The sequence below is a fragment of the Ipomoea nil genome, unplaced genomic scaffold (assembly GCF_001879475.1).
Source record: "Ipomoea nil cultivar Tokyo-kokei standard unplaced genomic scaffold, Asagao_1.1 scaffold1310, whole genome shotgun sequence".
In the NCBI taxonomy this organism is placed as follows: Eukaryota; Viridiplantae; Streptophyta; class Magnoliopsida; order Solanales; family Convolvulaceae; genus Ipomoea; species Ipomoea nil.
Window position 1 is genome coordinate 347,999 of NW_017617738.1, and position 72,089 is coordinate 420,087.

Here is a 72,089-nt window from a genome sequence, read left to right on the forward strand (position 1 = left end):
AACCAGGATTCTAAGCCCGGCGGGAAGTTTCCAACCTCGTAACTTGGGAATACACCGTGTTACATATACTGGACTGCAATGTCCCAAATCATCTCCCGAGATGAACATAGTTCAATCGGTATCCTGCAAAACCTCATCGATATAAATATTACATAAATATATCTCTCATGCATCAATATCATGCATGCAACAATTATAGTACTTCTCAATGCATCAAAGGATGATATACCACATGTTCATGGTTTTTGAAAGTATTCTTGTACTCACGTTGGTCCCTTATGCATTTTCGAAATATGACTCATGTGAAATGTCAAATGCTCTATAACATGCTTCCAAATCATGTATAAACTAACATGAAGTATTCAAAGATATATCATCATGCTTGGTTTGCAAAAATAGCAATTTCTATACATTTCACTCAACAAGTATGCTTCTATTCTCATGGATCAAATAATACAATTTAATCATGCTTTCGTAATAAATCCTATTCTCAAAGGATCATGCTTCCTTACTTAATAAGAACATTATTTGATCATAAAATCAACAATTTCTCAAACACAGAGAATTAGGCAAAATATGCATTGTGTAACATTTCTTCATAAAATCCTTCTTAACATACTTGTTTTTAATCCAAATTCAACCAATCAAAGCCAAAACGTGCGTCAAGACGATCCCGAAGAGCCGAGCCACAAGGGCCCGTAGCACTCGATCCGAAACGACACGTAGCTGAGCCACAAGGGCCCGGCCACTGCACAAAACCTTCACCGTACAAACTCAGGGACCTGGGGCATGACTCCTCATGGTCCGCCCCATGAGCCCCGTTAAAGTGCCGGGACTAGGCAACGGCCCTCTCCAAGGGCCGTGCCCTAGTCCTGTGGTGGCACGGCTCTAGCCGGCGGCCCTTCTGATGGGCCGCGGCTAGGGCCGCCACTCTGATCTGGTGCACAATGTGTTGTGCACCAGATAGACTTCTACCTGTAAAAACTTGTCCAAACACTTCCAAAACCATTCCAACAATTCACAAACACATCCTAGATCACTCCAAACATAAACACATTAAAAACTCATAATTTCTACTCATTTATACTCAATACTAGGCTTCACAGAGCCAAAACTAGAGAGGAATCCATGGGGTTATACCTCTTGTAGACCTCTTCTTCTTGCTTGGTTTTTCAGCTCCACTTCACTCAAGGATCTCTACTTCTTTCACCACTACTATGGTGTTGGCAGCCAAGGAAGTGATCATGAGGAAATGAGGCCAACACTATTCTATTTATAAGGGTTCAAAACCCTAGGTTTATACACAATGATTGGTTGAGGGCAAGGAGGTAATTCTACTAGCTAAAAAGATGAATCAGGATAATATTTTGGATGCTTTGTGGTCCACCTTGCAACATAAACCATGGGCTAAAAGTGATATTTCTTTAGTACTTTGGGGTGGAAAGTGAATTTTCCCAAAAGTTAAATGGATGAACACTTGTTCAAAATTTCCTTTTTAATTCTCCCGATCTCACTCGAGTAAAATTCTCGATTTAAATCTTGGTACGCAAAGTACTCGAAACTTTGGAATTTTTGAATGAATTTCATTTCTTTGGTGTCGAATTAACTTTAAAATGGAACAAAAATTATTTTATTCAAACACCGATTGATCGCAAAATTTTTTAATGGAGTGAAAAATTACTTTGGGATTTCTTAACACTGGATTTATAAAATGAAATTTTGGGTTGTTACAACCATCCAGAGACTTGTACCCACACCGCATTGATGATACTCAATGTAACCAGAACTTTGAATATTAATATATTTTATTCAATTTTCTTTATTCACAAATTGGCACGACCAGTGGGACAGCTCTGCCTCTCATCTCTTCATAGGCACATATCATTCAACTGATATGGGGACAAACCCCATATGAAATATGAAATGGGGGAAACTAAACAATACTCCTTGGCACGAGTAAAAACGACCTCATAACTTTCAAGGCTCCTTGGCACGAGTTGAAACGACCTTATATCTTAAAGTTTTAGTGTCTATACTTCCTTGCAGTACATACTTTCGAGTGGTATATGCTCTCAAGTGGCGTACAAGCAAGTCTCGAGGGGGCATTTGTTGACTTTGAAATTTTGATAAATATAATTAGTTTTTAATATTAGTATATTTGAAATATTTTGGATAATATGGATATTACCTAATATGTTAATTAGATAATTTCAAAAGAGTTTGAACCTATCAAAATTCTTCTATCCTACTCCTATAAATAAGAGCTCTTATTTTTATGTATTGATCCTATGAAATATCATATAACATATTATTCAGAGATCACAATTAAAATGTGATCCTAAAAGTAAAAGTTCCCCCTACATGAAGAGTAAAAGCTCCCCCTACATGAAGATCATGCATGTTGATCCAAACCTCGATTGAAGATCAAGCCATTTGAACCAGGAGGCCCTTCAACGAAAAGCAAGCTATATATACCAGCCCTTCTTTGAAGATTAAGTCACTTGAATTTCGAAGGCCCTGCAATGGTGGAGTGTTCCATCAGTGGTGGAGTATTCAAGACATCCAATTGAAGAATTCGAGGACCATCAGAGACTTGTACCCACACCGCATTGATGATACTCAATGTAACCAGAATTTTGAATATTAATATATTTTATTCAATTTTCTTTGATCACAAATTGGCACGCCCAGTGAGACAGCTCTGCCTCTCATCTCTTCATAGCCACATAACATTCAACCGATATGGGGGCAAACCACATATGAAATTTGAAATGGAGGAAGCTAAACAATACTCCTTGGCACAGGTAAAAACGGCCTCATACCTTTAAAGGCTCCTCTTCACGAGTTGAAATGGCCTTATATCTTAAAGTTGTAGTGTCAATACTTCCTTGCACTACATACTTTCGAGTGGTATATTTTCTCAAGTGGCGTACAAACAAGTCTCGATTGGGCATTTGTTGATATTGAAATTTTGATAAATATAATTAGTTTTTAATATTAGTATATTTGAAATATTTTGGATAATATTGATATTATCTAATTTGTTAATTAGATAATATCAAAAGAGTTTGAACATATCAAAATTCTTCTATCCTACTCCTATAAATAAGAGCTCTTATTTTTATGTATTGATCCTATGAAAAATCATGTAAACATATTATTTAGAGATCACAATGAAAATGTGATCCTAAAAGTAAAGTCCCTCTTACATGAAGACCATGCCTGTTGATCCAAACCTCCATTGAAGATCAAGCCATTTGAACCTCCATTGAAGATCAAACCACTTGAACCTAGAGGCCCTTCAACGAAAAAAAAAGCTATATATACCAGCCCTTCTTTGAAGATTAAGCCACTTGAATTCCGAAGGTCCTTCAGTGGTGGAGTGTTCCATCAGTGGTGGAGTATTCAAGGCATCCAATTGAAGTATCCGAGGACCATCAGAGACTTGTACCCACACCGCATTGATGATACTCAATGTAACCAGAATTTTGAATATTAATATATTTTATTCAATTTTCTTTGTTCACAAATTGGCGCTCTGCCTCTCATCTCTTCATAGGCACATATCATTCAACCGATATGGGGGCAAAGCCCATATGAAATTTGAAATGGAGGAAGCTAAACAATACTCCTTGGCACGAGTAAAAACAGCCTCATATCTTTCAAGACTCCTTGGCACGAATTGAAATTGCCTTATATCTTAAAGTTGTAGTGTCGAGACTTCCTTGCACTACATACTTTCGAGTGGTATATGCTCTCAAGTGGCGTACAAGTAAGTCTCGAGGGGGTATTTGTTGACATTGAAATTTTGATAAATATAATTAGTTTTTAATATTAGTATATTTGAAATATTTTGGATAATATTGATATTATCTAATTTGTTAATTAGATAATATCAAAAGAGTTTGAACCTGATATCAAAACTCTTCTATCCTACATACTCCTATAAATAAGAGCTCTTATTTTTATGTATTGATCCTATATGAAAAATCATGTAAACATATTATTCAGAGATCACAATGAAATGTGATCCTAAAAGTAAAAGTCCCTCCTACATGAAGATCATGCGTCCAAACCTCCATTGAAAATCAAGCCATTTGAACTCGGGGGCCCTTCAATGAAGAACAAGCTATATATACCAGCACTTCTTTGAAGATCAAGCCACTTGAATTCTGGAGACCCTTCAGTGGTGTAGTGTTTCATCAGTGAGTGTTCAAGGCATCCAATTAAAGAATCCAAAGACCATCCAGAACTTGTACCCACACCGCATTGATGATACTCAATGTAACCGGAATTTTGAATATTAATATATTTTATTCAATTTTCTTTGTTCACAGTGTTTTTTGTAATAGTGCAATTTTACTTTTTTGACAAGAATTAGAATTTAATTCAAAAATTACATTCCCAATAATTTTAAAACATATTTAACCCGACCTTATCCCTATATATAGTGTAATACCAATGAAATTGTACAAACAAAATTTCACTCAAACTTTTGGAACCAACTAACAATATAATGCCATTTATCCTATGGAAGTCCCTATCTTATTGTTTTTATTTTGACGTAGCTTTTTCATTATAGAATCTAATGGAGATCAATGAAAAAAGGACTAAAGTGAAGATAAGAAAATTTCCGACCTAGGATAGATTTCATAGAAATATAATATAATGTTTTGTATTAGCCGTATAAGGAATAGAGAGAAAATGTGGGGAAAAGTGTTTGGAAATTTCGTTTATCTTGATTTTGTTAGGCGCCTAATACTTCCATATTTTAAACAATTATTATTTCCTAATTGCACTTTTAGACTTCAAAAAAGTATGTGTCTTGCCCGTAAATACTATACTATTTTTACAAATTTTGTTATGTCAATTAATCAAATAAAACGAAATCAAATGGTCAAACATTTAATAATAATAATAATAATAATAATAATAATAATAATAATAATAATAATAATAATAATAATAATAATAATAATAATAATAATAATAATAAAATAATAATAATAATTTCATTTTCAGATTACGTTCAGTGGCCAATTTAAACCTTATTCTACAAAAAAAAAAAAAAAAAAAATTATTATTAACAGTAATGACATTCAATAAATAAAATTCATAACTCAGTCAAACAATTTCATTTTGAGATAATCGATTTGCACTCTCTACACACTAGAGAGAACTTTTATGCTATACAATTGAAATTCCCTCGGAAAAGTAATTTTATATATGTTATACAACCCACATGCATCCATTTTTCAATGTAGGACAAAGGTTCATTCAAAGCCTTACCAACTCAAATGTGTACACTTTGAGAATTAATTTTCACATTGACGCATTATCCATTTTGTGCGTATAATATATCAAATTAAACTTCTCTCTTAGAAGAAACCGAATCCGCTTTGACCGGACCCAAATTTAAAAAAAAAAAAAAAAACAAAAAAAAAAAACAAAAACAAAAACAACCTCACTAAAAATTATGCTGCAAAATGACCATATTAAATGTCATTTTAAGTTAAAATTTCAATAATTTATATCAATAGCCTATTTATATGCATTTAGAGTTGGACATTATTCATTCTATTTAAATTTGTGGGCAAGAAATATATACTCTCACAAGTAAAAACTACGACTGTAGAGATAGTAGGCCAGGGCAGTAGAGTAATATGATAAAATTTAAGGGGCAAAGGCAAACAAAATTGTGTTTTAATTGGTCAATTCCTTTACTTACTTTCTACTTTCTCCCATTATCTAAAAATAAATATTTAAAGAAAAAAAAAAAGATTTAAAGATGTGAACGAAAAAGTGGGTGGAAGATAGATAATGCAAACGCAGTTGAAAATCACTTTATGAATTATGCATTCAATTCACGGATACCCTTTCTTTATCAAAACAGTACTGATTAAAACGCATTTCTATTTCTCAATCTCTCCTTTTCTTGCTCCTCTTTCTATCCTACAATTGGAAAAACCCTAGCTTCAAACATCAGATACATGCATATATATTTTGGTTTGTATGTATAGGGTACGTGTATATATATCTCTGTCTAATTCACTCGGTTTCAATTCAGGAAGAAACCCCATGTATAGTTGGAAATAATATTCTTTCAAATTTTATAGAAGAGAAAATTATATATGGGAAAATGACATATTTTCTCCTGAGTTATTCGTGTATCGATATTTGCCCCCTCAATTATTTTAAAAGTGACAATTTTTTCCCTTTGTTGAAAAAAATAAATGAAATACGGAGTAATTATTTTAAAGGTAAAAATGTTCATTTAATATTAAAGGGAGAAAATTTGCCACATTTAAAATAATTGAAGGAGCAAATGTTGATACATGAATAATTTAAGAGGAAAAAGTGCTATAAGGCTATAATTAAGGGGTATAAGCGCCATTTTTATATTATATAGTTGGTATTTAAATTTATTTTTAATAAAAAATAGAAAAAAAATGTTATCCATTTAGTAAAGTCGAAATTGAAGAACACGAGTAAATAGTTCATTTGTGTTTTTTCTATAAGTGTCAATTTTTATCTATAAATTTGTGGATCTATTTTGTTTTCCATTTGAAGGATGAACAATTGAACACCACCAACCCCCTCCCCCCCTAAATAATTTGTAAACTAATGGGATAAATTCAATTTATTTAAATAAGGTCTCATATTCATATTTGGCTGAATAATTTACATGGAGCGAACTCTTTCTCTCGTTCAAATAGGGTTCTATAGTTTTTTAGTTATACGCTAATTAGGGCATCTTCATAGATAATTTTTGGAGTGATTCTCGAAGAGGCCAAGCTTATGTGGGGGAGAGAAAGTTAGTGAGATCTAATATGAAGGAGCTTGATTTTTGTCAGATTTGTGGGCCCCACCAAGAAAAAAAAAAAAAAAAGTCTCGCTTCCTCGCGTGAGGCGCAAATCCTGCGCCCGCCCATAAATCTTTACTCTTTTTTTTTAATTTTATTTTTTCAGATTTTTTTTTGTTTTGTTTTTTTTCTTTTTTCCATTCTCTCAATTTTATTTTTTTACTCACACATGCAAAAACTCATCAAAAATTATAGTTATTATGGATCGATGCTCTTAGAACTCAATATGAAAATTAGAATTTTGAGCACTAAATTCTACTATGGAAAATTATATATAATTTTTCATTGATTAGAAAAGATTGTCCTTTTGAAGCTATTATAATTTCATAGATGTTTGAGTGATATTTATACAATATATAACATATCATATTTCTTTCTTTCGCATGTAAATAAAATTTTAATATTATCATACTATTACTCTAACATAGATACCTTAACCATATTTATATAACACGTACTATCATGTCTGGTTGTTTCACTAGTAAATAAAAAAAAAGTTTTAAGTCCGAAAAAATTATAACAAATTAGCCATTCAATAACATGATGCCACCACATCTCCCAACAAAATCATCATGGAAACTTGGAAATTGGAAGCTAAGGAAGAACTAAAACAAAGGAATGCAAGATTTGAAAACATGGGAGTGAGAGTGAGAATGAACCACATAACACACAACAATACTAATAATTGAGAGAGGGGGTGGGGAGGGGTCGATGGCGGAGGGGGGGGGGGGGGGGGGTGAAATTAGAAATAGGGTTTGTGAAATGTGTTGCTGTAATATTGTATGTAATGTATGTAAAGGATGGGGAAGGCATAATTTTCAAAGCGAAAGGGATGTATGGAAAGAGAGAGATGTCAAAAAAGCAACAGCTCAGCACATAGATTTGTGGGTCCCGTGAAAATTTTTTCGTATCTTTGATTTCCTCGCCACCCCAAACCTCCCCCCCCCCCCCTCTCCCCCTCGGCCCAATCCCCAACCAGAGTGAAAGAGGGGACGGTGGGTGGGGGCGTCCCTACCTTTTTGACGTTGACGCTGACTACCCCCACCCCCCACCCCACCTCATACCCTTTTTCTATTTTCTATTTATACTCCGTATTTTTTATTGAAAATTTTTTATTTTGATCCGTTAACTATTGTACATGTATTAAATTTGGTCAATAACTATTAATATTTTCAAGAATTAATTATCTAAATAGTCTCTTGATTATAGTAAAATTATCAATTTGGTTATTGATTATTTTTTTTTTTTACCTAATTAAGTCTTCAACTTTAAAATTTTTAACAAATTTAATCCTTCATTTGTTGATCCGTCAGACGTCCGTTTACTCAGGAAAAAATTAGTAATTTCGCTATAGTCAAAGGAGTACTTCGGTAATCACATGCACCATTTCCTCTCTTCTTAAACCGAAGAGTTAATTACCGAAATGGTTTCTTGACTATAGCAAAATTATCAATCTAGTCCAGAGTAAACGGACGTCTGACAGCTAAATAAACGGAGGACCAAATTGGTTAATATTTTTAAAGTTTAGGACTTAATTAGGCAAAAAAATAATCAAGAACTAAATTTGCTACAAATTATATAGTCATCTACCTAATTTGAAAATACTAATAGTTAAGAACTAAATTTGATACATGTACAATAGTCAAGGTATCAAAGGGAAATTTTTTCTTTTTAAAATTTATACTCCTATTCGTTTTTCATAACGTTTTTTACAAGATTTAACTTTGATATTAATTTGTTTTTCTATTCAAAATTACAGATCGATAGTTTTCCAAGACTCGAAAGAAAAATATGATATGGTATATGATGCATTCTAGAATATATGGTTAAAGATATTGTCATAGGTTTTATTCAAATATATATAACAGGACGTAAAAAAAAAAAAAAAAAAAAAAAAAAAAAAAAAAAAAAGGTATAATGATTTTAAGTAAAATATTTTTTCCAAAATACGAAATGAATTCGTACAATATATACCATATAAAATTTATTGCAGTAATAATAGTTTGTATGAGGGATTATATTAGGTCAACAGTTTTTTTTTTTGTTTTTGTTTTTGTTTTTGTTTTTTTTTTTTTTGTTTTTGTTTTTTTTTTTTTTTGTTTTTTAAAATTTTTTATTTCGTATGGCTCTGTTTAGAAGCCTAGCATTTTTTTTTTATACTTTTGTTTGAAACAAATCCTTTTGTTTCTGTCAATTTTCTTATACATTAACAACCAACTTATAAATTAAGATAATTTCAAACCCGGAGAATGATTTTTATACCTAAAAGGTCACAAGTTTGATTTTTTCTTTTGAGTATTCGGTCAAGCCAATTGAACATGGTTTTTCTTCTTCTCCCAAAATGTTGAATCCTCCCACACCCCGGTCCGACAAAGTATTTGGGAGCTGAGGTTGTAAATTACCGTGACTCAATAGCTCAGCAGACAAGGCCAAATGTTGGTGCGCATACCTACTTTGGGCATAATCCCCACACTGCTACTACCGAGGTTCGAACATTGGTCTCTTCTCCAAATAGTGCCTACTAAACCAGTGAGCTAAGCCCATGCGGGTGAACATGATTTTTCTTGTGTAGTTTACCATCTTGTGTAGTTTGTAGGTTACTACACAAGAGCAGAGTTTACTCTATACACATCTTTGGGTATAATGGCAAAAACCTAAGTATTACACCCCAATCTTGATAATTAGTAAAATAAAATATTAACTTATTTTGAATTGATTGACCAATAAAACTGCGTTTCATAAGCAAGTAACATATAAATTAATCAACTTATAATAAGTTAATTACAAACTATCATAGAAATAGTTCACAGAATAATTAAATACAAAAAATAATTCATGTAATGATATTATGGACTGCACATTAATTATGTGATTATTTTATGGTTAATTAAAAATAAAAATGCAACAAAACTCGGTAAAATTTTATCATATGATCCCGCAAAATATCTTACCGAAATAAAATTTTAGTCAAACTAAAATGTTTAATTGTGTTACACATTCTTGGACTTTAATTTGTCTCAATTATGTTGGTGGAATAATTAAATTAAATACTTTAATTCTTCACTTTAATTAAATACTTTACTTCTTAACTTTAATTAAATACTTACTTGCCACATTGCCAATAATGTATATGTCCCTATAATATATATTATTTAATTAGTTAGTTAAAACCAAATCTACCTTTATGATTATAGAAAAGTACGTTTTCAATCCTGGACTTTGGATATATTCATGAGCTAGCTAGTTAGCAATTCTTGCACCGACTTCTTGGAATTGTTTATTTATTTATTTATTTTTTATAAAAAATATTGTCTATATACATTTCCCAGATGTACTATAATGAAATAAATAAATAGAAAAGCATGGAGCCAAGTTGAGTAGGTTTTGGAATTTCTTAAGGAGTTGGTGGCATAAAGTATGATATCTCCTTTGAAATCTTACTTGTAACATTGGGACACCACCATGTACCTCGCTCTAACCCTAACATCTTATTATTTTTTTCCAATATTTGATCACATACATGTAATTATATTTGTATAATTATATATTATTATATATTCATTAGTTTGGAGCATATATTCATTAGTTTGATCACATACATGTTGATGAGACAACATAAAAACAAAATGTGTTTAGTGGAAATGTATTTGTATAATTAAATATTATTATGTATTCTTGGCTAAGTAGATGAAGATGGCTTTGTCTCGGGCCGTTTCCATGGCCAGAGAGACGGCTCGAGACGAATTAGCCCCTTTGTCTTTGCCGGAGACGAAGGGGCCCTTTTTTTTTTTTTTATACATAATTGTTTTATTTAAAAATATTTAAAAAATTATTTTTAAATTTGGTAACCGCCACGTCAGGATGTTTTCAGGTAAACATATCATTTTGGATTGAATTGAAGAAGTTTGCATTGTTCATAGACCCAATTACATTTTAAGTTCGATGGCCCAGTTGCATTTTTGTGTGCAATTGAGTGACCTATTTGACCCTTATTCCTAAATATTATTATATATCCATTAGTTTGGAGCATATCAAGTAATAGATTCAGTACATGTTATATTTAAATAAGAATTGTCAATAGTATAATACATCTACAATGAAGTCGTGTATGTGGACTTAGAATTAATTCGACGAAGCTGAGAGCCTGAGATCAGCTAAGTATAGAAAAAAAATGGTTAGTAATAACCTGATGCAAGTCACGCGCGTAATATCATAGTAAAAAGTAAGATAATATTAGAATAATCGGCAATGTTGTGTGACCCACGCACAAGGCAAAATAAATAAAGAAGAAGAAAAAATAAATAAATAAAGAAGAAGAAAAAATGGATATAAATGCCAAGATGGATAGCAATGTGGTGTGAGTCACGCATAAGTCGCAGTGAAAAAGATATAGCAATAATGCAATGAGTTGAAATAATAGCATTTATGAGATGAAACATGTAGAGAAAAATGTGTAAATATAAATGTATATTTGTAAATATTTTTTTACAAAATATGCATAAGAATTATTTGTCAACTATAAAAAAAAAAAAAAAAAAAAAAAATTAGAGCAAAAAATAAGAAGTTAAAAATACATATATTTTTCTACCCCAAAAAGATTTTAGTTTTTCAATTGGATCCTCAAAACTCATTTCATTTTTGAAAATGTGTCACAAAATTATTTTAATTACAAAATAACCCCGAAGTGTTTTGAAGAAGTTTCTAGTGAGTTTTCAATTCGAAAAATATCGAAACATGAAAACACTCATTTTCAAGAGTTTCTATACAAATCATATACATTATTTATCTTTATCAGTCTCATTTTAAAGTTATTTATAATTTAATTTTTTTTTATAATATTAAGTTTAGTAATAGTATATAAAATTTAAATTTAAATTTAAATACATTCAAAAATATATATATATAATTTAAATATTTAGAGACTACATTAATAATATTTTTAATCAACAAAAAATAAATTTAAAAATAAGTAAATAATTAATTTAAGGGAAAATTACACTTTTCGTCCCTAAGTTATAGGGTAATTGTAGAATTCGTCCCTAAGTGTTGGTCATGCTCACTTTTCATCCCTAAATTATCATTGGTGTTGCACTTTTTGTCCCTGAGTTATAAGGTAATTGTAGAATTCATCCCTAAGTGTTGGTCATGCTCACTTTTCATCCATAAATTATCATTGGTGTTGCACTTTTCGTCCTTGAGTTATAAGGTAATTGTAGGATTCGTCCCTAAGTGTTGATCATGCTCACTTTTCATCCCTAAATTATCATTGGTGTTGCAATTTTTGTCCCTGAGTTATAAGGTAATTGTAGGATTCGTCCCTAAGTGTTGGTCATGTTCACTTTTCGTCCCTAAGTTATCATTAACGTTGCAATTTTCGTCACTGAGTTATACTAAAATTACAAATTTCGTCCCTAATCACTACTACATAAATAGTATACTACGTCGATTTTTTAAATAACTGCCGTCTAATATATTGTGTTATACTACGTGACTTAATAGACGGCGGTTGTTTAAATAACTGTAGTATATAGTTGACATACACGGCGATTGTTTAACCGCCGTATATAGTTAACATACACGGCGGTTTCCAAGACCGTTGTAGAAAACGTATATTTACAACGACAGTCACTTACACGCGCGATACTTCGAAAATCGCCGTGTATGTGTAAAAAAAACCGTGGTGGTTATTTAAAGTGTATGACGTAAAAAAATTAATTAAGGTATATACTACAGTTATTTAAAAACCGTCATCTATTAAGTGACTTAGTATAACAAAATATATTAGATGGTGGTTATTTAAAAAACCTCCGTCTATTAAGTGACGTAGTATACCATTTATGTAGTAGTGATTAGGGATGAAATTTGCAATTTTAGTATAACTTTGGGACGAAAAGTGCAACGCCAATGATAACTTAGAGATGAAAAGTGAGCATGACCAACATTCATGGACAAATTCTACAATTACTCTATAACTCAGGGACGAAAAGTGTAATGTCAATATAACTTAGGGACGAAAAGTGAGCATGACCAACACTTAGGGACGAATTCTACAATTATTCTATAACTTAGGATGAAAAGTGCGATTTTTCCTTAATTTAACCATTAAATAATAAATATGTCTTTTTAGTACTATTGACCTGAACCGTTAACGGACAGAGAAAGACCCAGACCATTTCGTGGTTTACATTAAAATAAATAAATAAAATATTTGTGTATACATATTTGTCCTCATTAAGGTTCGAACTTGTGACCTCTCATTTGAGAAAGTCACAGTTATGAAACTTGACCACAAAGTCTTTGGCTAGTAAATATGTTAAAGTAAACCTAGAGAGAGTGTATTCCAATATTCTAAGAATAGCGGTTGCATATGAGCTCCCATACATTCTACAGCCATATATGTTTACTTCTTTATTGTCTAGGTACTCACTCTTTATAAGTACAAGTTGGTAACATAAAAGAGCTTGAACTTAACCTAGGGAATTCTAAAATTATTATGTGGAGCGTAAAAAAAGTATATTTTAGTAGTAAAAGTATATTATTTGTGTATTGAATATACATTATACAAAATAATGTACTTTTCTTAAATATAAGATGTTTTTTTTAATATACTAAAAATACATTCTTCCAAAAAGGCTGAACCCCAACTCTAAGGGCCCCCCACACGACAGAGCATTTGGGAGGATGTAAATCATATATATGGTAACTCAACTGAACATGAACCACAGAGGCTAGACCTGTGCTCACAGCGCACAAGGAACCCCCCTCACTTTGAGAGGTTGTTCCCACACTGTCGCTGGTGAGACTCGATCCCTGGTCATTCTTCCAAAGTTTCACCTCTGTGACCAGTTGAGCTGCCCATGCGGGTACTAAAAATACATTATTTGTGTACAGAATGTACTATACATTATTTGATATATAGTATACAAAATAATGTATTTTCAATATTCAAATAATGTATTTTATGTACAAAAATAATATACTTTTTATTTATGGTCCACATAGATGTGCGGACCAATAATGCTGTGCAGTACTTAAATCTTAGTTCACATTAATGTTCAAAGACAGTCCATATTCATATATATTTTATTTGCATGAGATTTACATGGGTAATATACATTGCTCAATGGGCTAAATTGACTTTCTAATTAATGCCACTTTTATAATTTTTTAATATTAATATTAATATTAATTCCAAGTAAACGTTCCTAGGTCTTTGAATGCATAGTTGAAGTGTCTGTAAAACTTTCTGAAATATTATGAATTACTGTTCTTCAAACATATCCTTTTAGCTTAGCTAAAAATTTCCTCAATAAAAAAAAATAATTTAATTACTATATATATATATATATATATATATATATATATATATATATATTAGTATCATATATATACGAATAATATTTTGCGTAAAAAAATGTGAAATAATATTATTCGTTGATTTGAAATATATGACTAACAACTATATTTTACGTAAAAAAAAAAAGTGAAATAATATTATTCATGACGTTAAGAGTTCGACTTTTACAAAAAGTGTATATAAACGGTATTATGTTGATGAAATCCATAAATATATTTAATTTGTTGTATTGATAAAAAGAAGGTTATTATAGGCCATATTTGAAATAAACATATATTCCTGATATTGGAGTCATTGCATACTTATTATAAGATAAGAATAAATTTGGGATTTCTTTTAACTTTTATAATAATAATTAAAAATAGATACACATTAACTTGCACGCTAGACTCTTGATTTAATTAATATGATTATCTAAAGATTTTGTCTTGTATACAATCGGAATATTGACAAGCTTAACAAATTTGACATTAAAGGGGGCAATTAAAAGGAAGATTAGTGTGGAGCCCAAGTGATAATGATCAAGTTTAGTGTTAGGGAAAAGATACATGACTATGATATTTGGAAAGAGAAAGGTTGAAAGAGGGGGTAGGAGACTGACTAATGATGATTAGTGTGATAATACAACTCAAGTAGTAATTAGTGGCCTTCTCACCAAATGGCATACAATGGTACACAAAGGTAGATAGATGGATTATCCAAAAATTTTATGATGTATACCACTATTCGTGTTGTATTTGGTACAAACATATAGGCATATATAGCTGATTATATCGAGTACTGTCAATATCGGTGTCAATAATACCAGATACAACTCGCTACACTTTTATAGTTATGTCAGATATATCGAGTATTGTGTTGTATTTGATACAAATATATAGATGTAACGGGTTATATAATCTATTGTCATCAATAGTATCAATAGTATATAATATAACCTGCAACACTTACGTGATCATACTAGGTATAACATACATCGTCGTTACTGGTATTATTTGATATCATAGAAGTTTTTCTGAATTATCATTATTAAAACATGGGTTTGACCAAATTTTTTTATGTTGGTGTAGGTATGTAGGTTTTATATTGATTATTATTATTGGAACATCTTTAAATTTTGAAGAAGGGGAGGGTGTGCTTGGGGTTAGGATGGAGGAGATAAGAGGCAAAAAACAAGGAAGCAAGAAAACAATCCCTTTTGTTTCTTTTCTTGATCATGTTTTGGGTGACATATAGGCCTCCAACCAAAACCTCAATGGAAAACAAAAACACTTGTTCTAATTATGTTCTTTGTTTCCTCGTAGTCATCATATATATGCAGCCACACATCTCTAATCCATGCATTATTGTGCATCATCTTATCAAGGGATTAGGTTTCAATATTGTTGACAGCACTATTTAGCCCCATTAATTAAATCATTACTCATACTAATATATATCTAATCTTTCTCTCTCTCTCTCTCTCAAATCTTGTGACAAATTTGACCAATCTATACTATGACAGGCCAAACTCAAGTCCAATTATACCAACCCAATATGCTTAATTAATATAATTTTTTTTTGAGTACTACTGACTCTGTTCGAATGTAATATCTGTTCATACCTATTTTTCCAACATACTGCAACACAAATAATTAATATCGCCCAACCTATTAAGCACAAAAAGTCAATACTGCCCCAACTGAGGATTACACCCATGACCTCCCATTTAGGAGAGCCACATCGTGCCACTAGACCATAAGGTCATTGGCACTTAATTAATATAATTATTCTCAAGATTCATGTTCCTTATAGATTTCATTGTTTATGCAACAAAAGTCTAACATGCAATGCAAATATAATATTAAAGATCAAATAATGCAAATAATTCCTCAGCAGCCACCCAGGAGAGATGGAAAAAGAAGTATAGATTCCTCTTTTTTAAAAAAAAGGGAGAGTCAAGATGGTCAAACTTGGGCAATGTGCTTTTGTATTACTAGGTAAAATAAAATATATAAAAAAATAAAAGAATTATTATTAGTCCTTTATACCCTTTTTTTTTTTCTTATCATAATATATTGCAAAGTGAATGTAAACCTTACAAAGTGTTGATAGTGATTCTTAAATCTTGGATTTGACTATGATCTAATGATGCATTAGAATTATCTTTTTTTTTTTCTTCTTTTTTAATTTCTTTTTTCCAGGTGCAAGCAAGAATCTTTTTAAAACAAATTAAAATGTATGGGGACCATTCCCCATCCCACATTAAATGTGGTTCATATGGTAGGGTATTTGCATACATAAATGAAGGCTCCCTCCCCATAATATCATATAATTCTCATCATCACTATCCAAAGGAGCTAGACTCATATATTCAATTCTATCCATGTGATGAGGATCAAAGTTTTTTATAAATAATGCATATATACATACTCTATATTTTGGTTTTGTGCAATTCTTTTCTTCAAATAACACCCGGAAAGCTTACCCAATACAAGAATGAAACGTATTACCTATCTAAAAATAGACTTATATTGAGATCTACAATCGTCAATCAAAATAGACAACTTATAATGAGAATTTATCAGCCCACAGTATTTTAAGAAAAATTAACAACGGATATTTATCACCTCAAAAACTGTCTAGATGTCAAATATACAAATTAAAGATTATACATACATGCATACATGTATTGTGTGTTTATATATATATATATATATATATATATATATATATATATATATATATATATATATATATATATATATATATATATATATATATATATGTGTGTGTGTGTGTGTGTGTGTGTGTGTGTGTGTATGTGTGTGTGTGTGTGTGTGTGTGTGTGTGTGTGTATTTTTTAATAAGATGAGAATCAATCTTAACCTGCAAACTGCGAATTTGTGGAGGATTGCACCACAACTACTACATGATTGCACTCCTACGACTCCCAAACATGCTTGGAGGATCTTTTGGTGCAATCGTATCCGGGTACGGTGCAATCATGTAATAAGTGCTGTGCAATCGTATCCGGGTACGGTGCAATCATGTAATAAGTGCTGTGCAATCATGTAGTAAGTGCGATGCAATCCTTTACAAGTTTGTAGCTCGCAGGTTAAGGTTTGTTCTCACTAGGCCTATATATATATATATATATATATATATATATATATATATATATATATATATATATATATATATATATATATATATATATATAGAGAGAGAGAGAGAGAGAGAGAGAGTTTTGTAATTAGATAGATAGATCTAGCTAGCAAATGGAGGTGGAGAGAAAGGAGAGAGAGAGAGAGTGTGTGTGTAGGCCATAGGAGTGTAAAAAGAAAAAAACTAATGAGGATGTAGCCTTTTGAACACATACTCAATTTGAAAGCCTCCTGGCCTGGATGCCATTAGGGCCAAAAAGGAGAAAACCTTGGATGATAAAGAAAAGGGGAAATCTGCTTACATAAGATAAATCTTAGTTAAAGGGAAAAAAAGGAATCTCTTTCTCTCCTTCTTATGCATGGGATCCCCCGAAGCTTTTGCCAATTTCATGAACATCAGACTGGAACAACCTGAAACCTAAGATTATTATGACTAGTTTTTGTTCCTTCACTTATATATATATATATATATATATATATATATATATATATATATATATATATATATATATATATATAAGTGAAGGAACAAAAACTAGTATATATATATATAACTAGCAACTTGTAACCACCTCCTTGAAAAACACACAAAGAGTGTCACCCCATCCCCAACAAGTGAATTATATTACTCACATAATCTACTATTTCGATTTTGCTGCCGTACGTTAAAAGTAATAAGACCTGAATCTATATTAGGTTTACTACTTTAAAAGGAGCTAGTGTACTGATAATAAATTTAAGGGAAAATGACACTTTTTCCCCCTGTGTTGTTTATGTAACCACTTTATCCTCCTCAATTGTTTTTGAAGTGGCTATTTTTCCCCCTCTCCGTTAAGTAAGTGTTAGGGCTGTTAAATATGGGGGTAAAAATGACATTTCACTTAATAATAATAATAATAATAATAATAATAATAATAATAATAATAATAATAATAATAAGTCCACCGAACGACCTAATATACTGCAGTACTCCACGCCTAAAATGCACAGTTATATTGCAAACCAAATTCATTAATAATAATAATAATAATAATAATAATAATAATAATAATAATAATAATAATAATAATAATAATAATAAGTGAAATGCCATTTTTACCCTCATATTTAACATCCCTAACACTTATTTAACGGAGAGGGGGTAAAATAGTCACTTCAAAAACAATTGAGGGGGATAAAGTGGTTACATAAACAACACAGGGGAAAAATGTGCTATTAGTAAACAACACAGGGGGAAAAAGTGTCATTTTCCCTAAATTTAATTTGCAGTTATATACAATAACTGAAAATGTACAATTATATAATTATTATTGTACGATATCGAAGTCATAATCAATCTCAATACTGTAGTTGTTGATGATAATAGGGCCGGTCCTGGACAAGGGCAGGCTGGGCCCTTGCCCAGGGCCCATGCTTGGGGAGGGCCCCATCCTATCTCTTATATATATAGTATATATGTATTGAGTATAAGTAATTTATATACATATGTTTTATAGTAATGTGAATTAGCTTGGTTAGTAAAATACTTGAGTTTTAACATCATTTAATCAAAGGCTGGTGATCCAATCCATCCCTTCACAATTTAGAATTCCTCAACTTTACTTTTTGCTTATATTTTAAAAATTTTATTTTTATTAATTTTTTTGTGTTTAATAGGGAATAGTATTTTTAATGTAATTTTTAAATATATAAATTTTCATATATTTATACTAAACATATTATGAAAAAATTTTATATTAAATATTAAGTTTTTATATTAAATTTTTAATGCAATTTTTAAATTTATAAATTTTTATATACTTATACTAAACATATTATGAAAAATTGAATTAAAAAATTTTAATCAACTCATGTTAATCAAACAAGACACCTAAAATTAGGACGGAGGGGGTTATATGATATATTTTGAGATTGAATTATAAAAAAAAATTAAAAGATAATTTACTCCGTACTTTTTTATGAATATATAACCAATATAATATAGAAACTTCTATCATGTGTCATTGTATTCAAATTATTCTAAAAAAGTTTGAAATTTATCTATTTAAAAGAAAAAAGTATTTACAAAAATCATATAAATAATATAGAAGATGTGTGATTTATAATATGCTTTATGTTCAAACTATTTTATCTATATATTTATGTTTCATATCTTTTTGCATTTTTTATTGCGTTTTGAAATATTTTAATTTCTTACTCCTAGTCAAAAAAGATTTTTAGCTTCACATATGTTTGTAATTATTGTTTTATAAATTTTTAATAATAATTAATTTATTATTTATTAATATAACAATGTTATTGTTTATAAGTTTACTCGATTTTAAATTATTTATTCATTTTTATAAATTATAATATTATTTATTTATGAAGGCATTTATACGGTTATTTATTATTTTGCATTAAGGAAATCACCTAGAATTTTTTTCATGATTATTATTGTGTATGTAAAATTGTTAAAAACTTGTTAATCTTATTTAAAGTTATTGATATTAATAATTTTTTTCCTTATTAAATTTAAATTTTAGGCATGAAATATATATTTACCGGGGCCCATTTTATTTATTCTGCCCCGGACCTATAAAATGATAGGACCGGCCCTGAATAATAAGCATTTGCATGGACCATGTGCACAAGTAAATTCCAACTATCTAGATAGATGTATTAATTACATGCATATGTAGTTGAAAATGATTGACATATTTGCTTGTAATTAATGGGCTTTTCATGAAAACGAAATCCATCTATATTTTGATATTAAGTTGACATCAACCGTTTCACATTTCTTTTGCCAATCATCCTTTTTGTGGACTAACCTAGATTACTAATCAACATGATATCATTTTGTAAAATATCTAAAAATCAAGAATCAATTACCTTGCATTCTTCTTCTTCTTCTTCTTCTTCTTTTTTTTTTTTTTTTTTTTTTTTTTTTTTTTTTTTTTTTTTTTTTTAATTCTTTGCTTGGGGATATTTGCTCCAATTTTTTGTTTTCCTTTCTCCGATCCATTATTCATTCTATATTTTATGTTTTTCAATATACAAAAAATATGTTTAACAACACTCATTTCCAGCTTTTCTTTCCGTAGCTTTTCTTTTCTCCAGAAAAATTGACATTTTTTTTTTCAATTAGTAATATAAATATACCATACAAATTTTTTCATTCCGATTTATCGATTTAAAGAAGATTTATAGTAAAATTTATAAGCCACACCAAAAAATGACTAACAGTAAACATCAAATTCAAGCCATTTAAATGAAATAAACAATTTTTATTAACTTAATCAACAGAAATTTTGTCCCTAAAAGAAAAAAGTTGTTGAAGCATTGAGAAAATTCAAATTGTCATAATTGAAGTCATATTTCATGCAATGTCTTATTGGGATTGGGGGTTATAATATAAGTAGCATTTTGTAAGCGCAATGTGCGAAAATTCATGCCCAATATTAAAATATTGATGAATACAAATATTTAAAAATTACAATTTGAATTATATATACACAAATAATATATGTATTTTATACACATACATATGATTTACCATTCATAGAAATTTAATTAAAATATAATCAACCATTAAATTAATTACATAATGATTTAATAAAATGATAATTAAAGAATAGAAAAAAGATATGATAAATATAGGTGTATGATAATAATGACGGAGTTATCAATGTTAGAATTAAAAAGTAACGGTGTTATAACGGTGTAAGAGTAATTTTGTCTAACAAGAATGTAGTAGAGACAATTTTGTCTAATAACATTGAAGTGTAAAATATTTAAAGTAAAATGTATACATTTATTAGCATGCAAAAAGATAGACATAAATCAAAGATATAATCTTGATGGAGACTTTTTATGCTTTTAGATTAGATGGTAAAAAAACACTTTATTTTATAAATACTTCCCACCTTATTTTTTATTTTCTTGTATTTTTGGGCCGTAGCAATATCAATATTGGACCATATGATTCTGAACTACAGACCAACATTTGGCCCATTATGGGCGGAAGCAAAATATAGGGCAAATTATATCGTGTACCACGGTGCATAACCGATTATGCACCGCGCATCAAAACGACGTCACTTTGTTTAATGAAAGGAAACGGCATTCATTTCCCGTCGTTCCGCACCCTTCCGCAAAAAGTAACTCTGTTATTCAGTTTGATTTTGTATACACTGCAGTTTCAGTTCAACATAACTACAGTTTCATTTCGATATAACTACAGTTTCATTCAATATTTATTGACTCAAATATGTGAAAATGTTATTTAATTTTATTTTATATACATTATAGTTTTATTAAAATGCAACGACATGATCATTTTGATATAATTACAGCTTCATTGTACAATATACACTCAAATATGTGAAATGTTATTCAGTTTCATTTTATATACACTGCAGTTTCATTTCACCACAATTACAGTATCACTTTGATATAACTGCAGTTTCATTTGATAATACGTGAGGCAGTATCGGTTTAGATATACTGTAGTGTCAGTTGGTAATTAACATACAAAAAAAAATGCGCGCTCCGTTAACACTAACAGCGCGCTGTTTCTTTACTCAAAGAAACGGCGCCGTTTTGACCACAGTGCATGTGCACCGCGGTCCACAATATAAATAGTGTAGTTCTTGGCAAATTATGGTCCACACAGTGTTGTGTGGACCATAACAAAAAATACATTTTTAATATACTAAATGTACATTATTTGTGTACTGAATGTACATTATACAATATAATGTACACTTAGTATACAAATAATGTACATCCCTAAATACAATGTACATTTTTAATATACTAAAAATACATTATTTTTGTACTGAATGTACATTATTTTACAGTATACAAAATATGGTCCACATAATAATGATTGGTAATTCTTTAAAGTGTTTTTTTGTTTTTTTTTTTGAAGGCGGTAATTCTTTAAAGTTTAAACTATTGTTTAATTAACATTTTTTTTTAATAAGGAAGGGGGATACCCTACATATACACACTATTTGCCTCAATTGAGGTTCGAACCTTACCCTATATAATAATTTTATTGTTGTTTAGTTTAGAATTGAAGGGAAATGGGACGGCCCAAGAAAAAACATAATCCTAATGTGTCTTTTATGGAGCATTATGATTCACACAATTGTGTGGACCATAAATAAAAAATACATTATTCGGTTATATAAAGTACATTATTTGAATATTGTAAGTACATTATTTTGAATAAAAAGGAATAAGGTTCAATTGGTCACTGAACGTAACCTGAAAATGCAATTAGGCCACTGAACACTCCAAATGTATGCAATTTTACCAACTAGCAGGTTACCATAAATTTTAGCAGGTTACCTGCTTAAGTGACAGCTAGTTGGCATTTTTAATAAATTTTAAAGTAAATTTAATAATAAATTTTAATTTTTTAAATAAATTTTAAATTTTACTTGCTTACCATCGTTTTTTTTTTTTAATTTTTAAAAAAAATTTATTATTGAAATTTATTAAAAATTATTTAAAAATGTCAACTCACCTGTCACGTAAGCAGGTAATCTGCTAAAATTGATGGTAACCTGCTAGCAGGTGAAATTGCATACATTTGGAGTGTTCAGTAGCCTAATTGCATTTTTTTTTTCCGTTCAGTGGCCTAATTGCATTTTCAGGTTACGTTCAGTGGCTAATTTGAACCTTATTCCTATTATTAAATATAGTGTATATCCAGTACACAAATAATATATTTTTAATATATTAAAAATGTACCTTATATTTAGAGAAAGTACATTATTTGAATATTAAAAGTACATTTATTTTGTATAATGTACGTTTAGTACACAAATAATGTAATTTTAGTATATTAAAAATGTATTTTTTTATGGTTTACACAGCACTATGTGGACCATAGTCCACATAATAATTTGTCGTCTTTTATGGCAAATTATTGTGTGCACCGTGGTCCACACAGCAGTGTAGACCACCGTCTAAAACGGCGTCGTTTTGATGTTAATTTTGTTTTTTTTTTTTTTTTTGCTCCGCGTGCGTGTTAGAATAATGTACTTTATATGTGTTAGAATAATGAAATTTTTGAGATAAGATAATATATTGTATGAGTTAGAATAATGTACTTTTTTTTTTTTTTTTTTTTTTTTTTTTTTTTTTTTTTTTTTAATACAAAGGAATGGTGGAACCTCTGGGAACAAAAACAAATCAGGCGAATATAGGGGACCCCTAAACAGTCTTTTCGACATAAGATAATGTACTTTATGTGTTAGAATAATGTATTTTATGAGTTAGTATAATGTATAATGTATTTATGTGTTAGAATAATGAAATTTCTGGGGTAAGATAATGTATTATTTGAGTTAGAATAATGTATTTTATGTGTTAGAATAGTGTATTTTATGAGTTAAAATAATGTACCTTATGTGTTTTTAAATCGTGATCCACACACAATAATGATTAATTTTTTATATTAAAAAAACCACATACACGCACACACATGTTTCAACTCATTTGTAGGGCAACATACAAAAGACTATAATAATGTTAATTCTTAGAGTTTTAAACCCCTCTGTAATCTTACCCCGCAAGACTTTTGTTCAGCCATGGCTAATTTCATCTAACGAGATCCCACTCTGGCAGCCACAATGGGCCGGAATGCTTGTCAGCATGTCACCAACTCATTCTGAATAGAGAGATTGGGTTAATTAGAGGGTATAACTAATTGATAACATTGTTGATTGTAGAAATATATTTGGTAAATTAGCTGTTAGCTGATAGTTGTTTGATATAAATTTTTTTCTCAAAAAGCTTATTGAAAAAATTGCTTAGAGTTGCTTTTTGAAATTTAGCATAGAAATTATGGATCTACCCCTGTCAAAAAAATAAAATAAAATTATGCATCTACAGTATAGAAATTATGAATCTACCCCTATGTTCACCATGCACATGATAAACACGTTTCCACAACATAACTATTGATTATCTTCCGTGAATGATACTTTTCTCATTTTCTTTTTTAATCTATGGATTAATGGAATCTACTTTGTCATGCCATCTTCTGTGTGTACCATACATGCTACTTCGTACTCCATATTTATAATGTATGTGCATACTCAAATGAATTTGGTTTCTAAGACAGTGATGATTAATGCGCAATTCTAAGGCTATATCACTTGCGTTTCCTTCCCTTGAATATCTTACCTATTATTTTTCACAAATCAAAATTGAATATGTCTTCTTATTTGACTAAGTCGAGTACAGACTTTCTCTTAACTTAGAAAATCAATATCTTGATTAGGCTTATAAAAAAGAATTTGTTGTATTTTCTTATTGGTAACAATTATTTGCTATAGGCCGGCCATAAGTGTTACACCATGAAGTGAACTTCTATAAAATATTGTTAAAAGCATAGTATGTGATATCTTATTCATGTGTTTTATATAACAAAATAGCGACATGATTCTGTTAAGTTGTGTTGGGAATTCCGTTGGTAGAAAACAAATAATAATTCAATAAAATAAGATTATTATTTTTCTGAAAAAGGGGAAGGAAGGATGGAGAATTTGGCTAGTGTTTGGTGTTGGGTTTTTAGCAAGAGTCAAGCGATCACTCTTTCCTTAAAACCTTATTTGCCACCTCCCAAACGTGCTAGGAGCGTTGTGACCTAGACGTCCCAGGATAAAACTTGCTACGATTCAATGTTTGAGCACCCAAACAAGGAATCCGGCGAACATGAGCAAGATTATGAACACAGTAGGCTTAAGAAAGGAGTAGAAGCAGAGAGTTTTGAGGCAAAAAATGATACTTTCTTGTTGTGTAAATTTTCTGCTGCCTCTACCCTCTCTTATATAGGGTTGGTCGATTCAATGTTTGAGCACCCAAACAAGGAATCCGGCGAACATGAGCAAGATTATGAACACAGTAGGCTTAAGAAAGGAGTAGAAGCAGAGAGTTTTGAGGCAAAAAATGATACTTTCTTGTTGTGTAAATTTTCTGCTGCCTCTACCCTCTCTTATATAGGGTTGGTTGAAGGATTAAGTAGGCTTTTAATTTGGCATTTCTGTAACAGTAATAACAGCAACCACTCTGTAAACGAACCATATGTGGCTCTCTGTGTTGGCAGGCCTTGGAATTTGATTTGCACCTCCCCCCCTATGCGAGAGAGCCTCTATGCTATACAATTCTACAAGCTCTAAAAGAGCTCTTGTATAAAAAGGGGGGCAAATCCTCTTTCCAAACCAATGTGGGACAAAAGCTCACTTTTTCCCATCATTTTTCCAATCAAATGGGTCTACTTTGAGAATCAATATCTCATTCATCCATTATCCGTTTTGAGCGTACAATATATCAATCTCTTCGTCTCACTACGAAGAATCCGAATCCACTTTGACCCGATCCAAATCGGAAGTGGACCCCACTGATAATTGTACCACAAAATAGCCACTTAACATGCCATTTATGTCATTTTATGAAAATTGATTTTCGGGGTGTTTTGAAATCGGAAACAACTGTGTTCAAATGGTCGATCCCTGCATAGGATAGGTAGGGAGTCACTATACCCTTTGAACCTTCCCTTGTGAAGACATGTTTATTCTAAGGGTTTACTACCCGGAGGAAGATCAACAAGTTCCCAAGCGTGATTCTGTAGGATAGAATCCACTTCACTTTTTATAGCCTCTTTCCACATTGGTCCTTCCGTAGAAGTCACGGCTTCTACATACGTTCGAGGCTCGTTCTCTATCAAACAAGATAGAAAATCAGGTTCATTTTCTAATAAACAAGTTAGATTACCTGAATCATACTCTAAGAAGTAAGTTAGAAAATCAGGACCGAATGATTTTTCAACTCTTGCCCGCTTACTGCGTCTCGGCTTGAGCTCGGGTTCTTTCTCAGATTCCCCACTATCATTATCCATAGTTTCGTCAAACATTCGTTTTGACGTACTTGGTCCCTCGTTGGACCTACAAGGAAATATATTTTCAAAGAAATATGCATTCATTGATTCTATTATCGTGTCCTCATGTAAATTCGGATTATGGGACTCGTGTACTAAGAACCGATAAGCACTAATATTATGTGCATAGCCAATAAAGATACAGTCCACCGTCTTAGAACCTATCTTTATTTTCTTAGGTGTTGGCACCAAAACTTTGGCAAGACACCCCACACTTTCAGGTATTGGTAGGAAGGTTTCCTACCGTTCCACAGCTCATAAGGAGTCTTATCGAGCTTCTTGCGGGGTACCTTATTCAAAAGGTAGTTACTTGTCAAAATCGCCTGACCCCACGCATCTTGAGGTAGGCCCGAACTTATAAGCATCGCATTCATCGTGTCTTTCAATGTACGATTCTTTCGTTCGGCAACACCGTTCGATTGAGGTGAGTAAGGTGTCGTACACTCATGTATGATACCTACACTTGCACAGAAGTCACCAATTGGTGCTTCGTACTCACCACCTCTATCGCTTCTAACCTTCTTAATTCTCCGATTAAGTTGATTTTTTACTTCATTCTTATAAAGAACGAATTTATCAAAGGCTTCATCTTTGCTCTTAAGCAAATACACATATCAGTATCATGTGCAATCATCGATAAATGTGATAAAATACTTATTACCACCTCTCGTTTGTATCGATCTAAAATCGCACAAATCACTATGGATTAATTCAAGTGGTTCAGTTTCCCTTTCAACCGATTTGAAAGGTATTTTTGTTAGTTTTGCCTCAACACTAATTTCGCACTTGTTGTTTGTGTTAATTTGAAAGTTAGGAATATGGTCCATGCTAATTAATCTACGTATAGAATTAAAATTAACATGACCTAGTCTACCATGCCACAAATTGAAAGACTCAAGAAAGTAAATAGAATTAACTTTGCTTTTATTGATAACAGGAATTACACTGAGCTTAAAAATCCCATCAGTTACATATCCTTTACCAACAAACATTCCTAACTTAGACAAAACAACCTTGTCTGAATCGAACACCATGCGAAAGCCATGCTTGTTCAACAGAGAGCCAGACACAAGATTCTTCCTCAGCTCCGGAACATACAACACGTTGTTCAACGTCAGTTCCTTCCCGGAAGTCATCTTCAGAACCACTTTGCCCATGCCTTCCACAGCAGACTGAGCAGAGTTTCACATCCACACCTTTTCACCCTCAACGGTCTCAAAGGTGTTGAACATCTCTCGGTTGCAACACAAATGCCTGGTTGCACCAGTGTTGATGAACCACTCACGAGGGTTTGAGCCCACGAGGTTCACCTCGGTCACCATAGCCGAAAGGCTAATCTCGACCTCTTTTTGACTGCTATCTCCAACAACATTGGCTTCAGAACTCTTGTTCTTCTTCCTTGGAGCCTTGCATTTAGATGCTCTGTGGCCAGGCTTGCCACAATTGTAGCATTCACCAAGAAACTTGTTCTTGGTAACACCACCTTTCGGACCTAGCTTTCGCTTGTCCTTCATGTTCATCTTGGAGCTCTTACCGTGCTCCACAACGTTGGCCTTAGCGCTAACAACGATAAGAACTTTCCTATCATCCGTCCTGTTTCCCTCCTCAATCCTGTGTCGCTGGATCAGATCCTCCAGATTCATCTCATTTCGCTTATGCTTAAGGTAGTTCTTGAAGTCCTTCCAACCTGGAGGCAACAAGTGGATCACAGATCCCACTTGGAAGGTTTCACTTAGCACCATGCCCTCGCCACGAATCTCGTCAAAGATTAATTGCAAATCTTCTACCTGACTTAGCACGATTTTTGAATCAACCATTTTGAAGTCGAGGAATCGGCCAACCACAAATTTCTTTGAGCCGGCATCCTCACTTCGGTATTTATGATCCAAAGCTTCTCACAACGCTTTTGATGTGCTAATCTTTCGATACACATCATATAGCGTGTCACACAATCCGTTCAGGATGTCGTTTCGGCAAAGGAAGTCTGAATCCTTCCAATAGCCAACAACCATCACGGATTGTGCATCTTGTTCCTTCAACTCAGGAACACTCTTGGACAAGAACCTTGGCAAGCCGAGAGTTGCTAGGTAGAACAACATCTTTTGTTGCCACCTCTTGAAGTTTGACCCAACACCGGTGAACTTCTCCGACTTTTCAGCCGATCCGCTCGGTACCGAAGGTACCCGAGTCATGGGAATATATCCCTCGGTGCTCCCACCATCTTGTGAACCAACGTTCACCGGTGTAGCTTGGGAATTAGCAACGTTGTTGCCGTTTCCTCCATTGTTGTCTACAACATTTTCCTCCACATTGATTGGCAGTACGGGATGCTCCATTTTCTTCAAGGAAATTCGGAGAAGACCACCAACGGGAAACAAAGGAGTAAGGTTTTAAGACTATTGGGAATTCCGTTGGTAGAAAACGAATAATAATCCTATAAAATAAGATTATTATTTTTATGGAAAAGGGGAATGAAGGATGGAGAATTTGGCTAGTGTTTGGTGTTGGGTTTTTAGCAAGAGTCAAGCGATCACTCTTTCCTTAAAACCTTATTTGCCACCTCCTAAACTTGCTAGGAGCATTGTGGCCTAGGCTTCCCAGGATAAAACTTGCTACGATCAATGTTTGATCACCCAAACAAGGAATTCGGTGAACATGAGCAAGATTATGAACATAGTAGGCTTAAGAAAGGAGTAGAAGCAGAGAGTTTTGAGGCAAAAAATGATACTTTCTTGTTGTGTAAAATTTCTACTACATCTACCTTCTCTTATATAGGTTGAAGGATTAAGTAGCTTTTAATTTGGCATTTAAAGGCACCCCTACAACTCCTGTAACAACAACCACTAACTTGAGTTTTAATTCAAAAATTAAAATTGGGATTAATTCAAAGAATTAACTCCGTAACAGCTGAATTAAAACCCAAACGGTCACAGCAGGAGCTTCAGTTTGGCCACGGCAAGGCCGAACTTTCGGCCACCAGGCCGAAACTTGAAAGGTTCGGCCAAGGCCTCAGGTGGTCGACAGTAGGTGCAAGTTTCGGACACTAGGTGCAAGTTTCGGCCACTAGGCGGAAAACTCTCGTGTTCGTGCTTGCTTGGTCGAAACATCAATGGCTCTATGTGCTGGAAAAATGATTCCAATGATACCGAAGTTTGGCATAACTTAGCCCGCAAGGCCTGTGACAACCCAAAATTTAATTTTATAAATCCGATTTTAAGAAATTCCAAAATTGCCATTTTTCACTCTGTAAAAATTTTTGCGATGAAATCGGTGTTTGAATAAATTATTTTGAGCCACTTTTAAGTAAATTCTACACCGAGACTTATTTTAAATCTAAAATCCTAAATTGTCGGGTACAATGCTTACCTAGTTTTTTTATTCGAAAGTCAATCTGAGTGAAACTGGGAGAAATCTGAGAAACCTAAACGAAGTGGTTGTCTACAAAGTATTTTTGAAAAAATATATTTTTGACCCCAAACTATTTAAAATCTCATTCCTAGACTATGTTCCTTGTTGTAAGATTGACCACAAGCTTGCCTGATATTTCGTAGAACTCAACCAAATTACTATTTTGCCATCAACCAATGATTGGTGATCTACCTAGGGTTTTGAACCCATATAAATATAATAGTATCCCCTTCATTCCTCCTGATATCTTCCATTGTCCCCTCCACTCCAAGTCTGTAAACAGAGAAAGGAAAATCACAGTAATAAGATTTCATCTCATGCCTTCTTCTCTTTTTCCTTAAAGTTTCCATCCCTTTTTGCCTTCAATCTATGAGGTTCCTCCCTTAAGCTTAGTATATATCTATGTTTGATGAGGAAATAGGTGGTGAAGGTGGTATCATCTGAGAAAGGCAAGAGAAGGGATCTACACAAGAAAAGGAAGAAGCACAAGGTATAACCCCATGGACTCCCATCTTAATTTTTGGCTCTGTGAAGCCATTGTTTTATAGGTAGAAATGCTAGAATGTTGTGTGTTTGAGCTATTAGATGACTTGTTGATGTTGTATGATGTTTTGGAAGAGGAAAATTGCCTAGTTTTGCATTGCAGATGAAGGAAAAGCCACTGGTGCACCTCACAGTGTGCACCAGTGGAAGTCACGGACCAAGCCAACGGCCCACGAGGGGAGCCGTGGCTGGACGGCTCCAGGCGGCGGGCCTCCCGTAGCCCCGCCGCCAGGACCATTGCAGGCTTCCTGTGCAGTGGCCGGGCTCTTGTGCCTCAGCTACGTGTCGTTTCGGACCGGGTGTCACGGGCCCTTGTGGCTCGGTACCTTGGGGCCGTCATGACGCACGTTTGGCCTTTGATTTCGATGAATTTGGATTATAAATGAGCATGTTATGATAGAATTTGTATTGAAATTGTTTACAGAAATGTGCAAGTGAGTTGTATCAGACTTAGATTGCCTATCTGATCTTCCTGATGCTAATAGAGGGTTAAATAGAGAAGCATGATCATTAAGTGATTAAGTGTTGCTAGAAAAGCATGATTCAAGTGTGTTTTATGTTCCAAGGAAATTATAGTCTGTTATATATAGAACTGAAGTATGATTGTACAATAATCTTACATGTCAAGCATATCATGTTTTATAAATTCATAAATGGCCAACGTAAGTCTAAGTATTATTTTCCAAAATTCATGAGCATGTGGTATGTCATTACCTTGTTGCATTGAGAAGTTGTTGAGATGTGACAAAGTTTGGTGCATGATATATATATATATATATATATATATATATATATATATATATATATATATATATATATATATATATATATATATATATATATATATATATATATATATATATATATATATTAGTGAGGTCTTGGAGGGCCCGTTAGGAATATGTCCTTTCAGAGAGGATGAGCGGACATTGCGATCCCATGAACATGTAACGCGGTGTATTCCCACGTTACGAGGTTGGAGACTGCCCGCCAGGCTTGGATTCCTGGTTAGGGGGTGTGCACACTAAAAGTACGATACCTGATTCCACAGAGAAAGCAAGCAAGAAAGAAAGATGTGACCGAAAACAAGCAAGAAAGAAAGAAAGAAAGCAACCAAGAGAGTGGTTCTGTGGGCGAGTTGAGTATGTGGCCGACTAGATTGCCGAGCCGGTTAGGTCCATTCACGATTCGTGAAGACTTACCTCCCCACGAGTTAGAGGTTCCTTAGTTACGGATGTGGCGGATGCACGAGATTGCAACGTACGCTAGGGCTTCGCTGTGGCGGAGTACCTGCCTTACACAAGAAGAGAAACGAGAAGTATGAGAAAGTTGAGCAAGAAAGAAATCGAGTCAAGAGACTCACGAGAAAGAAAGCGAGTCATTGTGACTCTAAGAAACCTCCACAGAAGTATTCTATTTACAAACGAGTGTATAAGTATACTTATCTTATAGCATCTGATTGCATAACGAGAATGTTGCACGAGATTGCATAATGAGAATGTTTGCACCAGATTTTATATTGATCTGAGTATGATTACCTTAGTTGCATATTGATGTTTGATATTTCTAGTTTGCATGATGAGAACTTGAAAGCATGAGAATAATTTCTTATTGATTGATGACACGAAATTGCTTGATAAGTTAATGTGTTACCATGAGATTGTTATTGAGTTGATATATAGGATTGAGATTTGCTATGTTAAGTATGCGATAGTATGAGCAAGTTGTTAGGTTTGATATCGTCGAAGTATGCCTATTTGATATTTTAGGTTGTGAGCATATAGAAAGCTTTGTGGATTATGTTAAGGTTATGTGTAAGTGATTGAGATTGCTTAATTTGGGAATGTGATCAAATATTTTTCCAAAGTATATACTGTTGTATTTTACAGGGTTGAGTGTGGTTATACTTAGCTTCGTGCTAACGGGTGTTTTCTACTTGTCTACTTGTTGTTTTGCAAAACCCCTTTCAGGTGGGCCCAGCGTTTGAGAGTTGCTCGAGTTAGAATAATGTAGTTAGTTGCTATGTAGTCTAAACCCTTTGATCTATTGTCGTTGTTTTTGAGATTATGGATGTAGACACCTTTTGTTTTGTCGGTGATAGACATGTAGTATATTTCGGATGTTAGTTTGAATTGATGTTTAGTTTTACCCTTAGCCTGTGGAAAAGGTGGTTGTGGCGGTGACATTCCCACTAAGTTTGATTTGATTTTCCGCTGCCTAGTTTATCTTAATTTGGTTTTAGTACTTTAATTTAGTTTAAGAAAAATGGGGTGTTACAAGGCCAGTAAGGCCAGTCAATTTCCGGACGACAGTCATGCCCGCAGGTGCCAACACACACAAGCTCAGGCTTGAATCAAGCCTTTTCGATCTCGTTCCTAGTTGGAATTTGATTTGCACCCCCCCTCTCCCCCCCTTGCGTGAGAGAGCCTCTATGCAATACAATTCTACAAGCTCCAAAAGAGCTCTTGTATAAAAAGGGGGCAAATCGTCTTTCCAAATCAATGTGGGACAAAAGCTCACTTTTTCCTTTCATTTTCCAACTCAAATGAGTCTACTTTGAGAATCAATATCTCATTCACACATTATCCGTTTTGAGCGTACAATATATCAATCTCTTCGTCTCACTACAAAGAATCCGAATCCACTTTGACACGATCCAAATCGAAAGTGGACCCCACTGATAATTGTACCACAAGATAGCCACTTAACATGCCATTTTAAGCTATTTTTTCCAACAAGTTGCACCTATTATTGCCAAACCTTAGCTGGCTCTTATCATAACACTGTGTGTTCTTTTATTCATACCTAATGGTGCGTTTTTGGTGATACATATCTAATGGTGCATGTTTTTTGTTGTGCATTTCCTAACATTGATGGTGCATATTTGTATAGCTATTGGTGCGGCCGCACTAACCGCGCGGCTGAACCTGAACTCGACTATATATATATATATAGGATTATATTCAAATACGAACAGTGCTTAAAATACAAACAGTGTGGATTCATGAGGATCGTTGGATTTTGAGATTGGATGTACAAGATTTTTTTTTGATTATTTATGGTAACTTTTAATCATTTAGGCGTGTGTTTTATATACTTCCCAGCAAGACGAAATAAATACCACAATGCAATTTTAATTATTTATATTTTTTATTTACAAAATTATTTTAATAAGGTGTGTTATATGGCTATATATAAAAACAAAATTCCCCATTTTAACTTCCCGCCCAAAATACTCATATACTTTTAAGATTTGCGTAATATTGTAAAAATATGATAATACAATTCCTATTCGTACTACAATTGTACATTAAAATATGGTAATACAATATATTCTTTTCCTACTTTCATATTCCTAATACAATTCTAGATTAAAATTACTAACAACAACAACAACAACAACAACAACAACAACAACAACAGTAATAATAATAATAATAATAATAATAATAATAATAATAATAATAATAATAATAATAATAATAATAATAATAATAATAATAATAATAATAAATACTATACTATATATTAAAACAAAATCCTCCATTTTAACTTCCCGCCCAAAAGAGTCCTATACTATTAAGGTTTGCTTAATATTGTAAAAATATGGTAATACAATTACTATTCGTACTACAATTTTACCAAATGGCACGAAAATTAGACCAATTGGAAAAGGAAATGAAAATTAATAATTGACTCAAATTAATATGATTCCCGGATATAATTCACTGAATATAAAACGATCACGAACTCACTGATTTTCTACCATTATATAGTTTTAATTCTTGTCTGTTATTTTTCAACTTTCTCTTTATTGTTTAGTAATGGAATCACATTTTGTCACTGCCTTTAATCTATCTCATACAGGCTCCGGTTGATGCGTTGTTATTTGTCCAGGAAATATCAACGCACAACCGTCAACCACCAAACACTGGAGTGCTTATTTCATGACTCTATGGTACATATTGCATTTTTGCATTTTTTAAATAGCACTGTATTTTAGTGATATTATATTAATATCAATTAATATTAATATTTATGTTGTATGTTGGACAGTCATACTTCAATATACATCACACAAATTTATCACAGAATGAATTTGTTTTCCACAGAATATAATCACACAAAAAATTTGTTACTCACAAAATATATAATTTATATTATTTATTTATTAATATTGGATTAATATTATAATTTAGACTCATACTATAATTTACATTCATACTCATACTGAATATACTCACACATAATGGATTTGTTAATAAATCTACACAAAATGAATTTGTTAATATATCTACACAGAAAATATATATTTCATACAAATAAATTAGGATAGCAAATGGTTTCTATAACTACGTTGCTAGACAACGAGCAAATTTGCCCAATTAATACAAATCCTAAACAGTGATATATAAAATCTCTAAAGTTTATGCACCGGATGCGTACATCTACACATTGGCTATTAATTGGACAATTATTTTCTTGAATTCAAGCAATGATAACATAAGAAAATACAATCGATCTAACTCAATTCTTCAATTGCATTATATAATATTCGGTGTTATTATAATTTATATAATTGTATATCGATCAATATATTCTTAAAATATTATAACAAATCTATTTCGTGCATCGCACGGGTGAAAATACTAGTTCTTTATTTATGAATTCCCACACTTACATGTGAGGTTATTAATAATTTTGCATTTAGGAAAACATCTAAAATTATTTTCATGATTATTATGGTGTATGTAAAATTGTTAAAAACTTGTAAATCTTATTTCAAGTTATTTGACACTAACATTTTTTTCTTATTTAATTTAAATTTTAGTTATGAAAATTATAGATTTATTTTATATAGGACCCATTTTGTTGTTAGGCCCCGCTTATAAAATGATAAGATTGAGCCTGGAAAGCATTGTAATAAATAAAACATAAAAACTAAATGCTTATAATACATCAAATCAAAAGCGAACTATATGTACTCAAAAAAAAAAAAAAAAAAAAAAAAAAAAAAAACCACACAGAATATATGCTGATCCACTCTATTGACAAAGCCCTGCACTATCGACTAATATTTTCTCATTCATACTACGTAATCACTGCAGCAAAACCATGAACTTACATATGAACACCCTGGAAGAAAGGCCAACAAACAAATATATGCACATTATATTAATCACACATTGGAAGCTGATCTTGAAAATTGGGATAAAGCATCTTCCGAATGAGACTTTACAGCAGAGCCGTCCAAGCATGGTGGAATGAAGGAGTTGAAGATGATTTCCATGTTGGAAACTTCTTTTAATTCACCTGGAGGAACAACTTCCAGGGCTGTGCTTTGGAAGAAGCGATAGAATTTCTTATTGCAGACAAAGGCATAGATGAAGGACAGTATTGGAAGCGGGATGAGAAGTGGGGTGTAGTAAAACTTCTTCACACCAAAATAACCGATCATCGTGAGCTGATACAGAATCAAGGCAGCCACAACCCGCATGTGCATATGCAGCCACATCTGTCCATAGCTCTCGAATGATGGAACGTACACTTTCAGTGCCTGTTCACAACATTAGTGCTGTCAAAAATCACTTGCAGTCTTAAACCTGGTTTTTGATGGTAATATTAAAAATGGGTCCGGAGTGAACTGAGGCGGATGGATGCTAAGGAGAACCCACCCTAGAGGAGGGAAACCAACCCAGGCTAGTATAGACTGGTCGGCTGGCCAAGGCCGACCTCCCAATTGGTGGTCCAACCCAAGCTAAGCCAACCCCACAATTAGCCCCGGCGGCCAAGGCCGGCCTCAAGGTTGACCTTGGATAACCTAACCCAAGCCCAAGAGGTTGGGTCGTCGGTAGGATTGTCCTACGTGAGCTCGGTCGGCAACGAAGACATGGTAAAACGGGACCATAATCATCCACCTGGAGGGGTGCGCCCAATTTGCACGGACAGTCAGAGACGGAGCCAAAGGGGTAGGGGGGCAGCGGCCCTCCTCACCCCACCCCCACTCCCACCCCATATATAATATTTGTATGTATATATGTATATATAGTACAGTCTTTAGTATTAGTATAAAAAAACAATTAAATGTTACCAAGAAATGAGTTAGATTAGTTAGTAGAGCACATGTTTGGTAATAATAGTAAATGTCAAAGGGTTTGAATCTTTTGGCATCAACGTATATCATTCTTTTATATTAATAGTGAGATGTGTAATTTATAATGTGTTTTCTTCATTCTTTTATATTAATAGTAAGATGTGTAATTTATAATGTGTTTTCTATTCAAATTATTTTATCAAATTAACTATGTTTCATATTTTGTTATGAATATTTTTATATAGTTTCGATGTATTTTATTTTTCGCTCATATCCAACAATATTTACAACTATATTTCTTAGATAATTTGTTATTTTTTTTTTAAATTATCTCTTTACTGAAAATATTTTTTTGAATCCGTCCTTACTGCTTCGCCCCCCACCCCCCAAACCAAATTTCTGGCTCCGCCCCTGCGGACAGTTACGAGGGAAAGACAAGTATAAAAGGAACCATTTGTCCTTATTTAGGACACAACTTGTCTCATAACATTCTTGGTACTACTTGAAACCATTAGTATGATAATACTATTACATTGTCTCTTCCAAATACCATATTGTTTTTACATACTTTTGTTTTTTATTCCTTTAATTAATCGATTAGTTAATCCAGGCCATAAGACTTAATTAATTCTATAATTTGTGTTTTGACTATCTGGTTGCAAAGCACTAATTAATGATAGAAATATTTAATTTTAGAGAAAATGACACTTTTTCCCCTTGTGTTATATGCTTATAGCACTTTTTCCCCCTGAGTTATTCATGTATTCACATTTGCCCCCTCAATTATTATAAAAGTGGCGATTTTTCCCCCTGATAATATTAAATGGACATTTCTACCCTTAAAACAAATATTTTATTTATTTCTCTTCTTCAACAAATTATTGCTTATACGTATGGATGACCACGGTTCGGTTTGAACTGAACCAAACACTATAGCAATCAAATTAAAAAATTTCGGTTATGATTCATAACATAACCCAATATTTGGGTTTCCGTTTATTAAAATCATGAACTGGAAAAAAAAAATAGATCCTGAACCGTAAATCGGAGGTTCAAATCGGAACAACTACTAGCAATAGCTTAAATTAGAATTATAATATTTGCAAATAGTGTATGTTTTTTTCCGCATTTATATTGACTCTCACATATAAGTATATATAATCGCGGTTTGAGTTTTATTTTGAACTGTCGGTTCACAATTTTGGATCCAATTTGAACGGTTGGTTCAACCTTTCTTTTAAAATTTTATTTTTTTATTTTTAAAATATTCTAAATTCAACACTTAATGTACTTTATTTTTTCAAATCGTGGTTATAATTTGTTGGAGAAGAAAAATAAATGAAATATTTATTTTAAGGGTAAATATGTCCATTTAATATATCAGGGGGAAAAACTGCCACTTAAATAATTTAAGGGAAAAAAATGCTATAAGTATATAACAAAGGGGGAAAAAGTGCCATTTTCCCTTAATTTTAAGTAGCATATAGCAACCAGATAGCTAAATTACTTAGTGGTTAAGCGTGCCTGACTTACAGCAGTTACATGATGGGTGACCAACTGAGAAGTAATCATAGTACAACGGTGAGATCCAACAAGGTTGGTCAAGGAAGAAAACCAAGATTTTGGCACATGACATGAGCCACCATCAATATAATATACTCCAAGAGTGGCACCATGTGAGGATTTAGTGAGCTAAGCCCGAGAAAGGCCTTGGTGTTGGGAGAGGGATACTCAAGTCAACCACAATATGAACAAGACAAGCACGAGCAAAAAAAAAGAAGGGCGAGTGCAAGAGAGATAAGCATTGTAACGATCAATCACAAAAGAAGCGCAAATGCAAGGCTTCACTATTGGGGGCTCGGGAGCCAAAAGTCAACCTCGAGGTCGCTCACTGAGGATAAATAAAAACATATCACGGAGTTAGCCTAGGGGAACACTTAAGTCGACCACCACGAAAGTAAGATAAGCTCGTACAAAACAAATAAGTATAACATAAACGATGAGGGTTTAGTTGAGGTAGTGAAATAACTGCCTAAGGAAGATGAGGTCAAACCTCCCTCGAGACTAACAAGACGAACCTCATAGATGAGAAAGGCTCTGACCACAACCAATGGGCATTCCAATGTCAAGAGAACCTTACATTGGAGGTTGGCCGAGCTGAGCACCACAACCGACCCCGAGGCACAAGGCTGGACTGAGCACTATGGCTAATCCAAAGGCGTGAGGCCAAGCTGAGCACAATGATTGACACTAACAAAGTGCGACGCTAACCCCAAGGTCGGTCAAGGAAGAAAACCAAGAGCTTATTACCACATGGGCGACCTTTGATGCACACCCAAGAGAAGCACCATGTGAGGATTCTGTGAGCTAAGCCCAAGAAAGACCTTGGTGGTGGCCGGGGTTACTTAAGTCAACCATAATATTAGCAAGACCAGTATGAGCAAAAACAAGAAGGGCAAATGCAAGAGAGATAAGCACAATAACGATCAATCACAAAAGAAAGGAGAATGCAAGGCCCCGTACTTGGGAACCAATTGGCCTCAAAAGCACTCTAGGTCGTGGTGGGCACCTAGATGACTTCATTAGGAGCCTAAGGCCGATATTGAAGTTGGTCAGCTAAAAAATGATTGGATTGAGGGTTAAGGAGGCAATGATCGACCAAAGCCCCGTCCTTTAGGACTAATTTGCCTCAGCAAACCTTAGGTCGAGCCAAGCTCCTAGGCGATCTCATAGGGAGCTAAAGACTTGCCCCAAGGTCGGTCACAAAGAGGAAACAAGAACGTAATATGTGAGCTAACTTTGTATGGGCCAAAAGGGGGCCTTGGCAAGGCAATGAGACGCTCACACAGACCACCAAGGGGGCAAAACAAGAAATGTACTAGAACAAATAGGAGAACACAAGAGGAGATAGATGACGGGACCAACTGATCAAATGAAGAAAGGCAAATACTATTCAAGTTCAGTAAAAATACATCAATAACAACATGTTTGGTTCATGGAATATGTCGGAAATGGAATATCATTCACAATAATAGCCCTATTCCATTGTTTATCTTGACCTTTTATTCCTGGGAATAGCATTCCTAAGAATGAGTTATTCCCTTTACAAGGGGAATAACCATTATATTCTTAGGAGGAGGAGGAGGAGGAGGAGGAGGAGGAGGAGGAGGAGGGCGGGGGGAGGGGGGGGGGGGGGGGGGAGACTGGTATTAGTTATTCCCAAGTACTTGAGAATAGCTTTTGTATTATAATACTAAAAATATCCTTTACTACGCATGATTATATATATATATATATATATATATATATATATATATATATATATATATATATATATATATATATATGTGTGTGTGTGTGTGTGTGTGTGTGTGTGTGTGTGTGTGTGTGTGTGTGTGTGTGTGTGTGTGTGTGTGTGTGTGTGTGTGTGTGTGTGTGTGTGTGTGTGTGTGTGTGTGTGTGTGTGTGTGTGTGTGTGTTTCAGAAATTATATCCCGTAATTATTTCTACAAGGGATTTATTCCTCCAATTGAACCCAATTTCCTTAATATAAATAAATCCCTAGCCTATATGTATTTATTTAAAAGCCCAATTCTTTATACTAGTCCATAAATTTATTCTAAAGACATTTAATTCCTTTTGATATGAGCTTTTCCTTATCCTATCTATTTATTTATTTAAATGAGTTCTCTAGCCCAACTCTAATATTGTATATGTACATTGTTATATAATAACCCAACCTATTTCCTTTCAAGCATAACCCATTAGTCTTGCAAATAATTACAACCCTAGACTAATATATATCTATGAGAATAGCAATCACCTGATGAAATTTCCTCAGTTCCCTCACCTTCTCTCTTCATTTACACGAAAATTACACCCAACATATTCTCCATTTCATTTCCCCCATTGATATTGACTAAGCTTCATCTTCCTTCATCTTCTATTGGTAAGATTTCCTCCCTATTTCCATCCTTCCATCTTCAAGCTTCTTATTCCTTTCCTTATGGTGATTTCTTGGGTTTAAGATGATCAAGTGGAGGTGGATGAGCTAGGTTAGCTTCTAGGAGGGTTTTGCTTTGGATTGATAGCTTAAAAGCTAAATTTCATTTCCATCAAAACCTATTTCCAACTTATATAAATGTTCTTGATGTTCTTGAATCCATTGAGTATGAATTTGTTGACATTCTTGAGCTATTTCTTGATTTAGAAGTATTCTTGTGTTGTCTTGATATCATATCTCTTGTTCTTGAATTCCTTGTTGATATTGATAGTTTTCTAGCTTTGTTCTAGAGTGTTCTTGTTGGTTTTGGCTATGGTGTGGTCTCTGATTCACTGTTGAGTTGTTGTTGAGGTTGCTGTATTGCGTAGCATCTGTTCTGTTTTTGTCTTCGTTTTGGCCTAGAGGGTGGGTATCATGGGTGGTTAACTCCTACAAGACAGCCCCGTTAGTTCATCCTTTTGGCCTTGCGGGTGGACCTCGCGGGTGGTTAACTCCCGCGAGACAGACCCGCTAGGTCTATTGCAGGGGTGAGTGACGGGTAGGTAACACCCGCCACTCCTACCCGTTGGTTGTTGTGTAGTTTCTGTCCAGTATGGTGCATTGTGGGTTAGTCTTTGGTGCATCGTTAGTTAGCTTTTGGTGCATTTTTATTCATCCTTCGTGCATTGTTGAGTTATTATAATGCATAGTGTATCCTTTGGCTTCAATTGTTGGTTGTCATTCTATCCTAATCCTTTGATATCCATTCAAGTGTGTATATATATATATGTGTGTGTGTGTGTGTGTGTGTGTGTGTGTGTGTGTATATGTGTGTGTGTGTGTGTGTGTGTGTGTATATATATATATATATGTGTGTGTGTGTGTGTGTGTGTGTGTGTGTATATATATATATATATATATATATATATATATATATACACACACACACACACACACACACACACACACATATATATACACACTTCTTTGAATATATATTATATTATTTGATTGGTGGAATATGAGCTCCGGCTCCTTGTATTGATTACTATGTGTTTCGATTCCATTTTTATCGGTGGCTAGGAGCTTTGACTCCATTTGTATCGGTGGCAAGAAGCTTAGGCTTCACTTTGGTGGAGAAGGTTGAACTGGTGTAAGGATGGACTAGTGTAAAAGATGGGCTGGCGTAAAGGTTGGATATTGTATTATTACTTGGCTATTTGATATATAATCCCTTGGCTATGTATATATATACCACTATAACTTGTTGAAGTGTGAACTCTTGGAACTGTGCTTGTTGTTGTGTTAGATTCTTGGAATCTTTATTGTTGAGTAATCTGGTTACACCCGTTGTTGGTTTATGAACTTGACTTGAGTTGTCTTTCTATTGATTGAGTTTAGTGTCCCTATAATTGTGCTTCTATCTTTTGAATCCTTCAACTGAGTTCGTTGGTATGATATATATATGTAGTCATACCGTTGCAAAACCTATTTTGAGTATAAAAGTATATCTACGTAGTCTTACGTGTTGGAGTGGTTTTACTTAGCATTATTCGCTAATTTTGTAAAATATGATTTCAGGATCTGGATCTTGTGGCTAGTCTAGAGCGCAGCGTAGAATTTGTACCTCAATTATGGTATAGTTGATTAGATAGAACTTTTGTATTAGATAAAAGCTTTGTATTTGAATTTGAGTAAAAAACCTTTGTAGCCTGTGTATTTTGGTTTAGAATAACCTAAATGTGACATAACACCCCATTGACATTAAAGTATTGAATTCGATACCGCATTTCTTTGGGTTTTCTGAATTTAGAATTTGGGTGTGTGTGTGTGTGTGTGTAGGCTAATGTTCTAATGAGACAACATCACCCTGTGAAAATGTGAAACACAACATGAATGCACAAAATCTACTACAGAAATGCACGCACACTAAATTTTGTGCACTCATGTTGGGCAAATTGCACATACTTTACTCAATATGTGCATTCATGTAGTAAACTTTGTGCATTCATATTGTGTCTCACAGTCTCACAGAAAGATGTTGTCTCATTTGATTATATATATATATATATATATATATATATATATATATATATATATATATATATATAGTCTTAGGGATTTAGGTAGGTATGCATATGAAAACTTGTTTCCTTATTCGAAATCTTCTAGCATGTATTTATAGGGCTTCATATTATCTTTTCTATACGATACTAGATTCAGAAATCTTCTCTTTACTTTCTTAACAGTTTATATTTGAACTGTCCTTATTTAATAACTTTTTTTAATATAAATATGTGTAACAACAACAACAACAACAACAATAATTATTATTATTATTATTGTTGTTGTTGTTGTTGTTATTGTTATTGTTATTCTCTCTCACACACAGATACATACACACACACACACACACACATACACACACACACACACACACACACACACACACACACACATATATATATATATATATATATATATATATATATATATATATATATATATATATAAAACATTCTGTATGAAGGATATTTATGTCATTTGAATAGTTATTCCATTTTTATTCCTTAAATCAATCAAACACTGTAAATAAAATTTCTGAAGTCTATTCTTTTAGTGAACCAAATAATGGAATATAATTTAAATTCTATTCATTATCTATTCCATTCGTTATGGAATAGCACTCATATTCTTTATTTGTGTAAGTGTTCTTCAATTCGGGTTAGACCGACTTCATCTTCATTCATGTGAATGCACTTTATTGGGGGCGTTGTCAAAACTGAACTTCTTTAAGGGACACCAAGAGACTATCATACAGGAAGAATCGGTCATCGACACAAGTAGGGAAGGATGGGGGAGGTTGTCGACCCCATCTATATCCATATGGCCGACCTCCCCCAACAAGCTCGGGCTCCCTAGGTCTTTATAAGGGAAGAGTCCAAAACAAGCTAGATTCCAAACAAACTTGAGCTTAAAACCGCGGCGTCCTGCTAATGAATAGCTCGAGTAGACATGGCGCAATGGGGTGTGATTAGGTAGCGTGAACAAATTCAACCTCCACAGTCAGCCATGCAATGGCACAACGGCCAGGGTCAGCATGCTATGTCGATCGCGACTCGGGAATCTACTTTCTCTCGCTGATGATAACTCACAACTTGGAGAGTGCAGGGGATGATGATATATATATTAAGAATTGGTCCAAAGCAAACCGACACGAACGCATGCTAAGGAGAATCGACCCGAGAGGAGGCAAACCAAGCCAGGCTAGGCCAAACCCGAGGTCAACCCGTTGGCCAAGGTTTACCATGAGATCGGCCCAAGGTGGTTTGACCTGAGCTAGGCCAACCCCACGGTCGGCCCCTGGAGGCCAAGGCTGACCTCAAGGTCGGCATTGGACAAGCCGACCTGAACCCAATGTTAAGGATTAATTATTTAATTTATTATCATGTATTTGTTGCTTAGTTTCATCATGTAGAATAGTTCCTTATTGTTGTTTTTATTACCTACTTTATCTCTTATACGTGTATAAATAGCTTATAGGCTTGAGCTTAATAACACAAGTTCTTCACAATCTCTACATGGTATCTAGAGCCATATTTCTCTAACTGAGAATTTCTTCAAGATCCCTTCTTATCCATCCTATGTTTTTCCTTTTTCCCTTCCCTCAATGGCTTCCGCTTCTACAACAACATCGTTGGTTCATTTAACCGACTTCCCCATCCGGTTGACTGACACTAATTTCCCGGTTTGGTAGCGACAAGTGAAGTCCGCCTTAATTGGCCTTGATCTCTTAGGCTATGTTGATGGCACAAAAGGAGCACATACTCAATTCACTAATGCAGCCTGCACTATCATAAATCCAGCTTACACTACTTGGTATCAACAAGATCAAATCTTGATCAGTGTTCTCCTAGGTAGCTGGCCACGTGAATTGTTAAAAATATTTTAGAATTAGTTATATTAATTAATTAATTAATTAAGATGATTATCTTTAAACTATTTTAGATTTAGTTTGTTAGAATTATTATTATTTAAGTTTATCTTAATTTGTTGGTTAGGATTAGTTTATTGTACTTTTAATAATTATCTCATTTATGATTTATGTGGTTGTAATATGTTTGTTAATGGCTATTTAAGCTCATTGCATGTCAAATAAAATATAGAGTTGTGAATTTTTGATTTAGAAAACGGAGTGTTTTCTGGAACTCGGAATGAGTTCGGCCGTGAGTTTGTCATGGCAAACCTGACTTATCAAGTGCAAAACCCCACCCGTATAACCCGGTGTGGTCGAAGACTTATCAAAATCCAAAAATTAGCCCTTTTCCCAACCTAAATCAAACCTTCAATTCAAATTCACCTAACCGAATAAACCATCCTACAATATTTTCTGTAATTCGAGTGTGAAGAGAAGATCGGACCAACCAGGTTCGCATCAGTTGGGCAGAGAATTATTGGGTGTTTTTGGTCAAACGGCATGTTGATGGTACTATTGACAAGTTCAAGGCTCGTTTAGTAGCCAAGTGATGTTTTAAGAGTCTAGTTATGATTACATTGAGACCTTCAGTCCGGTTATGCATTGTCTGAAGGGTAGTCTACACGACAACTTGACATTAACAATGTCTTTTTTAAATGGGACATTGAGTGAAGAGGTTTTTATGGAGCAACCCCCGAGTTTTGTTGATTATACCCAGCCTAACTACATCAGTAAGTTTAAAAAGGGTCATGTATGGCTTGAAGCAAGCTAAGCTTTGCGAGCTTGGTACCTTGAGCAGTCATCTTTTCTGATTAAGTTTGGTTTTAAGAAAACCATCAGTGATGCTTAAAATTTTTTTGGAAGGATTTAGGCACACTACACCATTTTTTTTTTTTTTTTTTTTTTTTGTGTTGAACTTGTACCCATTTCTGGTGGTTATTTTCTTTCCCAGAGTAGGTATGTTGCAGACATTCTGACTCGATATAACATGGATGATGCAAAACCTGTTTCCACCCCGATGTCTACCATGACGTCCATGTCTATTCACGAGGGGGAACCTGTGGTTGATGCGACTAATTTTCGTAGGTTGATTGGAATGGTTCAGTATCTGTCTGTCAGTAGACCAACCGTAGCTTATGTTCTTAATTCCTTGTTGCAATGCGTGCACTCGCCAAAGGCATGTCATTGGGGTGTCGTTAAACAGTTACTTCGGTATCTGAAAGGTACATTATTTCATGGTTTATTGTTACGTGCATGCTCCAGTTTGTTGCTGACAGCTTTTTCAGACTCTGATTGGGGTGGTAGTAGAGATGACAGTCGCTCAACCACTGGTTTTGTTATTTGTCTTGGTTCAAATGTTGTCTCGTGGAAGTCTGTTTGTCATAAAACTGTTTCACGGTCTTCAACCGAGGCTGAGTATATCGTGCTTTGGCGAGTTCGGCGGCTGAGGAAATCTAGGTACGGAATCTTTTGTCTGAGCTGGGTATAGTGTTACCGCATTCTCCACTGTTGTATTGCGATAATATGGGAGCCACGTATGTTGCGAAGAACCCAGTGTTTCATTCGAAGATGAAGCATTTTGCGTTAGACTATTTTTTTATTCGGAAACGTGTCATGGACGACACTTTGGGTGTCTATCGTAGTAGCTCAAAGGATCAGGTTGCCGACGTACTTACCAAACAGCTTGGTCGTGACTTATTTTTTGCGGTTTCGTTCCAAGATTGGAGTTTCCAATAATGGCTCTTGTAGTCTTGTATCTTGTGGGGACATGTTAAGGATTAATGATTTAATTTATTATCATATATTTGTTGCTTAGTTTCATCCTATAGAATAGTTCCTTATTGTTGTTTTAGTTATCTACTTTACCTCTTGTACGTGTATAAATAGCTTACAGGCTTTATGTTAATAACACAAGGTCAGGTTGGCGGGGTCGTCCTTCGAGAGCTTAGCTAAGGTGACGGAGATGCGGTCAAACGGGGTCGTAATCACCCGCCCCGAGTGGGGGGACCTAATTTGCACGAGGCAATTACGAGGGGAGGGCGGGTATAAAAGGGGTCTTTTGTTCTCATTTAGGATAGAACTTGTCTCTTCATAACATTCTTTTTATTTGTACTGTACTACTTGGAACCATTACTAGGATAATACTATTACATTGTCTCTTCAAAATACCATATTGTGTTTACATACTTTAGTTCTTTTATTCCTTTAACTAATCAGACTTAGTTAATTCGGGCCACTTCCATCTGTTTCTATATTGTGTACTGTTTAAGTGATAAAAATATTTGTTCTTGCATTGTCATATAGCAACAGCAAGATGATATGGAACAATATAATTTAAAGATTACCTGATTGCGAAGAACGAGCCATCCGAAGCCAAAGTAAACTGCCCCAAATGGAATAATTAATGGAGTAATCACTGAATAGCAAAGACAAATGGTGAGAATCAGCATGTCTTTAGGAAATCTAGTTTCATATCCTAGATCTCCAGGACTCCAGGCCTCCTTTAACTCAGCGTCTGTTTCGCACATGTATTTCCTCTTTAGATGGAACATTATTAGAGGAACAATTCTGGACAACTCAAGACCATAGCCAACAAAGAACCTGCGGCATGTAATCCAAACATTAATTAATTAAAAGAAAGAGATCGAAATTAATTAAGTTGAGTTATGACGTACGTACTTCATAGCCACATAAGTCAAGAAGAAAGTTGCACTGCCTGGGAGACTTTTTCCCAGCAAAGAAACTATACTGCTCTTATGCTGAAGGGACTTCAATGTATCAAAAAGTGTTGAACCCACTGTGACGCCAATGAAAACATTCAGCACTATAAAATAAAAATATTTCCCAGAAGCCGCCCTTGTTGCATGGCTTTGGGAAGGAATCCCCTCGGCCTTGGATAAAAACAAAAGAAACTTTGGCAGCAAAGCCAGGAATATAATGAGAGCAAGTTGAGGCAAGTATGCTTCAAGCACTGTCTTGATTGTAGGTTGATCCACAATGGGCTTTAAGAATGGGAATTGCTCCCTCAAATTACTAAGAGTGGTTAAAGCCGAAACCATGCCAATTGGAATCATGTAAAAGAATATCGTCACAAAGACAATGGTGTAGATAACGTATCGACGAATTATCCTCTCGTAAAAATTTGTAGGAAGATTGGCCCAAATCAATTGGCGCGGTTCAGGAGCATATGTGACCGTCCATTTGTCAGCCATCGGGAAATGTAAACTCTGTGGTGCAGATGCAGCAGTCAGCCTGCTGTTGAAAAAGATGATAGCACTACATTCTTGTTTCTCCTTAAGAGTGACCTTCTGTTCAGCTTCTAATTTTGAAGTCAAGTCATTGATTTTCTCATTATAGAACTCTATTGAATCCACCTTTTCACCCAAAATACCAAATAAGCCGGTTTTATGTGTGGGTTTTGGTCCATCAGGTGTCGTTTCTTTCGACCGTGCATATATGGCTTCTGCACGTTCAAGCATCTTTTTGTATCCTACTAACTCTTCATATATTTTATTGACCTGAAAAAACTCAAGAAGTTAGGTAAGGCTACAAAGAAGGAAAATTGCAGAATCATTAGAACATAGCACACATAAGTACAATACAGTTTGTTAGGCAGAGGCCACTAAAGAGTCAAGTCCATCAATTAACGATTAAGAGATGCTTAAGGAAGATTTGTGAAAGGTCAAGTTCATGATACAAATTTTTATGTGGACTATGACCATGAAAGTAAGGTTCATTTTTAATATACTAAAAATACATTATTTGTGTACTGAATGTATATTATTTGATAGTATATATACAAAATAATGTACTTTCAGTACTCAAATAATGTACTTTAAAGACAAATTATATTGTGGACCATGGTCCACCAGTTCCACGTTGTTCCGTGTAATTAGTTCAGTTTGTATAACATATTCAGTTTCATTTCAACACAACTAAAGTTTTATTTTGTTTCAACTACAATTTCATTTAACATTATACATAAAATAGTCTTATTACAATGAAACATGTTATTGAATTTCATTTTATACTCACTATAGTCTTTTTACAATACCACTAAATTATAATTTTAATTCAACTACGATTTCATTTGACATACATAGTACACTCAAATATGTGAAACTGTTATTCATTTCCATTTTATATACATTGTAGTTTCATTACAACACAACTACAATATCATTTTTATATAACTACAGTTTCATTTGACAATATACATTCAATATGTGAGACATGTTATTCAGTCTCTTTTTAAGTTTTTATACATAATGTTGTTTCATTTTAGCAAAACTAAAGTATCATTTCTATTCAACTGTAGTTCAATTGTGAAACTGTTTCATTTTATATACAATGTAGTTTCATTACAACACAACTACAGTATCATTTTGATATAACTATAGTTCCATTTGACAATATACACTTAGTATGTGAGACATGTTATTCAGTTTCTTTTTATACATACTGTAGTTTCATTTTAGCAAACTAAAGTATCATTTTCTATTCAACTACAGTTCTATTTGACAATATACATTCAATATGTGAGACATGTTATTCATTTTCATTTTATACATATTGCAGTTTCATTTCAACACAACTAAAGTATCATTTCAATTCAATTACAGTTTCATTTTATAATATAAACACAATATGTGAGACAGTTTCATTTTATATACACTGTTGTTTCATTTTGTCATGAACACACAAAAAATACGGGATCTGTTAAAAAATAACGACTATCGTTTCTTTACATAAAGAAATAGCACCGTTTTCGAACCATGGTCCACAAAGCTCTATGTACCATGGTTCATAGTGTAAAAAATAATGTACTTTACATACACAAGTAAGGTACTTTTAGTATATTAAAAATGTGTTTTTTATTTGTGGTCCACACAACTGTATGTGTGGACCGTGAACCACAAAATAATGATTGGTCCTACATCGACCCTCTTGTCTCTTACAAATGTGATGACAATCAAGAATTAAAGTTGCGCCTTCGCTACTATGTATAGTTTTTGGCGGGATAAGAACATCTCCAACGTGTAGGCAAAACGCCAATTTCTAACGCCAAATCACCATCGCAGCAATTTTGATAGCTCCAATGAGCGGCTCCATCGCGGAAAATCGCCAAATAATTTGGCGTTGATGAACAGTGCCGCGCCACTGTTCATCCACGCCATTTTCTAAAAATATATTTAATTTCCGTTTTGCCCTTGCTTTAATTTGTGAATTCTTTTTGTATCCTCTATTTTGTTTTTATGTATTTATATATTTTGTTAAATACTTAAATATAAATATTATATTATTATAAATAAATTATATCATTTGAAAGATCTCATCAAGAGATTAAAACAAGACTAATATTGAATATAATTTAATTACAAATTAAAATAAATAAAACATAACAACATAAAAATGTTTTTACTAAAAATTTATTATTTACATCACAAATTATATTTTGTATTAAACTAATTAAATTTGAATTAATAAAAATATAAAACTAGGGAAATCATATTATTTTAGTGTTGAATAACATTTGATGTGACATTTGGTGAAAATGTTGGTGTTTTGGTGTAATATAATGAGTTGAGATGAATAAAATTTGGTGTAGAGAATACTCTCTTTGATGTGACATTTAGGGGAGATTTTTGGTGTTTTTGTGTTTTAGTGTGAAGTTTAGGTTGGAGATGCTCTAAGGGCTTGAACTTAACGTACAAATGATATCAAGTTTCAAGTTCGAATTCCAGTACAAGTAAAAACTGTTTCGTAAAGGACTAAGTACAAGTCCTATAAGATCAATGGGTAGCTAGTTAAGGGATTGTTGAACGGATGGCTAAGTCTAGCACTCTTTCTCTCGAACATATAACAACAAACTTTGGAATACGTACTAACCTCTCTGTTGTTTGTCACCAGCATTGATCGGTAAAATGTCTCTGGATAGATTCTACTAAAATAGGAGTCAACCTGTTCCTTCCTAGATTCACCCTTAGGGACTGGAGGAATGTCTCTGACAAGAACGGCAAATTGCTCAGCTCTGTCCTCAGAAGACATTAGAGCTTCAACTCTCAAATCAACAACATGCTTGTATGCTTCCCATAGAAAATAGTATGCAACAAAAGAAACCCAATATGTGGCAATAATAAACGCCCATAATCGCAGACTTCTTTCCTGTAAAGATGAGATGAGAATAGAAATGTAACTAACTGAGAATAATGCCAATTCGATCAATAAAATAATATAATGGCTTAGAAACTTACTCCAACATGCCCCATTGCAAACTTATCAAGATCATTGAAAGACCATTCCCTTGTGTTATTGTTTGACCTCACACTATGATCAGTTGCAGCAACCGGTAGAAGTGTTGGCAGCAGTATAAAGCCAGAAAAGACCATTATCCCCAAGGCTGCAATATTGACGCTGTCACAAGTCCGCATTATAGGAAGTAGTAGGTCGGTAGAATATGAGGTTGTCGGTATACTATGTAAACTCCGGTTACTATTCGAGGTGTACACGAGGTAATTTGATTTTATGACCCTAGTCGTCATAAGTAGCTGATCGGGTTGGGTCAAAATAAGAGGACTTATGGTAGGAGTGAACTTGTAACATTGTGGTTATCAAATTAATAGTGTATCTTAACTAATTTGATTAGGTTTACTTGAAATGGGCAAATTATACCGTGGACCGCGGTTCACAATGCATTGTAGTCCAGGCATCAAAACGGTGTCGTTTTTTTTAATGAAAAGAAATGGCACCTATTCCACACCGTTACGTTTCGCGCCGTTCACAAAAAGTAACTTAACTTTGATTGTATAATATATTCAGTTTCATTTTGTATACACAGCAGTTTCATTATTTAAATACAACTACAGTTTCATTTCGATATAACTACAGTTTCATTCAATATTATACACTCAAATATGTGAAACTGTTATTCAGTTTCATTTTATATACACTATTGTTTCATTATTACAACACAAGTACATTATCATTTCGATATAACTATAATTTTATTGCACAATATACGCTCAAATATGTGAAATGTTATTCAGTTTCATTTTATATATACTTTAGTTTCATTTCAACACAACTACAGTATCATTTTTATATAACTACAGTTTCGTTGGACAATATACACTCAAATATTTGAAATTGTTATTCAGTTTCATTTTGTATATACTGCAATTTAATTTCAACACAACTACAGTTTCGCTGAACAATTTCAAAATTGCAGCTTCATTTGATAATATGTATTATTGAAGTTTGAACTTACTACCTCTCATATGAGAGTCCAACTCGAGTGCTATTAGACCACAAGGTCTTGACATGGTATAATCTTTTTAATCCTTTTAATTGGTTTGACGTTGTTGAAGTTTCTTGAAAGAGAGGCTTTTAGCATTAATTTTGGAGTTTCTTATTAACATTAAAATGAATCTAACATTGAAGATCTACATCGCTCTTCAACTTCCATCAACGACTTGTTAGCCAAACAACCATTTTGAGGCCAGGCGGTTGGATTGCTCCTAATACCACTCTACCACCCTCCCAAATGGAGCTTTAGTATATTAAATGTGAAAAGAAAATAGAAAATTAAAGCTTATAAAATTGTTTGCTATATATTTCTACATTTTCAATTATTAATTAAATCATTTGAAAAAAAAAATGTAACTTTTCTATCCTGGATTATCAGGATATAACTTTTATGGCCTTCAGTTATGCATGTTGTTACTTTTTGCCTTTCAATTGTTCACAACATTAATTTTTTCCTTTTTATTTCTATTATGGCTGGATTCAAAAAGTCACTTTCAAACAATTGAGTGACCAAAAAAGTTACTTTTGTAGACAATGAAGGGACACAAATTACTATTGTAAATGACTAAAATGTTAGTTTTGTAAACGAATGTACTCTCAAATTTTACTCTCTCTCAATTTTACTTTTGATAGCTATTTTTTCATGTGAGTCCTAATCACTGTTGCAAAAATAAGTTTAGATGCCGCTGCCCTAGGAGACCACCAATTTAATATATTAACTGTAAAAATAGAGGATTACACCTAACTTTCAACCATGAACCACTCCAAAATATATATTTTTTTAAATGAAAAAAAAAAAGAATTATGAATTTTGTTACCAGTGGTGAGGAAGACAAAGTAGACAGCTGTATCAACGCCAGACATTCTGATGATATCAGCTTGAGAGGAAGAGAGTGCCTCCCTGATCCACAAAAACGGGTTCCGGGAAACGTACCCGTTTTGAACTGGATCCAACCCTTTAAGGATCCGGTTGGGGTAGTAAACGACGGCGTTCCCGGGCTTCCTCAACAGCAACACGAAAAGCAGCATCAGCACCACGAATATCACGAACGACGTCCCTAACGACGTGAAGAAAGAAGTTGAATCCATCCTGGATGGGTTTTAGCCAAAAACCCAACAAAATTCCTCTGCAAAATCAAAACTTTTTCCAATATTTCTTCCTAAGAATGCAGAAACTAACGACTAATATTATAATGCTGGATCAAAGTTGCAAACTGTGTTCTTTGGATAAGATGTACGTACACTTAGCTTGTGCATTAACAAAAGAAACAAAACTAGTATATATATATATATCTACTCACTCCATGATTGCACTTATGAGTTGATGGGAGTGGGAGTGGCTTCTAGTTCTACATATATACATACATATGTATAGACACGCTAGTTTGATGGGGTTTTGCATACATAGTTATATGTGTGGTGAAGAGTGAGCTTCGGTAGCTGTGCTGTAAGTACGTCCTGCTTTAATTTGTTTCATATCTTTTATTAAGTTATATATATTCCAATGGAGTAACATTTCTGTCACGAGTCTTGATTTTATTAGATGAAGATAAAAAAAAAGTAATAAAAACTGTAATTCATTATTATTTTTTAAATGAATTAAACAGTGACATGTAAACAAGAAGTAAAAAATGGAGTATATTAAGAGAGTACATATAGAGATGTAGAGTTATAGTGAAAGTGAAGGATAGAAACATTCCGACACGAAGGTTGACGTTGACGTCGATGAACCCTGTCGACTAAAAGGAATTGAGTAATTTAAATATAATGTATCATTGGTTGTCTAAAAAGTACCTTTTGAATATTTATCCACTCACTCCATGATTGCATATAAAAGTGAATAACCACGAGACTCTAATAGGAATAGAATATTTTTTAATATTAGAGAAAATTTCAATTTTGGTCACACGACTATAAGTGCTTTGTTAATTTCAGCACCTAATTTTCAAAAGTGTCAATTTAGTACCTTGAGTATGTAATTTTTGTCAATTTTGATCACTCCGATTAAATTGGCGGCCAAATTTAGCCGGAAAAATTTAATCCAACATTTAATCTAAATCTGAAGGGTAAAATGGTCTTTTCTATGATCAATGTCTCATATTTATTTTAAGATAAATCATTAGCGCAACATAGATTCTCGTTTTCTTCATCTGACAAGCACCTGCAGCAATCTAACTCATCCATCTCAATAGTTCGACTGACACCGACTAATCCATTCCTCTACGATATTTTCATGTTAGACTCAGATGCATTTCCAAATGAGGAATCGGAAAGCAAAGATGCAGCAGCATCCCTACGTTTTTGACATTCAGCGACGCCGACGAAACTAAAAGGCGAGGTTGAATTAGTAAACTTGAAACTCATCCCAGGAGCATCATGAGTTGGCATCTGATTCTAAGGTGATAAGCTCACTTTGCGAAGAATTTCTGTAACCTCATCAAGTTCATATTCGAATCCAGGCTGTTTATGATGTCCATCTACGTTAAGCCACGACAATCCAAAATCTAGGACTGAGCTTGAATCTGACTTGGGGGTCTGAATGACATTACCACAGCTTAACGTGCACATAGAATGTGGAGAATTATCCATCACAAAGCTGTCATTTTTCTCATAGGAAGGCTTGGATAACTCTTGCAATTCAGATTCCATCGGAGAATGCAAAACGATCCTTGTCTTCCCCACGGTGCTACTATCGCAATCTAAATCAGATTTTAATCCAACATTTAGTATAAATTAATTCGGTCAACACCAAATGATACAAAAGACCATTTTGCCCCTCAGATTTTAGACTAAATGTTGTATTAAATTTTTCCGGTCAAATTTGGCCGGAGTGACCAAAATTGACAAAAATTACATACTCAAGGTACTAAATTGACACTTTTAAAAGTTAGGTGCTGAAATTAACAAAGCTCCTATAGTCGTGTGACCAAAATTGAAATTTTCACTAATTAACCTTAAAGAAAATTACATTTTTAGTACTCTAGCTATATATGCCCTTTGTGCAAAGTTAATCTTAGGAAGTTTATTCAATCATAAATTTTTAACATTTTTAAAATTTTTTAATAACTTTAAAAGTTTGGTAATATTCGATCTAGACTTTTAAATACTCTTTAAAAATCTGTTGATATTCGATTCAAATTTTTATAGTCTTTAAAAATCTATTTGTTATTCAAAAATTTATTAATTTTTACACTTTAACAAAATAGAATTTATGTAGACTTTTAATTCACTAATATAAATAGATAAAATCGAACTCTCTAACCTCCAAACTTTTCAACTTTCTCTACAGACTTTTTTTCTATTTGAATCAGACAAACTTTTTATCGATTCCTAGAAAATTTTACGATACATTTCAAATTGACCATCGAACTGAACACAAAAATACTTGTAATTTAGAGATTTGTGGAGGCTAATAATAAAAGTAATAATGTTTAATTTTAAAATATAATTAAAACTATGTTTAATTTAATATCTACGTGGCATAGTAACCTGTTGAGGAAAGGATTAACTTGATATTTTGTATAATTGAACAGATTTGGTTACTTGAGGGATCTAATTACACTTTTTTGAATTCAATGGCCTGATTGCATTTTTGTGTTCAGTTCAATGGCCAATTTGTACGTTTTTTCCTTTTTTCCTTTTTTGAATGCTAATTACATTAGATAATGATGGCCATTTGTTGGTGATAATGAACCAAAAATCGATTTAATATCGTAAAATAATATTTATATATACACACACGAAGTATATAAAATATTATTCGATATATTATATCCGAAATATATATATATATACACACAAATATATATATAAGTCAGACCGCCATGGTTATATGCATGAATATCTACGGAAAAGATATATACATATCAACCAAATGGAATTTATAATACACAGATTATAATTCCAACCAAACTAAAATATTATAGGAGGATTTTTGCTTAGAAGCATAATCCAAAATCGAAAGAAGGAAAGATTGGCTCGTGTTTGGGTAAGGGTTTTTAGCGTGAGTCAAGATACCACTCTTTCCTTAAAACCTTAATTGCCACCTCCCAAAAGTGCTAGGAGCGCCGTGGCCTAGGTTTCCCAGGATAAAACGCGCTACGGTTCGACGTTCGAGCACTCAAATGAACGAACCCGACGAACTAGAGCAACAGCCTTGAACAAGGTTAGGCTAAAGAAAGGAGTAGAAGTAGAAGATTTTGAAGCTTGAAAACTAATTTCGTGTAGAGCTCTTTTACTTGTTCGTAGTATGTAAAGCTTCTACCTTCTACCCCTTCTTATATAGGGGAGGAGTACTTAATAGCATTTATCATGGCCTTAATTACACGTTGTGTAACATCTGAAACAGCAACCCCCATTAACAGAATTAAATTCACAATTCAAAACTGGAGTTAATGGACTGTTGGCCTTCAGCCTCACCAAATTTCGGCCCCAGGCCGAAACTTTCAACTTCGCCAAGTTTCGGCCCAAGGCCGAAACATTGCTGCGTTCTGTTTTGGTCTGACCGAAACTTGCCAGAAACTATCAAGTTTCGGCCTCCCAAGGCTGAAACCATGGTTCAGTTCGGCCTGGACCGAGCTCGTCTCGGTCTTGGCCGAACCCAAGTGGCTATTGTGTTGGAAAATATGATATCGAAAGTTGGCCCGCAAGGCCAGCCAATTTCCGAACGACATTCGTGCCCGTAGGTGCCGGCGCACACGAGCTATCTCTAGTTGGAATTTGATTTGCACCCCCCCCACCCCGTGCGCGCGAGAGAGCCTCTATGCTATACAATTCTATAAGCTCTAAAAAAGCTCTTGTATAAAAGGGGGGTCAAATCCTCTTTCCAAACCAATGTGGGACAAAAGCTCACTTTTTCCCTTCATTTTTCCAACTCAATGGGTCTACTTTGAGAATCAATATCTCATTCACCCATTATCCGTTTTGAGCGTACAATATATCAATCTCTTCGTCTCAGTACGAAGAACCCGAATCCACTTTGACCTGACCCAAATCGGAAGTGGACCCCACTGATAATTGTACCACAAAATAGCCACTTAAAATGCCATTTTAATGCTATTTTTCCAACAATCCCCCACATGAATGAAAAATTGATTTTCAGGGTATTTTGAAATTGGAAACAACTGTGTTCAAACGGTCGATCCCTGCATAGGATAGGTAGGGAGTCACTATACCCTTTGAACCTTCCCTTGTGAAGAAATGTTTACTCTACTGGTTGTTCGGTAGAACGCGATGTCTTTGAACCGACTGCCGTTTGTGTAGACGATGACATATCTCACACAGGAACCTCCCAACCATGCTCTATTCTCATGAGTGTGCCCATTTTGGTCGTGGGTCACCGTTCCTGGTTCTGCGAGAGTTTCTAAAGAATTGTGCCCAACAATTCTCCTTTGAAGCGACCCTCACTTCTCTCTTACATAGGTGATTCTTTCTCGAGTATCCCGCATACTCAAGAATCATTAAAGCATCAACATGCTAGCCTCGTGTGGGAGTCACTGTTTCTAACGAGGAGTGGTAGGGAGTCCGAGACCCCCACAGTGACACGCTCCGTTCCATAATTTAGTTGTCCCATTGAACCTAGGTGCTAGCTAGGTTGGGTATCCACTATAGAACTTTTAGTCCAAGGGCTTTAGACCCATTCCTCGTTCCAACTTCTCAACAACCATTTGCTTACCCTCGGGTTAGCGAGTTAGCGGCCGCTACGTTATCTTTTGACATCACGTAGTCAATAGAGATAACCCTCATTGTGAGAAATTGTTTAATGGTATTATATCTACGACTTATAAGTCTAGACTTACCATTCCACATTTAACTCTGTACTTAACCAATTTTGGCTTGACTATCGCAATGCACACAAACTGGAGGTACGAGTTCACCACTAGGAACATTCTCGAAATAATGGCATAGCCATTCGGCCTACTCGCTCGCGACACGAGTGTAAGGCTCTCAGCTTTGATCCCGTCGGATCTTAGCTATCACAAATCATTTCGAGAATTTCCATCCAACCAACTACACTTGCCTACGTAAAGACGTAGCCTTTGATGGATTTATCATCCTTTGATATCCCGTTAACATGCTATACTTTCCAAGTACAGCTAGATATCTACACGTAGTGCAGTCCAAGGTCACGAGCATACCTCAAGTATCTCATAACTCTCACTATTGCCTTCTAGTGCGCATCACTAGGGTTACTCAGATGTCTACCAAGTTCGTTAACCGCAAAGGCAATATCTGGCTTAGTACAACCCATTTGATACAATTAAACTACCAATACCTGAATGTATTCTCCACGAGAATTACAATCTTCATGATTTTTGGCTAGTTGTACGTTAGTATCTAACGGTGTCCAAGCCACTTGATCATCATCCTCTGCAAGGATTTAATCAACACAATGAGATTGGTTTAACACGAGACCATACGGTCTTCTCACAATTTTAATCCCGAGGATTAAATCTGCCAAACTCATGCCCTTCATGTTAAATCTCGAATTTAACATGTTTCTGGTAGAATTGATCATTTGATCGTTACTACCCACAATGAGTTTATCGTGTATAAACAAACAGTGATATCATCGTCTATCGTACGCAATACGCAGACCCACTAGTCACTTTTATTTATACTAAACTCGTTGGTCATCATTGTATGATCAAACTCACATGCCAAATACTAAGGCAATTATTTCAACCCATACAATGATCTCACCAATTACACACTTTCTTTCCATAGCGCGGAACCACAAAACCCTCGGGTTGTTCCATGTCTATTAAGAAAGCGACACATCCATTTTGATGAACTTCCAAGTCTCGCTAAACGGCTTTGGCAAGTATCATTCTAATGGAGCCAATTCTCATCACAAGAGAATATATATTGAAGTAGCTGTGGCACTCGCGTTGCATGTAATCTACAATTACAAGCCTGACCATTTTACTTCAATATAACCAACCGGTTTTGTCTTCCGACTAGTGATCCACTTAGGATCCAAAGGTTTTACAACTCGGAGGAAGAACAACCAGTTCCAAGTGTGATTCTTTAAGATAGAATCTACTTCACTCTCGATAGCCTCTCTCGGGTTGGTCCACCTGTAGAAGTCACCACTTCTACATATGTGCGAGGCTCATTTTCTAACAACCATGTCAGAAAATCCAATTTCTTTTCTAGTAAACAAGTTAGATTGTGCGCATCACACTCTAACATGTACGTCAGAAAATATGGACCAAAAGATTTTTCAATCCTAGCTCTCTTGCTACGTCTAACTTTGAGCTCGGGTTCTCTTTCATACCCTTCAACCATAGCTACGCCGAAAGTTCCTTTCAACGTGCTAGGTCCTTTATTGATCCTTCACAAAAATACATCTTCCAAGAACGATGAATTTCTTGAATCAATCTTTCGTGTTCTTATGTACATCCAAACTCTTGGACTCGTGTACTAAGAACCAATACACAACTTTGGCAAGACACCCCCACATTTCAGGCATTAGTAGGAAACTTCCTACGTACCCACAATTCGTAAGAATTTCATGCGGGTAACCTTATTTAAAAGGTACTCACTTGTCCAAAGAATTGTCTCGCCTCACATACTTTGAGGTAGACCCGAACATATCAACGTCTTGATATTTATGTTCGGAAAAAATGTTCGATTGAGGTGAATACCGTACCGTACTCTCGAGTACAATACCATCGCTTGCGCTGAAATCACCAATAGGTGTTTCACGTTCACCACATCGATCATTCATAACCGCATTAATCCACGATTAATTTGGTTTTTCCCTTTTTATTCTTTAAAGAATAAACATGTGTTACACGCTAACACATCTCGTAGGTGCTAACAGATTAGACCTCACGAATCCATTCGGTTTTGACCGAAAGGCCACAAACCCGAATCAGTGCTTCCGAAATTGAAGCACGAATCAGTGCTTAGTAGTGAAGCACGAAACATGCTATACCAAGCACGAATCATTGCTTCTAAACTAACGCATCGATTCCAAAGCAATCTCTATTGCTTTAAATTATAAACTCATAACAACCTTTCGTTGCTTAATTTATAATTACAGTGCTACCTGACACTAGGATTATTAGTTAATTACACAATTAACCAAACTTCCTTTCGTGTTAATCACATAACACTTTTCCTAATGCTTAATTTAATTAGCCTCTTGCATAATGCTAATTTAACATTTTTGGACGTCCAGTGCTATTAAGCACCACAATTAGCATTTCAACAATGCTAAGTTTAATTAGCATTTCTCATTAAGCTCAAGCTTAATTTGACGTCCCAACAATTTGTCTCAAATCACATTTCATACTAGTATAATTTGGAATTTTGATCAAGTTAATTTTAACACAATTAACACTATCAATTCAACCAAAATTCTGACTAGTTGAATCAAACTCAAATAATCGTTCTTAGAATATTATTTAAAATATTCAACACTTGAGCTGTTACGCTCACGATTATATATTTATTCCAATTTTTGACAAATTGATTTTTGAAATTCGTATCGTTCTACATGAACCTGAACCGAAGTTCGTTGCGGGATTTCAACATGTAACACGCCTGTTACATTTCATTCCGGCCGTTACGCCATTTTAGCATTTTCCACATAATGCTCCATGATGCATTACGCACCCATAGTGAATCTTTTATATATTAAAAATATCACACAAGATTATTTTTAAAATATACAAAGTTCAACACCCACAAATGGAACAATTCATTTTATTCAACAATAAAATGTATCACAAGAATACTACAATATTTATTCAAAATAAATAAATAGGAAAATACGTTGGAAACTAATTTCCATTATTCCTATTTCGTAGTAATCCTTCAACCCGTGTGCCTTGTTCCATTTTCCAAACATCCACTCCACGAAGGGTGGTCCATAGCGCACATCGGGGGTACCTCGGTTGTGACCTCACTCGTCCAACCATCCACATGTCTTAAATACAGCGAAGTTATCCTCAACCTTTTCACTAGGATGACGGTTTGCTTCGTAGTGGCATTTCTCCTTCTTTTCGTAATTTTCTTGAAATCTAAGCTTTCGCTTGATTTTCCTTCGATTACGGATGAAGTCATTTGTAACACTACCATAGTCCTCAGACCATGTAGTCATTACACCATCATAGGATCCTTCATGGCTTTTAGCCGATCTACTAGACAACACAATAGGTACCAAATGTGTGTCACCAGCCACAGGTCTACCGGCTCATGAACCAAAGTTCTCCGGAGCACCATCGTGTGTCTTTGCAATTCCCATGGAAACAGCATTTCCAACATTGTTGCCGTCAACCGGCATCACGGAATGTGCAACATCGTTGCCTTTCCGTCCATTTGAATGTGCACCTCCTGCAACATTCACGGATCCAATACTCTTGGAATCCACCGATTTGTTCATTATCAAAATAATAAGGTTTTAAGATTGTTGGTGATAATGAACCAAAAATCGATTTAATATCGTAAAATAATATTTATATATACACACACGAAGTATATAAAATATTATTCGATATATTATATCCGAAATATATATATATACACACAAATATATATATAAATCAGACCGCCATGGTTATATGCATGAATATCTACGGAAAAGATATATACATATCAACCAAATGGAATTTATAATACACAGATTATAATTCCACCCAAACTAAAACATTATAGGAGGATTTTTGCTTAGAAGCATAATCCAAAATCGAAAGAAGGAAAGATTGGCTCGTGTTTGGGTAAGGGTTTTTAGCGTGAGTCAAGAGACCACTCTTTCCTTAAAACCTTATCTGCCACCTCCCAAAAGTGCTAGGAGCGTCGTGGCCTAGGTTTCCCAGGATAAAACGCGCTACGGTTCGACGTTCGAGCACTCAAACGAACGAACCCGACGAACTAAAACAACAGCCTTGAACACAGTTAGGCTAAAGAAAGGAGTAGAAGTAGAAGATTTTGAAGCTTGAAAACTAATTTCGTGTAGAGCTCTTTTACTTGTTCGTAGTATGTAAAGCTTCTACCTTCTACCCCTTCTTATATAAGGGAGGAGTACTTAATAGCATTTATCATGGCCTTAATTACACGTTGTGTAACATCTGAAACAGCAACCCCCATTAACAGAATTAAATTCACAATTCAAAACTGGAGTTAATGGACTGTTGGCCTTCAGCCTCACCAAATTTCGGCCCCAGGCCGAAACTTTCAGCTTCGCCAAGTTTCGGCCCAAGGTCGAAACATTGCTGCGTTCTGTTTCGGTCTAGCCGAAACTTGCCAGAAACTATCAAGTTTCGGCCTCCCAAGGCCGAAACCATGGTTCAGTTCGGCCTGGACCGAGCTCGTCTCGGTCTTGGCCGAACCCAAGTGGCTATTGTGTTGGAAAATATGATATCGAAAGTTGGCATAACTTAGCCCGCAAGGCCAGCCAATTTCTGGACGACATTCGTGCCCGTAGGTGCCGGCGCACACGAGCTATCTCTAGTTGGAATTTGATTTGCACCCCCCCCCCCCCCCGCGCGGGAGAGCCTCTATGCTATACAATTCTACAAGCTCTAAAAAAGCTCTTGTATAAAAGGGGGGTCAAATCCTCTTTCCAAACCAATGTGGGACAAAAGCTCATTTTTTCCCTTCATTTTTCCAACTCAATGGGTCTACTTTGAGAATCAATATCTCATTCACCCATTATCCGTTTTGAGCGTACAATATATCAAACTCTTCGTCTCACTACGTAGAATCCGAATCCACTTTGACCCGACCCAAATCGGAAGTGGACCCCACTGATAATTGTACCACAAAATAGCCACTTAAAATGCCATTTTAATGCTATTTTTCCAACACCATTGATCTTTTGTTTTATACGGCTTAGATTAATTCTCACATACTCATGGGAAGAGAGGCTCTCATAGAAGCATCGCCCTACACACTCACTCATAAATTCTTTTGTATTTATTATTTCCTTTTTTTTTTCTTTTCTAATCCCCTAAGGTGTTAATTATTAAATAACATTCATGGTTAGTCCAAGAGAATTAGATTAGTGAATGAAAAGTCTCACTTAAAATTTCTTTCCAATATAAGTAGGTTCGAGTTAGGCTCAAAAGATAACATTAATGCAAGAATGTATAGTAATAATATGTACTTTGTGTTTACTTTTTCATTCATGATATATTGATAATTTTTATTATTTATATCTCCTTAAAATTTATTATTTTTTATTTGATACTCTGTATTTTTAACTAGTATTGTACCTGTACGATGCACAGATATGACTTATGTCACTACTGGAAATTCTGAAATTTCCGACCACTTGAAAGTGATCTTAAATCAAGTTGAAAGCCTTGTTCTGACCACTTTTGGTATCCGGAAAAACCCTTGTTGCTATTTCCGACCACTTTTTGCTTTTAACTTAATTTAAGATCACTTTCAGGTGGTCGGAAATTCAATAATTTCTAGTAGTGTGTTAAGTAATGTTACTTAAATAGTAACATATATAATAAATTGTAAATAACAACATACTTAATAATAAAATAAAAATAATATACTGATGTTTTCAATGACTTCACATTGGGATAAACGTATACACTTTTATTCGTAAACTGTATTTGTTTAATTATTGTAAACTAATTTAAGAATTATTTTATTTACATTAGAAGGTTTGGGCATTTATATCTCTAACATATTGAAATTAAACCATCACAATGCAAAAAATCAAATCAATCAATTTATCTAAAAAAAACACTCACCAATGTTACTTAAATATTAACATATATAATAAATTGTAAATATTAACATACTTAATAATAAAATAAAAACAATATACTGATGTTTATATTCATTATTTATTTATTTATTTATATTCAGTATTTAATTACATATATTAAAAAATAAGATGGCTCTTTCTAATGTAAAAAATGTTGTTGCGACTCGTAGTTGGTGTAAATTATTAGTTATTTTCATCCTTCAGATTGCAAAGCTTCGAAAACAAATTTTTCTAGAACTTTGTTATAGAGAGACACAGAGAGGATATAGTGGTTTCAGTGTGAGGACTATGGAGACAATCTGAAGAAGCCAAAGCAGCCCAGAGACTTCATGGTGTGCTCTGCATTCAAAGTCCCTCTCATTTTTCATTTGCAGGTTTTGTTGTTCACTTGTAAACATAATTGATTTTTTACATGAAAACTGTTTTCACTTTACACTGACTAAGATGTTGTTTTCACTTATCACTGTCTAAGAGTTTTTTTCCCTAATATCATTATTATAAAACACCATTTTATAATAGTTTTTTAAGTTTCCCTATGAGATATTAAAAAAACTGTTTTTGTTTCCCTATGAGATATTTAAAAACTATTTTAAGTTTCCATGTTAGATATTTATTATCTTACAATTTACAGTGGCGAAGAGATTTTTTTTTCCTATTAGGAGCCATGATCGAAACTACGGTGGCGGACCTAGGTTGTTCGCTTTGTATTTGAATTGCACTCAAACTCGATCTGTATCTATGTATACTGTAATGGTAGTTTGAGATGGATGCTAATATGTATTTATAGCCTAGAAGAATGTAGATAATAAATTAAGTTATGATTATGGTATTTATTATATTACCAATTAGGCAATTACATACCAATTATATACTCATTAGGCCGTAATATTCTTATTCTACAAAAATAATGCAATATGTATAATTGTGTACTCATTTGACCGTAATTATGAAGATTTCATAATTATGCATTATTATTTACATATACATTTAATTATTTTTTGTAAATATATTATTTCAATTTGGTTCCATATTTAATCTGAAGAAGTAGTAATGAATTTTCCCATTATACTTAGTTACTTTATTTTCTTCCATAAATAAATTACCGATTCTTGAATTTTCCCATTATACTTAATTACTTTATTTGCTTCCATAAATAAATTATCGATTCTTGATTTTCATTTTACCTTTTTTTTTTAATGATGTAAGAGGATTTTGTTTATATATGTGACACCCCGTAAATCCAAATTCTATTTAAGGATTAATTAAGTAATTAATCCTAGCTTAATTGGTAATTTATTCCTAAAATCCTGAAAATTCAATAGTCGGGGACTAGAAATTGACTAGTCAACCCAAGTCAAGGAGTTGTACTTTAAGCTTAAAGAATTGTTCCCTTGTATCCTTACACTTCTCATTTTAGTAAGGGCAAAGAAGACTTTTCACCTTATGATTGTATCCCAAGCTAACCTAGAGTCATCTTTCATTCTTTTCCCTAACACCCTAAAAAGAAAAGCTCCTCCTTCTCTCTAGAAATTAGCTAGCTTCTTCTTCAAGCCAAGTTTGGGCAATTCAAGATTCTTCAAGTTGGTCTCCAAGATTCAACATTTCTTAATCTTGAGCATATAGGAGGGTAAGATCTTTGGTCCTTTAGTGTTTTTAGTACCTTTTAAGGTGTCTTTTTCTAAAGATGAAATCTTTGTTGTCTTTTGGTACGGTGTGTTTGTGAAGTTGAAGTTGAAGGAGAGCCTTAATAGAAGTTTTTAAGGGTGTGATAAGTGAAGTTGTAGGCTACAAGAGGTAACCCATGCTTTACAAAATCTATTTTCTTACTTATATGATGATTTCTTGACTTCTACTTGTGATTTTTGCTAGGAAATATGAGATTTGATGCATTGTCTTGTGAGAATGCATATCTAGAGCTTGTTATTAGGGTTCTTGTATGCCATTGCTTGGCTATTTCTTTGGTTCAAGTCATGTTGTTGTATTTTGTAAGATTTTGGGTGTTTTGGACTTGAATTTGGACTTGGTGTTGAAAATCCCCGAAGGGATTAGTTGTGGTACAGAGGTGTACCCGCGGGCGGAACGGTGGGTAGTGCACCACCCGCCGCCCCACCCGCGGGGTACAAGTGGTTTGGGCTTTGGTTCCCGCGGGCGGAACCACGGGTGAGGGTCCACCCGTGGCCCCACCCGAGGGGTATAATATTGTTGGTTGTTTGGGATTTGTTCCCCGTGATTCTTTTGACTCGGTAATTGATGTTTTGACTTCCCGATGTTCTTTTGTTGGGCTATTTGAGTGTCTTCTTGATGTTTCGTATGTCTAGAACGTAATGGTAGGAATCCATGTAGGATTTGGTATCTTGAATCGTGCTAAATGTTCAACTTTGTGATTCGTTGAACCATGATGAGTCTTGTATATTCTTCAGAACTATGTTTAGTTTACCCGTTTGATAAGCATGCTAGTTTGATGTTGAAATGCTAACGTGTGTGGTTTGTTCTTTCCTATTATGGATGATAACTTATGTTGATCATCGTTGGAGTCGGATTGTAATCCTTCCTTGATTGAGTATGGTCTCGTATCTTTGTTGTGATCCATTGATTGATTCCTATGATGAATGTGTGTATTGGCTGTACCTGGATTGCACGATTAATGGTATGGGACATTAATCACCAAGGTACAGATGTGGTCCTCGTGGTGGCCATGATGTGATTATGGAGTTGTGATTGGGCTTCAGGCTCATGTGATTTGGGCTTCAGGCTCATGTGATTGGTGGTTGTGTGATTGATTTGAACGGTACCCTTGTGTACAATGAATAGGTGGATATGTTGGAGATTGTCGGAGTGGGGACGACGGTCCTCAGAGGCATAAAGTTGGACTTTGGAGTACAGGGGTCCTGGAGGTAAAGGTTGGAACTAGTTATAAGGTTGGGGGTAGTCATAAGGTCGGAACCGGGCATAAGGATGGAATATGGAATTTGGAACTTGTGACATGTAGTGTCACGGTGGCATGTGTTGCCAATGTGTGATTGTTTATCCTCTTCTGTTGAGCATGTCGAGTGGTATTCTACTTTGTGATCAGTAGAATACACCTCGAGTTGTATTTGTTATTTTTGTTGTCTTTGTCTCGATGTTTTCTGCTTTGTGATCAGTAGATTACATCTTGAGCGGTGTTGAGTTGTTCTATTGTTGTTCTTGTCTTGATGTTGTCTTGGGATGTGATTCCCTGTTCTTTTGAGAGTAAAATAGAGTCTTTACGGTTGACTTCTCTCTTTGACTTTGAACTGATATATACTGTATTCCGTTTCGAAAATGATTTTGATTATACTATCTATATATATGCTATTGAACGCGTATTGATGGGTTACCAGCAATATTCGCTGACCGGGCGTCGTCCCCTTTCTTTATGTGCTTTACAGGTCCTGAGTAGATGGCGAGAGCGTTAGTCGTTGATAGTTTAGATCCCCTGAACAGTATAGTTAGTGTTTTGGCCTGTGTGCCGCCGATGTTGAACATACTAGGTGGATGGTTTTAGACTTTGTGTAACACCCCCTAAAACCATGCTATTTAAAGCCTTAAAACATGCAGATATCTAAACCAAAACATCAAACACAGCGGAAGACTGAATGAGGATATATATAAAATAGAAGAACGGGGTGCTATGCCACGCTCACCCAAGGGTGAACGCACAGGCTAAATCTGCATTGTTCAATAATCTAAAACCAAACATCATCAAATACTAAGTCTAAATTGGCTCACAGGCCACAAAACATAAGGGAGGAGCTTGTAACACCCCGTGTTACGGCCCCTAAAACCAATTAATTAATTAACCCATAGCCCAAGAAAAAGAATAAATTATAATAATTAATTAGGGAAGAAGGCCCACCATAATCCATGGGCCCTTATCCCTAAACCCAATCCTTAGTTCCAAAAGAAATAGAATTAGCAAGCCCATAATATTAGTTCCTAACTAGGACTCCTAAATATATAAATAGGGGACTTAAGGGGCACCTAGAAACCCCCACCACAAGAATAACGCCCACCACCCCAAAGAGCTCTAAGAATCCCCCTAGAAGAAATCAAGAAAGCAAGAAAGCTTAAAGAAAGGCCCTTCATAGCCGAGGAATTAATTAAGGCTAAGAGGTAACCCATGTCTCAACAAAACCTATTTTCATAGCTATGATTTCCCCCGTAGGATTTCCCCATATTACTGTGTATTGACGATTTGCGATATTATTATTGATGATTGATGGGATAATTCCATGGGTGATCTTGATATTGGGAGATTCTTGATAATTATGATGTTCTTGATGATTATGTGGAGTTCTTGATGTTTATATGTCATTCTTGATAATTGTATATGCTTATGTGTTATTTGCACCGAATCTTGTAATTGGAGGACGAATCGTATTCTTGTGGGTATAAAAGTGATTAGAACCCTAGGTTGTATCGTATGATATCATTCTTGGTTTATCGGGTGGGAAATTGCATGTTTGGGGTGTCGATTATGTTAGAAAAGCATGATAGGTTATGTGCCGTACGTTTCTTGTGTTTGATCCGTTAATTGACTACGTGTTGATCGTTAATTGCGTTGTAAAGTGTCTAAGCATGGTTTCGGGTTCCACAATGGTTCCCGGGGCGTTTTTTGTGATGAAAAGAGTTAGTGGGGGGTAGGGGACCCGCTACCTACCCGTGGCCAAGTCGGGCAGTCCCGGCAGCGGGCAGCCGGCGGGCGGGCAGCTGCCCGCCGGGCACCCGCTGCCCGGAACAGTGAACGCCGGCTGGCAGCCGGCGGGTGGACCCCCACCCACCGGCTACCCGCTGGAAAATACCCCAACCCGGGATTTCGGCTTCCTCGTTTGATGTTTCCCCGACCCCCGTGGTGTCCCAACGGACTCCGTCTATCGTGCCTATGTCTAGTTTGATATTTCGGGTACCGTTCGTAGGTCGTATGAGTCTTATATATTGCATGCTTGTTGAATTGGTATCCCGTTGACCTAGGTGAAAGAAGTATGATCCCCTTAGGGTTATTCTTAGTATGTGAAGGATCACGCATAGGTTTTGTTATACGTTTTCTCCCCCTTCTCAATGTGTTAATGTGGGTTGCATGTGCTTGCTACGTGTTATGTGTGCGTGTCACCCCGAATTGGTTGAGATCAATCGGGCTATACGGGCAGTCGGGTGGGCTGAGAACCATACCGGCTGTTAACCAGGCTGGTAGAGACCGGTCAAGTATATAAATATTATATAGGACTAAGTTCCACTATACGGGCAGTCGGATGGGATGAGAACCATACCGGCTGTTAACCAGGCTGGTAAAGACCGGTCAAGTATATAAATATTATATAGGACAAAGGTCCACTATACGGGCAGTTGAATGGGTTGAGAACCATCCCAACTGTTAACTAGGCTGGTAGAGACCGGTTAGGTATATAAATATTATATAGAACTGTGGTTCATTAGTCGGTTGCGATCGGCTCCTCCGTAAGGTGAGACGGGGCAGGGTGCTGCGGGGCCGTGTCAGAGCTATATGCGCTGACCCTCATGTATGGGCATGCGATTGGTCCTGTGGCGCCAACAAAGTGTGCTATGTGATGAGATATGGATGAGTGTGTTTATGATTATATTGGGGGATGTGACTATGGGATCTATGCTGGGGATTGTTTACATTGGGTTATGATTATTAATTGTGCTCAGCTCTATCTGTCTTGCCTGTGGAGGATTGTATACGCCTGTTATAACTGTTGCTTGTGTCTAGCCTTATCTGTCGAGTCATTCTCGGTTTTAAAAGCTAGAGTCTCATAGGATATATCTTCATGCTTTAAAATGGTTTTCGTATATCTATATATATCTCTATATGTATTGTATTTCAACGCGTTGGAGTGGGTTACCAGCATCTCTCGCTGAACAGATATATTTGGCTTTCAGGCACGGACGAGTAGTTCACTGGAGCGCGCTAGAAGCCTGGACGTAGCTTAGATAGTTTTTTCCTTTCGGCCTGCGTGCCATGATTTAGTACTGATACTGTTTGAGGATATTAGTCAGTTAGCCTGTGCACCTGAGTTCTCTAGCTCAGGTGTGGCATAGCACCCCATACTCTTGTACTATGTTTTGGGATTCAACGAGATTTCACCTTTATTTTATAAGTTTTAAATATCCTGAAAATCGGGGGTGTTACAGTTGGTATCAGAGCCTAAGTTTGACCCTAGGATAAGACTCTTAAGACCGGACTTTAGGACAATAGGCTCGAACTCTAAGTATCTAGGAACATAAGATTCAGGAATCTTAGGACACGTGGTGAGATTGTGAAACCTACACATAACCTCCCTTACCTGGAGAAAACTTTCCCCCATTATCACAAAAAAGGACACCAAGCCCCAATTTAACGTTCTTATAAACATTGACCCAGGAAGATGACATCATGGCACCCAACAGAAGACAATCAAGGACTCCAGAACCGCCGCGCACGACCCCCTAACCCAAACGCTACAACAACTAACACAAGTCGCCCAAGCACTAAGCAACGTAGCTCTCCGCAGTGACAGGCCCCCACCACCTCCGTCGAACGCAAACACCGACTTCGCCCGACAAGTCTCTAATCACCGACCACCCACATTCTCAGGAGAGGAGGATCCCGTAATTCTGGAAGAATGGATCCGAACCCTTGACAAAATCCTCGGGTTAGTGGAATGCCCAGAAGAACGCCGCGTGGAGATAGCCTCGTTCTACTTCGGACACGAGGCCGATCTCTGGTAGATCCACGAGGGTCCCACTTACCAACAAGAACCGGGGTTCAACTAGGAACAACTCAAAACGCGACTACAAGAGAGGTTCTATCCAACACACATGAGAGCGTCCATGTACGAGGAGTTTCTCCATCTGAAACAAGGGACAGCTACCGTTATGGAATACCACAAACGATTCCTTGAACTAGCACGCTTCGCACCCGAACTTGTCCCCACCGAGGTAACCAAACTAGAGAGATTCGTATCGGGCCTCAACTTTGAAGCCCGAAAAGCACTAGTGGTAAGCAGACCTCGGACTCTCAACGAGGCTTACTCCAGTGCCGCTAATCTCTACCGAATCCAACTACTCCAACGCGGGGTTCAGGAGAAAATGCGGAAGAGGAACCCCGGAGGAGGGGCACCACCAGTAAAAAGAACAAGAAACGACGCCAACACGAGACCCGACAACCCGACCAACCAAAGGCCACCTCGGGAGAACAACGACGCTAGCGCCGGGGGCTTTCCTTGCCCAAAATGCAACAAGAACCATAGAGGCAAGGATTGCATGGGCAAACCCTTGCGATGCTTCAACTGCGGAGAAGAAGGACACAAGGCCTTCCTTTGCACCCAACCCCAAAGGCCACGCACTACCACCATGGGACAACATGGGGGCACCACTCATCAAGGAAACTACGGCGCTCCCGGAAAAATATTCGTCATGAGCCGTACTCAAGCCGACCTCGGGAACGAGGGCAATCTCGAGGAAGGGAACCTAAGCCCAGAAGACGAGGACCACGCAAACCCCGTGGGAGAAAGCCAAGAAGACGAATTCTGCCTAGGTTAGGTTGGCAATTTCTTGTAATCACCTTCGTGGTAGAACTACTTACTTAGCTTAATTACTTGGAAATATTATAAATAAAAGATTAGTTCATAATTCGGTTCTATTTGCAAACTAGCCAAACCTCACCACTTGAAGCCGTAATAAGGAAAAAAATAAGGGCCCCATCATCAAAGAACCTAGTGTTACCAATGAGAATTGAACTCTTGACCTCCCACTTACAAGACCAAGGTTTTGACCACTAGGCTAAAGGTATTTCTTGAAACCTTAAGGGAACACTCCCTTGTTAAAGCTCCCTACAAATCCCTAAAACCCACAAAATCCCCAAATCAAAAACCCTTCTTCTTCCTCTTCTTCTTCTTCTTCTTCTTCTCCCTCACTTTCTCCCCTTCCCTCTCCTACACACCTCCCCGCCACCCCAAACACCAAATCACCGCCCCACCTCGCCAAGCCAACACCGGAGCCCAGTCGCCGCCGCCTCCCTCGCAACAGAGCGCACCGCCAAAGACCGTCGGAAAAACGCGCCGGAGCCCCGCTGCAGCCCCGCCGGAAAGTCACCGGAAAAACTCGCCGGAAAACGTCACCATCAAGCGAAGCATCACAATGCCAAAGAAGCCCCTCGGGATCCGCACCTCGGAGTGTAGCAATGCCGATTACACCGTAATCGGAGGTAAAGCACTTGAACCCGACCAATTCTCTCCGGAATTGGTTGATATGCTTAAACATCAAGGGCTCTTAGATACTTACCTCGCAATTAAAGGGGATACATACCCCGACTTGGTGAAAGAATTCTACCAACACCTTGTGGCCACCAAACGGGGTGACAAAGTAGAAATCACCACCAAGGTCCGTGTCAAGGAAATTGTGCTTTCCGAAGGCCGTTTGGCCAAGCTCTTGAAATTGACCGCCACGGGTGTGTCCAACTATGACCGGAAGGGGTGGATTGATACTCAAACCACGGGGTACAAGGACTACCTCGGGTACCTACTCGGAAAGGAGGACGGGTTCACCTCGGCCACTCGACCAAATCGAAAGTGGCTATCGGCGGAGCAAAAGATATTGGTTATGATTGTAACCGATAGCCTCTTGCCCACCAATAACAAGAGCAAGGATGTGGGGAGCTTGGAGTGCACCTTTGCTTACTTCTTGAAACACAAAATCAAGTTCAATCTGCCGGCCCTCATGC

The 72,089-nt window shown here is 35.1% G+C and overlaps 1 protein-coding gene and 1 long non-coding RNA gene across 2 annotated transcripts; one reads left to right on the forward strand and one right to left on the reverse strand.

The window, feature by feature from the left end:
* Window positions 1-35,286: 35,286 nt before the first annotated feature.
* LOC109185033 (CSC1-like protein ERD4) lies at window positions 35,287-53,034 on the reverse strand. Its single transcript, XM_019335030.1, has 6 exons — window positions 52,431-53,034; window positions 50,562-50,707; window positions 50,197-50,472; window positions 46,987-47,825; window positions 46,653-46,908; window positions 35,287-35,812 (listed from the first exon to the last, which is right to left on the reverse strand). Exons 1-6 carry the CDS (start codon window positions 52,699-52,701, stop codon window positions 35,435-35,437), a joined length of 2,166 nt encoding a protein of 721 aa, XP_019190575.1. The 5' UTR covers window positions 52,702-53,034; the 3' UTR covers window positions 35,287-35,434.
* On the forward strand, window positions 44,509-57,615 carry LOC109185034. The gene is made up of 3 exons (XR_002054919.1): window positions 44,509-44,589; window positions 56,774-56,776; window positions 57,605-57,615. It is a non-coding gene; the product is annotated as an uncharacterized LOC109185034 (long non-coding RNA).
* Window positions 57,616-72,089: the final 14,474 nt, after the last annotated feature.

Excerpts from the sequence above, each read along its gene's own strand:
- LOC109185033 (XM_019335030.1), bottom strand. The coding sequence starts at position 52,701 with ATGGATTCAACTTCTTTCTTCACGTCGTTAGGGACGTCGTTCGTGATA. Across the intron at positions 46,909-46,986 it reads TTGACTTATGTGGCTATGAA|GTTCTTTGTTGGCTATGGTC; the intron begins GTACGTACGTCA and ends TACATGCCGCAG. Across the intron at positions 35,813-46,652 it reads GGCTCGTTCTTCGCAATCAG|GCACTGAAAGTGTACGTTCC; the intron begins GTAATCTTTAAA and ends TGTTGTGAACAG.